The 60,948-nt window shown below is 32.3% G+C and overlaps 4 protein-coding genes across 7 annotated transcripts in view; 1 reads left to right on the top strand and 3 right to left on the bottom strand.

Moving 5' to 3' along the window:
- Window positions 1-540: 540 nt before the first annotated feature.
- On the bottom strand, window positions 541-9,481 carry LOC132749162 (hillarin-like). Its single transcript, XM_060738862.1, has 9 exons — window positions 9,385-9,481; window positions 7,932-8,026; window positions 7,455-7,568; window positions 6,926-7,167; window positions 4,832-5,990; window positions 4,377-4,545; window positions 3,734-4,014; window positions 2,336-2,521; window positions 541-1,225 (listed from the first exon to the last, which is right to left on the bottom strand). Exons 2-9 carry the CDS (start codon window positions 8,007-8,009, stop codon window positions 1,151-1,153), a joined length of 2,304 nt encoding a protein of 767 aa, XP_060594845.1. The 5' UTR covers window positions 8,010-8,026; window positions 9,385-9,481; the 3' UTR covers window positions 541-1,150.
- Window positions 9,482-11,948: 2,467 nt separating this feature from the next.
- LOC132749161 (uncharacterized) lies at window positions 11,949-25,355 on the bottom strand. 4 transcript variants are annotated; one of them, XM_060738858.1, is made up of 10 exons: window positions 25,087-25,355; window positions 21,895-22,057; window positions 21,581-21,607; window positions 20,155-20,229; window positions 19,533-19,686; window positions 18,315-18,459; window positions 17,586-17,603; window positions 15,679-15,814; window positions 14,100-14,285; window positions 11,949-13,559 (listed from the first exon to the last, which is right to left on the bottom strand). In XM_060738858.1, exons 2-10 carry the CDS (start codon window positions 21,952-21,954, stop codon window positions 13,155-13,157), a joined length of 1,206 nt encoding a protein of 401 aa, XP_060594841.1. In that variant the 5' UTR covers window positions 21,955-22,057; window positions 25,087-25,355; the 3' UTR covers window positions 11,949-13,154. The 4 variants fall into 4 exon arrangements, with proteins under 4 accessions (XP_060594841.1, XP_060594842.1, XP_060594844.1 ...); XM_060738859.1 differs by lacking the exon at window positions 25,087-25,355 and adding an exon at window positions 24,862-25,075; XM_060738861.1 differs by lacking the exon at window positions 21,581-21,607 and having other exon boundaries at window positions 25,087-25,353.
- An 8,440-nt stretch (window positions 25,356-33,795) lies between these two features.
- Window positions 33,796-39,702, bottom strand: LOC132749160 (MAM and LDL-receptor class A domain-containing protein 2-like). The gene is made up of 5 exons (XM_060738857.1): window positions 39,524-39,702; window positions 36,411-36,755; window positions 35,722-36,096; window positions 35,239-35,525; window positions 33,796-34,932 (listed from the first exon to the last, which is right to left on the bottom strand). Exons 1-5 carry the CDS (start codon window positions 39,570-39,572, stop codon window positions 34,162-34,164), a joined length of 1,827 nt encoding a protein of 608 aa, XP_060594840.1. The 5' UTR covers window positions 39,573-39,702; the 3' UTR covers window positions 33,796-34,161.
- Window positions 39,703-44,828: 5,126 nt separating this feature from the next.
- The window catches only part of LOC132749159 (calcium/calmodulin-dependent protein kinase type IV-like), a 22,403-nt gene continuing 6,283 nt past the window's right edge, over window positions 44,829-60,948 (top strand). Inside the window, exons 1-9 of the mRNA XM_060738856.1 lie at window positions 44,829-45,007; window positions 49,443-49,521; window positions 51,473-51,535; window positions 52,357-52,439; window positions 52,713-52,785; window positions 54,234-54,272; window positions 54,767-54,818; window positions 55,653-55,727; window positions 60,763-60,838. Coding sequence (XP_060594839.1) covers window positions 44,913-45,007; window positions 49,443-49,521; window positions 51,473-51,535; window positions 52,357-52,439; window positions 52,713-52,785; window positions 54,234-54,272; window positions 54,767-54,818; window positions 55,653-55,727; window positions 60,763-60,838 — 635 coding nt within the window. The 5' untranslated portion in view covers window positions 44,829-44,912. The remainder of the gene's footprint in view (window positions 45,008-49,442; window positions 49,522-51,472; window positions 51,536-52,356; window positions 52,440-52,712; window positions 52,786-54,233; window positions 54,273-54,766; window positions 54,819-55,652; window positions 55,728-60,762; window positions 60,839-60,948) is intronic.

Below are 60,948 nucleotides of genomic sequence, written 5' to 3'. Positions count from 1 at the left end.
CAAAAATCTACGACAACTACAAACATTTCAAATTGTCAATATTTGTCGGTCTGTTCTGAACTAGAAATAATTGTTTAAAATTATTTTATTGTTTTAAGTACATGTTAACACCAATATACAAATGATATGTTTACAATGTTCAACAAAAGAAAGTTCTTCTAACATTGTAAAAAGCCCTTCCATGAAATGAAAATTAAAGAAACTATAACTTAATTGTATTAAGGCAACAATGATTTCTATTTTACATGCACAATCGCTATAATACACATATTTACACATATGGAATAAAGAATATATAATACATGTATCATGAACACAGGATAAATGTTATACAATGTAAATTTAATTTTGTTAAAAATATTTATGCACATCTTTGAGTATAATATTTTTATTGCAGAAACTTATTGAAATCTGTAAAATTCTTACTAGACATGTCTTATTTAAATAAAAGAACGTACAAATTATGTATAGGAACCTGGGTTCCTTATTACGGGTGAAGTAAAACTGTTCCTTTCTTAAAAAAAACAGTGTGTACATATATAGTGTGTGTGATTTAAAGCATACCATTACTACTTTGTGTGAATTCAAAATATGTTTATTTTATATTTACAAAAAGACTGTGTAGCAATTAATAATATTTTCACATATCAAATTTGAGCATAGTATATTTTTAAAGTTCATTGGTGAGATACTCTATCATGCGCATACGTGAAAACGTATAAAAATGCAAAAACTATAATTTCATGGACTGATGTTTTTTTAGATCAAATACTGAAGCAGATATATCAAAATGTATGTATTCAGAAAAAACAAAACAAAAGCTGAGTCTGATCTCATAATTATGCGAGCATGTTCCACTGTATATTATCTTTGTTTTGGTTAGTCAACAATTAACACAAAAACTTGGAATAAGTCTGCCGTAGCCTCTATTTGAATATGCCCCAGAGCCAGCAAATAGTTCTATACTATATGTAACCTTTTAAAGATAATTGTTCAATCAATCAATCAATTAATCAATCAATCAATCAATCAATCAATCAATCACGTAACCAATCTTTTTAAACGTCAATCCATTTATCAGTAAAAAATATTTCGATATGAAATATTTGTTTGCCATGATAAGTTATAATGCAAAAACTATTTGACTAGTTTATGTGCTTTCATATTCTATACTTTCCGGAAGCCCACTTCCGCCACCAGTCCTTTCGTTTACAACACTGTCAATCTGAAATATATACGGGAAAAGTAAGTCTTATTGTATGTAAAAATAACAACAGAAGTCGGTTTAAAGACTTTATTTATAATTATAAAAAAGCGTGGGAAGTTAATCGGATCTTTAATTAAAATCAATATAATGGGTTTTCGACTAGCATCCGCGCAGTCTGATCAGGATCCATGCTGTTCGCTATTAGTTTCTTTACTTGTTTTAAGGTCTGTAAGCGAACAGCATGGATCCTGATCAGACTGCGCGGATGGTTGCAAACCCATTATGTTGGTTTTGTCGTGACACGGCTCAAAATTTTAACGTCAATCGCATTTCTTAATATCACATTCGGACAACAGTAACTATGTAATAGTTATAGTATATGAAACGAATTAGTTACGAGGATATAACACTGACTTGGGCGACATCGTGGGGTATTTCTGCTAAAAAAATTGTCGAGGCCGTTAGGCCGAGACAATTTTTTTGATGAAACATCCCGAAATGTCGCCCCAGCCATTGTTATACCCCGTTACTAACGAGTTTCATATACTATAACTGTTTTATCGCATTTTCATTTTTTTGTAACAGAAATCAGAAAAAAATACAGAAAAAAATACAAGAATAAAAATTGCATTTCTCTCTCTTGTGCCCTTTCACTTTTTCACCTTCTCACTCCCAGATAATGATGTCGTTAGCTACCTTACAGCCTTTTTCAGTGCAAATTATTCATTCAGTGGATGTACCTTTTGATTTCAGCAGTTGCATAATTATATGAGAATATTTTCATTCCATTAATTTTCTTTCTTACTTATTATCATTATTATTGTCATTATTATTATTATTATTATTGCTTCTGGGAATTTTCGTTACCGCTGTCCCAATGGAGCCTCAGTGAAAAAAAAACTACACTGATATAAAGAAGGTGCGAAAAAACTCAACCGCTATATAGCAGTCGAGTTTTTTTCCTATATGAATCAATGAAAAAACTGTACCGCTATATATCAATACAGTTTTCAAATGCTCATACAAAGTGTACTGAGTATAATGGGTTAGTAAGAACAAGGGAAAAGTTCCAAACCATGCGATAAGAATTATTACAAAGCCAAAATTATTTATAATTCATTCTTTTACCCATTTATAGAAAGTTCCGGCTCCGGCACTCGCTGCTCGTGCGCTGTCATCGTCATATTTTGAGATAATAGAACCAACTTCTATCATTTTATCGTTTGAAACCTTACTCACATCAAATGCCCGCACTCTGCGCATAATACTTCCACTTCCGGTGCGTTTGAATATAGCTTTTGTTGCCTCCCATGTCTAGAAAATAGAATTGTTCAATCAATAATCAGCTTCATCCAATATCAAAGGTGTTACAGTGTAATATATTCTTTACTTCAATATGGCTTTCTGGCATCCTGAAATTAAGATAGTAATCGTCGGATGCCAAGACAAAGACTTAACGCGAGATTAATGACGTCATCTCCTGTTTTATTCAATGTATTGACCACATGTTGCATGTCAAACCAAGATAATATCTATTAAGAAATAGAAAATATCGAGTATGTTCAGGAATCCGTGTCTTCTCTTGGTTGTCTGCGTTTTGAAAACTGTAGAAGCGTGATACAATCTCAAATTTATAGCAACACAATGTATATGACTAATTTGTATAAACAAGTTGCAAAGAAATTATTTATAAATTATGTTAACTTTGCACGGAACATTGCACTATCGATTACAGTATTTTCATGCAAAATATCTAATAGGTTTATGTCATGTGAACAAAGGAGTTATACCACAGTATTTGTTTTGGTAGTGGGGCAAATATTTGAGAGATTCATGACATTCGTTAGCTCCACATCTATATTTGGTTCATTTCTCAAAATGACAAATGATTTCAGTAGCATATCTATATATCTTGAAAGCAAGACACTGACAAACAATACAATTTCTACAAAAGCTAAAAAGATTCTTAAAGCAATGTAATGAAACAACTTTATTAATCAAACAATTTAAAAAACAAAACAACTACAATGTCAGATTCCAATTGTTTCTAGTCTAGTTGTTTAGCAATTCTACTAACATGAAGTGCTTCTAATTTATTTTATTTTATCTATTTTTTATTTTTCTTTCTTATTAATCTAATTTTGCTATTTATTCATATTTTTGTGGAGCGGGGGCATGCGAGGAGAAATATTAAGTCACACCGACACTTAGGGTCATATGACCACCTTCCAGCTTAAATGATGGAGAAAGACTTATAATAAGGTGCTCCTGGGTGCAGCCACAGACATTCCTTGTGCTGTTATACGATGTTGATATTTTATACTTACACGATACACTTAATCTTTTTAGTGTGTGTTTTTCTCCATTTCAGGTAATATACGAGTATATACATGTACTATAGATAACCATTGACTGAATTTTTACAAACACTTACTTAATTGCATTTATAAAGGAGGCTTGTTTTTAAATAATGTAATTTAAACGACATAAGTGAATATAAGAACAGGACACATACAAAATCATTACCTGTATATCTAGAGGACTTTCTCCTAATAGAATCAAAGTTGCTTTCAGAATGTCAAATATAACCCCTGTAGGATAGGAATAGCTTGTCAGTTCAGAAATAGTTGATTGTTTCATTTCTAACACATCATGCATGTACTTGTTGAATGGTCCTAACTTTTCTCGCTCAGCCTTGGCTTGTTCTATAAGGTTACCGAGCTTAATGGCGTGGTCCGATAGCTCTGCTTGGTCTATAGCTTTAGTCAAAAGGTCAAAGTTTCGACGATTGATAGCATCTTTCAAAGCTAAAATAAAAAGATAGTGTCTATATTTTACATACATATACACAGCAATTTGTATGCCACAACCTACTTTTTATCTATAATGAACATTCATTTTGTTGAAAAATAAATAAAGAATTACCAACCCTACAAACATGCGCACCTTCTATTCATATGCAACATCATTACATAATAAATCCACACTGCATAAAACTTCATACCACTTCATGTATCAACAATGATGCCGGTTCCTCTCCAAGGTTATTTAGTGACCACAACTAATATTAGCGCCTGTACAAAAAATACAAAAATAGCTACTAAATTGTTAAATATTGTTTTGTTTATAAGAAGGAACACTGTTCCTGACTTATATCATTGTCTTTTACCTTTTGCTAACTCTAAATACTCCATTTTTACCGAGGCTTTACCGAATGAACCGTCCTCCTCATAAAGTCCTGCCTCCTCGAACCCAGCCACTGCTGCTTTCAGTTCGTGCAAGTCCTTTCCTTTACTGGCCTCTTGCAAAGCTTTCCGTGCGTTTATTTCCTTTGCAGTCTGAAAACAATAATCAGTAATAATCATTTGAAGTTGAAACAATTATTATAATTGTAAAGTATTAAATGTTTTGACAGTTCTATTCATATGCAACATCATTACATAATTGACACAAATTTGATCTTATTCAAATGATAAATTAAAGTATTATAAGAAACTCAAAGGGAATTTCCAAAGTTTCAGGAAATTCTGTGGACAAACTATATCAATAAAAAAGAACACAAGAATAATAGAAGTTTCATTGAAAGTCTTGTTTTTAAAATCCTACTCGGCAAACATAAAATACCTTAAATCCTTTATCTTTTATTTCAACTCCATTTGCCCTAGGTGGATCAGTACTCAAATAATAGTTGCAAACATTCTCCCATGTCGATTTCGATCTTTCAATGGCTGGTTTGGAGAAAATCTTCAACGCGTATTCTCCCTCGTGTAATAATTGTACAACTACATCTAAAATACTTAAGGACGACTGGTTATTTATGGTTGTTGTGACCCATTTCTCCATTTCACTGTCCTTTACGCCTTCTCCGATTATTCTGGCTTTCTCTTTAATTGATTGTTTAAGTTTGAAGGTGATATGGTAGGTCGACCTTGGCTTTACAAAAAGCATTCCGTTCGGGTGAGATGGTTGAGTGAGTCCCGCTCTTTCTGTCATATACACTGGACCAAAACCAAGTTTAGGACAGTCTGGATACGGCTTTATTTTCTTGTATGTTTTGTTACATTTAACTGCAACATCGCAGATCCATGGCAGCTTTGAGTTCATACTTGGTCCACCATAGACAGTGATTCTGTAAACTCCGGCAACAGGCATTCTTGCCTCCAATGACCAGTTATTTTTGGAACTATCTCTCGCCAACATCACGTACCTGTTCAAATGAATGGGATCATCCAGCTCAACCTTTTGTTCAGCATAATTAAAGAAAAGATCATATGCTAATTGGTAGTCCCTATCTTTGTTTGATGGCGCGTGAATTACGAGCCCACATACGCCATGTTTTGACTTAATTGTCGACTTAAACTCACTTGTGATTTTAAATTTTTCCATGTGGTACCTCTTCATCAGAAAAGGAATGTTTATCCATTTATCTTTCGAAATCTTTGGTGTGATCATCTGCCATCTTTCATCATCAGGCAAACATACATTTATCAGTTCCAGTGGATCAACCATAAAATAATACTCGTTAAAATCGTGCTGAACGACTTTTTCTTGCTCGTCATCAATATCCTCAACTTTGACCTTATCAAGTTCATTCTCAGGTCCCCATTTCCCTCGTTTAAAGCTAATGATATTTTTGAAAGCCCATAACGGGTGTATCAAACGCCAGCCGTCAATGTACACAGCATTCCACCTATCCCTCAAGTGAGATACGTCCGTTTCACCAACATCATATCCAAAACCCTTAGATAAACCGTTGATGATTGCACACCTTATACCGGCTTTCCTAAAAAAATAATGAAAATAATTATTCATGAACTGTTTAAAGATATATTGACGAACATTCTTTGGTTACGTGGGAAACAAGTGTTTTACCAAAGAATTAACATGCATGGTTGATGAAGAAAACATGTCGCAAAAGCAACTTTTTCTGAGAAGGAAAGCTTTGCATGCTAGAACATGAAATGATGGAAAATTATAACAGTTGGGAGGTTTTTTTTTAACTTGCCAGTTTCATATACTTCCCCCTTTTTGCAAAATGTGCATGCAACGAAAGCATTCTATCACATTAGATAGACTTGGCTTATTTTAATCTGTATAGAATATAATTCAAAATTAGAATCTGAAGTCATATTTCAATTCTTTATTATTTGATTCCAATTATAAATCATAAGAACTATTATACCATCCGTGCATTCAACAAAATCAAACTGTAAGCACAAACAGATATGTAAAAATATACACCCACATTAAAAGCATCCTGCTGTCAGTCGTAAAATGAAACTATTTAAGCCATTGAAAGTTAATAGAGCACATTTTATGTTGATAACTAATATGAAGAAACACAATCAACTAGAAAATGTTTCGTATGAAAATACCAAATTTCTTTACTTTCCATAAAAGCCCAATTTATGAGATTTGATAGTTGTCATTTCAAATTACTTCATAGCTGTAACAATGAATCATCCTGGTATAAAATATGAAACCAGTTACGTAAAACAGTACTGCCTTGAAAAATTGATATATCTGGTGTTTCTAAACTAAAAAAAAATTGCCTTATTTTTCATAAACAAGAGATTAATGTTTGACTTGGTCTGTTTGCTGTCACAATAACGTTGTGCTTAATTGGGTACAAAAACACTATTCAATTTGTAAACTTTAAGTTGTCCAAAGCATACTTTTCCACGGAATAGTTTTCAAAGATAATGCGAATTTGCAAACCTGCATAAGAGGGCAAACAAGGTTGCATATGACCCTTCTCTGTCCTGAATGATCTTTTTGTAACCCCGCGGAGTTATTTCATCAATGTTGTTTGGTGTTGGCACAAAAAAGTAGTTCTCGCTTTCTATTTCCTGCACGCCTAGCCAGGAAAAGATGGATCGGACTTTCATCATGTCAGTACGATATATAGAGGTTAAATAATGCACGAGGTCATCCCAGGAGTTCTCTATATCTTTAGGCGCCTGGAATTAATTAAAAACAGTCAAACACGTACACATCCGAATATACAGCAACCGTAGAAACTCTGTCAGCACAAAACTTTTATTGTCCTCTTTCCGTTTCTATATTATACAACAATCAATTTTAATCTTTTAATCTGGCAAAATTGCTAGAACTGAATGGTGAATCAAAGGTAGTTTTAACGTATGTCTCTATATAATAATGATTGAACAAGGGAAACAACTTATAAATAAATTTATTTGTTGTATAATTGGTCTGTATTACCTCACATTACTTGTAGTAAACTTACATTTAAAGCATGAAAGTAGATATCCCTATTGTCTTTAGGGTTGTAAATATCTTTCTTTGGTGTAGATGCGTTCTTTGGCACCGGATAACCATTTTCAACTTCTGGAATATTAAACTGTGAAAAAAGAGACAAAAAATGCTAAAGTTACATACAATTAATTTCATCTAAATAGAAATATTTCAGCACTGCTATCCCGCCGCAGCAGTACTTTTATATTAATACTCTTATCAATTTTGGAAATAAACTCCGAAATAATCTTAAAAAGTTTTCCTCTTAACGTAACACAGAGAAGAAGAATTCATCTGAACTGAATGTTTGTCAGTATTCTGAACTTGGATGGCTCAACAATTGTCACAAATACATGTATGACTTTGTCAATACCAGAAACAGATGTCCACCAAAAAGTACTACAATGTTAATTGTTAAAGTTTTATAGTTACTCATCTGGTTGTTTGATAAAACAGACTGTCGGTATACCTTTTCTTGTAATGGCTCTCTGGGAAGAAGCCGAATATGTGAACGAGGTCGTTTATACTTATAATTACCGTTCCCCATTGTGTCTGCTTTAGTCACTGAAAAATGAAACGTTTTTTTAAAGTTGAATGTATAAACAAAAATGTTTATTAAAGTTGTTCATTTGAACAAAACATGAGCGTATATATATATGTCATATTTGTGACTTAAAATATTAACTATGTTAGTGAATTTTGATAATTATGCGAAAAGAATATAAATATCAAATGTGATGGAGACAAAATTGACTAAATTGGTTATATGATATATATAAAAGATCTTAAAAAGTTTTATCTATTATTATACACCTTAAATCACAAACATGCATAGTTTCTTCGATGATCGTTGGAAATTTAAGAGAACCGAATGTTTTTCTTAACATACAGTAGATGTGCACTTTAGCCTTTATCATATGAACCTCATGAAAAAAGATGTATGAAATTATAAATTGAATTAGATTCACTTGGTATAATAAGTCGCTTCTATTATAATAATATTAAATGGTTCTTTTCTCGTTTTGATCTTAACTAAAAACCATGTAAATAAAAATGACCGATATGCTAAATCCACCTTTTGTTATTATTTATGTTATTAGTTATGTAGATTTTATCTTGCGTTCACTTACACCGACTTCGATGCTTATTCTCAAACTATCTTGTGAAACACATTAAACATACATCTAAGCTAAAAACTCAGGTACAATGTATATCATAATTATAAATGTGATTATATCTTTATCTCTATAACTGTCATTATAATCGAACAAATAATGCCCCGAAAACTAAATAAAAGCAAGAATTTCAATGATAAGAAGAAAACAACATAATTCTTATTAAAACGTAAGTTCTTAAGAAAGTCTTAAGTTTAAAATACGTATCTTTAATAGTATAGTAGCCAAAGAAGATGGAAAAAGTCAATATGAACTTTATTAATAACTTAAAAAAACCATTACGAACAATTCTGTAATCATGTATCAGACATACAAATTATATAGGGGTGGGGGTGGGGTCAGTATACTCTTCCGTTTTATTGTCTCTTTGTTAAAATGGCGTTTTACTTCTTTAGAAAGTGCAAACATGAATTTGATAACATGTGAATAATGGTTCTAGAGTATGTTAGATGATTGTAACCTGAAGAAATAGCGATAAATGTGAAATAATAAGTCATAAAAATATATAAAATATAAAAAGGTACATGCAGTATTTTGACTTTCATATAAAATACGAAATCATTCTAACAATACAAAAATCCAAAAGGCAACAGGAGCAAAAGATGGTCCAGGTAATTCTGGTCAATGAGTAACTTATTGAAACTATTGGAGTACACCAAAAATAAAAAGCTTTTGAGAAATAAAAATAAAATATTTCTGAGGCATATTTGGCCTTAAAGATATACAGAACAAGTCAAATTTACTTACAGGCAGTGATGTTGTCTTATCCAAATATCGAACTAATGCGTGGAGGGTAAATTAAGTTAAATATATGCATTCATATTTTTTCTTTTCACAGATATGAAATATAATACTGGTGCAATGATTAAAACAAATGTGTCAATGTCAGGACAAGTTCACCTTTTCTCTTTTTAGCACATTAAGACGCACTTCAAAGGTGTTTTATCTTTTGTTGGACGAGCTAGAAAACAAAAGAAACTATAACAGCGTTGTCAACAATTAAACCTAGGATTGTTCTACATGTATTAGTTACAGCTATAATGGTCATGCTTTTTAGATTATCAATTAGGTAATTGTTTTTGTTTTTGAACTTGAATACTTTCCAATAGTTCAATTTTTAAAAACATATCTAAATTTATATTGTAGATTATATTTAGACCGACTTAAGTCTCAAAAATGTTTGCTATATAGGTAAAGATCATATGATTAGCCAAGTTGTAATAGTGTATCCTCTGAATACAAATGATAGTATTAGTTAAGAATATATATTATCTATGAAAATATTGCGAAATTTTATTAGAACGTTTACAAGGAGTATAGTCTTTAGAAAACCAAGCACCTAATGAAGTAGTCTCAATACTAATGAAGAAATTTCAAACACACTGTCAATGTCGGCCAATTAAAGTAAAGATAGTGGAAATTAAGTACATAAGGACTTGGTAACACAGAAAAGTATGAGCTGAGCGAAGCATTATTATCAACTTTTATTGACACAAATAAATTGTATTTATATAGATACAGATATGTTTTAACACATGTATGTTCTCACTATATTGTTGAAACCTTTTTTAGTTAACACAGTGACCTTCCAAACAGTCTGATTTGGTGTTAGGGTGTCAAAAAGAAGCTAAGAGAACCCGATTGTTTTTGAGATTTTTTTCCACAAAGGAGATGGTCAAGAAGCGCTGAATACGATATACTGATTACGAACTACTTCACGATATAACTCATGATAGTTTATCAGTTCAGAAAAATGATAGTGCTAGTTAAAATACATATTAGCTCACTGTTGAATGTCATCTATATATATGTATATATACATGTATATATATTTGATATTACATGTATAAGTTTTCTACATATGTATATGTGCTAATTAATTTATTGCACAAGTCGTGACTAAAGTTTACGTCATACAGGGTGTATCAGGTTACAGACCATATTCTATGATTTAAATTACTTTGAGCATCCAATCAACTAAAATTAGGCATTGTTAGCCAAGTTTAAACAAACGTCCGCGAATGTAAAAGAATAAGTGACAAATATTCGACTTTGTTAATTGGACACCATGACTGCTGATATCAAAACTCTGTGAACTCGCTCTAGCTAGTACATAGTTCTTGCAGATAATGAAGATATTCAGAACTTCTCTGAGTTCTCTCTTCCCGTCGGTGCATAAGGCTCAGGGCTTAGACAGAAGATTTGACAGCTTAGCTGATTTATCACCGAGGACGCGTTAAGGTTAAGAGTCCAGCGCTGTTGTATTACATATATGGTATGTCCATGTGACCAAAATACCACTGTTCCGATGGGGAGTTAAATTACTATCGACATCATCGACAAAGCTGCCGATGTCCTGACTAGAGGGATTGGCCTTACAAAACAGGCATGGACGACGAAGAAAGTGTGATTGTGACAGCTTGAAAGGTAGGTCCTTAGTTGGCATAACAGCTTTTTTCAGGGCTACCTCCTTTTCATATTGTCAGAGGTTACTGTACATTAAGGTTCTCATTGGCCGTCGTACAGTGACCTTCTTTTGGCTCAAAATTCATATCTTTGGCTAATACTCCGTGAAAATTGCAAGGAATTAAATTGTTGCAAAGAATTAAATCATCGCCACTTTGGACTTCAAAATAACCTTTTAAGCGCATGACTATTGGCATATCCGGTGTCCGTACTCGACAGCGAAAGCTTAATCTAGTGCCTTATCGGGCGGATGGACCCTCATTAAGCATAGACTAAGCAACAGTAGATAGTCAGAAAGCTCTCGGAAGGTCAACGATTTTATCCAGGCGTCCGTTTGTGCTTTAAATCTAACTACATTAATAACAGAGCATCGTAATTGGTTCATGAACAAGTTTATTTCTCATTTATTGTTGTTTGATCACAAGTTACATCTCTCAAAATGTTAAAAATGTTGTATAAGAGAAAAACATTAAATATATGAAGAAATAACGAGAAATTATATGCAACAACAAAATGTATTATACCATAAAAATCAATCCACATTTTCATTTTCCGATTCTGCTCAAAAAGTATTTATCAATAATATTTCTGTAAGTGCTAAATGTGCATTAAGTAAAATGTAAAACAAACAAAAACTGAGCGAATTAAAATATTCTTTCTAAATATGATCAAATTAATATACAGTTTGTTGTACATAAAATACACTAAGAAACATGTTATCGTTTTGAAATAGAAAGTATGGGTAACGGCAACAATGAACAAAATAACTACACGAGAAATTTAATAAAATTTAAAACACAAATTAGAATATAATATGAAACATTCATCGTTGATATATTTTGTTGTTATTTTTGCACCTTCAAGCACAATGTATAGCTTTCACTACTAGAATGACAAGGGTTGGTTCAGGTATGTACCGAGTATATACCGATTTAAAAGGTATGATCGTATCGTTTACTTATATCTATCGATCCTAGCTCTAAACAAACATTGTTTCAATGTCATCACTAAACCATCTTCTACACCTCTATATTTGTATCAGTACTTTGAACAAGGCAATCGATGCTTGCACATGTTACTCGTTGGGTTTAATTAACGGACATTGCTCAAAGAACTAAGCATAAGCTTATGGCTAAGATATGACATTTATAAATAAATATGTGCATAAATATGAAATACTTTATCATTTCATAAAATTAATAAAAATAAAAAACTACGTAACAACATAACACTAAAAATATATTTTAAATCCGAATTGATATTTCTTAAAATAAGAAGAGAGGTAATTAAGTGTGCAATGATATGAAATACATTTAGAGTTATCATTCCTACTCTAACCCAAATAAAATATCACAGACATGGAAAAATATCACAAATTGCTTAATTGTCATGCTTTCATGTTATATATTTGTCTTAAGTCAATTAAATAAATACATTCAATTTAAATCTAAAACAAAATGTGAGTGAATGAATGACTAACAAAACATGAATTGTTAGCGGAAATTCGTAAATTCTATGTGACACAGTCAGGAATAGTTCAAGAGTTGAAAATCGCTTGTAGAAATGTATAAACAATTTAAAATCAACTCTTTAGCTGATTTCTTATTCAAAATATACATATTTTACAAAATGTAATTGTCCGCGTCAAATATATAAATTAGTGCAAGAAGACCATTTTCTGTTACTACTTTTATGACAGTTAACATATTTTAATCAAAATATCCTCACCAATGACAGAAGGTAATAAAGTTCCACCAAACAGAACTAAATCATAGATAAATTTACAAATATTAAGATGTTTTGAGTTAGATTTAATGAAAGATATTTTAAAACTCAAATTATTGAGTCCATTATACATTAACAATTTTTAACTAACATTTGTATATATTTGTTTTGTGTTTTCCTTTGCATAAACTCACATATTAGTATTACAACTGATCAATGTGATACGAAGATACGAATTTATTGTCCCTACACTTATCACAAAGAAATAGTAGCCTGTAATCTCATGATTCAATCATTGTCAAATGACTCATTTAGAATGCAATGTTCTACCCCTTCTTTGTAGACCCTGCTTTGACACTGCCGTTTGCTTGTTTGGTTTTATTGTCTTTTCCTTGCTTTGCGGTGTTTTGTGTCTGCTTTGCGGTGTTTTGTGTCTGCTTTGCGGTATTTTGTGTCTGCTTTGCGGTATTTTGTGTCTGCTTTGCTGTATTTTGTGTCTGCTTTGTGTTATTTTTGGCGTTATTTTGCGCGTTATTCTTTTGTTTCATATTCGATTGCTGCTTGGCTTGCTTAGTATTTTCATCTCGCATTGATGCGGTTGGTGTTTTCGGCTGATTGTCCCCTTTGTTGGACGCCTGTTGTCCTTTTCCGCCGGAGTTAGTTAACTTTTTGGGAGAAGTATCTTCACCCTTTGTGGCTTTGCCGTCTGGCTTGCCGACCATTTTTGATGCCTGAATATACAATTTATTTAGCCATTACATTAGCCATTACTTAAATAAATGTTTTACTTATAAAAAGTATATACATGTATAATATTTATACATAAATACAAACACTATACTAGTAGTATTCAATGAAAAATAAAAAAAATATATAAGAAATAAACAACAAAAAATGGATGCGTATAAATCTTAACATATAAAAGCCTTTTTAACGATACAAAGGGCATTTATGTTTGGACAATTTGAAGAGAAGAGTTTAAAATTTCACAGACAGCAATTTAAGCATCCAATATTTGTACTTTTGTTTATTGTTTAAAGTGTGAATCTATTAATATTGACACTTTAATTTTAGTCTAACACAGTATTTCAGACTGAAACTTTAATTTCCTTTGCTAACATTTTCATTTCGTCTATTGAAAATACATCTTCTTCTATTGTTTTATCTAAATGTTATAACTGGGAAAGGTATTCTTTTTGTGCCAAGTTATAATAAAAATTAAACATTCTTCAGCACGCAAGACTTGTTTTGATAATAAAGGATTTCCTTACCCATACATAAAATGCCGCTGCACCAGTACTGCCTACTCTGATCTCCTCCAAGCTGTACTGACCCAAGTAATTCCTCGCCCTTAAAGCTGTTGTTTTGTCTATCTTGTTGGGGTCTACTGTTTGAACCTCTCTTATCAAACTGTCTTTACCATAGCGACCCATCAAAGCTGTTATTTCAGTCCAGTCCTGAAGACAAAAATAATAAGACTATCAACAAAAAAGAACCGTATGGTTTAGGGAATCGGTCCATAATTGACAGTCTGTTATACCATAAATAATTATTTTTATAGTATTATAGTATTATGACAACAAACCATAAAATAATTATATGCAGATGTTGTTGGTAAGTGCACGTGTGAGATGTATGATCTGATAGCAAGTGTTCTAGAACAAATTATTATTATTTATAATATGAATATGTTCAAACTCTACCAACATTTGTTTCGAGAAATACTTTATGTAAATATTCAAAAGATACATTTATATTGGTTTTTTTTTTATCAATAATTGAAATACTTATGTACCCATTGTAGACTAATCCAATTTAAACACTTTATTTCTAATCCAGTTTTAGAACTTGGTCATTATTAGTTTTAATAAGACAAAATATATTACTTTTGTTGATGATATAGTATAGATAGTTCTGTATTATTCAATTTTGAACAACTCACATATATCTTTTATATTTTGTTAAATAATCTGTAAAAAAGTAGAATTTATTCTGTTTTGCAATATAGCATTGAAACTGAAACTGAACATGTTCTGTCGAACTGGAATCTTTATGTATACAGCATAGTTATTTTATAAATGGCACAGCGATTTTTTTTTTGTTAAACAAACACAAATAAACAATAATTTTAGTTTGAAAAAAATAACATAAAAAAACAAAGACAGAATTCTTCACTCAAGATTTGTCTAGAATATTATACTATATTGAGAGAAGGCATATGCAAGATTTTACACAGCAGAAAGAAAATATGTGGAACAGATATTGGGTAAAGTATAAACATAGAAGATCAGAATATAGTACAATGTGATAGTGATAGTATAACAAATAAACAGGTGAATATAATCAAGAACAAGAGTCAAATGTTTCACGTAAGCAAATTATAAAATTGCTGTCATAGCAAAGATAAAATAGAAGTTGAATATATATGTGTATATATGTGATAAAAGGAGTATAATTGTAAAATGATATAAATTTCATAAACATACCTTCTGTATTAGCATGACACAATTAAAAATAATAACAATGATAAAATCTATCAACAAGTAAACGTGTCATACTCGAAACATTACGTAAAATGTGAATGGATTCATTTGAATAACACAAACGTCTTCATTTTTTAAATAAAAGATACATACAGTGTTTACAACTTGCTTTCTATTAATTTAAAAAAAAAACGTAACTGGATTAAAAACTCTAGTATCGGGCCATCTAAACTACTTTATTTACATACATGTAATACAATTTGGCATAGACCTTCATTCATGGTATTTGAATGTCGTGGAAGTTCTTCTTAACATTTCGTAAATATACTCTCACAATTAGTGCATTAATAGGATAAAACAAACTTACCAGGAGGTGTTTTTCTGGATATCCAATTATCATATATGTAGCACACATTGTTTCATGTACACCGTTAGGAGGGTGGTGGTAACTACGAATCTCTGAAATAGTCGACTGATCAAGGTCACTTATATCATGCCGAAATCTGAAAATACAAATGGGAAAACACTAATATTATACATGTATGTAACAATTGTATCTAAACCCAGAACTTTAAATTCTGATTGTTATGAGTATGCAAGAGATATTATACACACATTTGAAGTTTAAATTAAATGTCTTTCTAGTAGTATATAGAGGATATTGGATGAGTGAAGGTGTAATACTAAATTTATTGAACGAGTTGAATACAATCATATTATACGAGCCTCTGGAGAATATAATATTGTTTAAATATTGTTTTATCCAACGAGCTCAATAAATTTAGTATTGACCTACGCGAATATGATATTCTATTTATCACACATGGCTTACGTGATAATAGACTATTGTAAAATTTATAAATATACAAAATGTTAGTTATCCACCAAATATTTGTACAGAATACTTCAACCATCATAAATCGTTAAAAGAATCAATAGTATTGCATGTTTTAGGGTATCAATTATTAATGTAGAACACTGTTTGAAATTTCATCCAGTCTATTTTGGAATCTGATGAACAATAGTCAATACCCATCTACTACAACAAGATTAGTAAAAATATGATAAAGATCTCATATAATTTTCTTATCAGTTCGTCATTTATTCAAAGAAAACAGCCAGTTTAACGCATTGAATCTCAATTTGAGAGTAAAGCAATGTCTAACAAGGAAAACAATCAAAATAAAATATACACATCTAGCTATATATTATGCAAATTATTCACATAAAATATCAGCAAATGATTAGCAAAAGCTAATTGATTACTATAAATGAAAAGTTCAATTGGAACTTTGAGCTATAAATGAAAGCTTGATGTTTTATCTTATTCTAATAATGTATTATATTCACTAAATTATTGTTTGATGAATCCTAATAAAAAGTTCCAAAGATATAGGAAATGACGTCAACTGAACTCATACATTTTCGCACATTATCAAATTTCTCTTGATACGTTCAGTGATACGCATCATTATTTCTGCATAGATTTATAAGCCATTATAGTTGTTGATAAATCTTGCGCTGTTGTTGCCCATAACTATTTTCAAATGTCAGACGACTTCAATGTCAAGCATACATGCATGAATTTGCAAAGCAATTTGACAATTGTAAACACACTAAACAGAAGCTTGATAGCTTGGTAGCTGTTGTAACACATCTGTTACTAAATTCAAAATTTTGCCATTTCATGTTTAGATATTGAATTCTGCTCAAGCCGGTGCTAGGGGACGTGAACGGTTGTTTGCACTTGACAGTACCGTCTAGGAACAGGTTTAATCAAACCAAGCCTGCAACATTTTCAATTTTGCCGTTTTGGGGCGTTCTTTGGAGAATCTTAGTTTCTCTATTCCATTATACTACATGTCTAAGACAAATTTGAAATTTTCTTTTATGTTGTATCTCTTGGTGACGACAGTACTATGTCACCAGTTTAGATACAAACCAAACTACACAGTCTTAAAATTTGACCAGTATCTAATTAGACAGTTTCTGTGTTAAGTATTAGAGTAAGAAAATCCCTGAAGACTGAAGAACAGGTCCAAATACTTGTATTACACCAGAGAACGTCCTCGCGCAAAATGTTAATGATTTGTTTTGCAGGAGTACGATCTAAAGAGGTAACACGTTTTATATAGACTCATGTATCATAATTTGTAATCTTGTTCACAAATGTAAAAAATATTTTTCTATGTATTAAATGTGTGCATTTTTTTCTATAAATAAGATCTGAAACCTGACTGTGTTACAAAACTGTCTACTATCTCTACTATTTACCTGTTTGGCTCGTCCGTTCTGTAAACATGTTTCATTTATTTGCTTTGACAAGTATCTTTAGTGATTTTAAAAGCATTGTCATATTCAATATGGCTTCATTATATCAGTTGCAAATACTACATATGAGCCGCGTCATGACAAAACCAACATAGTGCGTTTGCGATCAGCATGGATCCAGATCAGCCTACGCATCCGCGCAGTCTGATCAGGATACATGCTGTTCGGTATCAGTTTCTCTACTTGTAATAGGGTTGGTGAGCGAACAGCATGGATCCTGATCAGACTGCGCGGATGCGCAGGCTGGTCTGGATCCATGCTGGTCGCAAACGCATTATGTTAGTTTTGTCATGACGCGGCTTCATAATATCATATTCAAAGTGTGCCCAGAACATAGATTGTTCTATTTTGGATAGATATGGTGCTGTCGGGCAAACGGTATATCTACTTAAACTTAAGACATACATATTTCAACAATATTTTTATCTTTCAGATAAATCATACATGAGATTGTCATATGTTAACAATACATACATATCATTTTACAACCATTGCATTTTTAAATCTATTTAGAATATCAAAATCAGGTCAACATGTAGAATTTGTATATTCATATCTTTAAAGAATAGTTATTATTATAGGTATGCCAGATAAATAAATCTGAATATAAGTAAACAAATTGAATTAATTTTTTTCATGAAAGTAAAAGTAAGACCGTATAGTTGGACATACGTATCAAGTTCATTTTGATGTTTTTTCAGGTAATATGCCCTGTTAAGGTAGGCATTCAGTTGCCGTTTATATGGAGATGCCTCCACCCTCTGTATTGCTTTCTCTAACACAACCGGATGTCGCCTCATACATGCATCCCGGATCTCTGCAAGAAGTAAAACAAATAAATATAATAGATAATCAGTGCGTCTGACCTTTTATATGATTCTTCAGTTTCTCTAGAATTCCTACAAAAATGGGAAACAACATGTAATTTGTTTATCACTGAACTTAGATGGTTGTTCACCTATCTATCCTTTATGGTCATTTTCTTGCTTTAATGGTGAAATAAATGAAAGCCAACGGTATTGTTTTTTCTAAAACGTATTGCGCCGTGTAAAATTCAAATGTCTTTGTATTTATACCAAAGTTTTTACGTTAGGTTGTGCTGAGTTCTCACAGTTTATCACTTTACCCGTGACAAGCAATTGGAAGCGGTTTCTACAAGGCACACTGGTCCGATGCGTTCTGGTTGGTTACCACACGTTATTCACCACTTCATCCAGGTTGGATATGCTTTTCATGTTCTGTCAATGCCTCGGGAGAGCTTTGGAGAATGTGTGTGCCCTCGCTTTGGTATTAAATAAAACACCCGACCATATTAAGATACTTAAGACGGGTAAACATGTATTCCAACGAAGAAGACGATAGAACAGGAAACGCCTCTAGATCGCGTGGTGCTTTCCTGAGAAGAGAACATTCGGACTACTCTTTGTACTCAACTATCTTTGTTCATTCTTCCTCGCTTCCTTAGTGTTATTTAAAAATTTGACCTCAGTTTACAGAAACAGCTATTCAATATTCGACACACATCTAAAATAATACTTTACAGCTTGGTGTGGCTCTTTACACACCTTACTGGAACCGACGCCAATCGTGTTACTACACATTTTATGTTTGCCTATTTCAAACGTTCGTGTTTTATACCGTTGTCTTCAACCTATTACGATTCGCACTGTGGCTACTGTGACAATTTTCTGACAGTGTGAAAAGCTGACTCGGCATCCCCGGCAATTATTTCTGTCACGTTTTGGTATCTCACCTCTGTGTTGTCTTACGTACATCCCTTTTTCTCCACGGTGATCTTAACTGTGCTTGCAAAGGCCACCGGACTCGCCATAGGCTTCCAGGCATTAAAGATGTGTAAATGAATATTTAACAGAAATTTGTTAAAATTACCTTTTCTAACTTGAAGAAAGTCTAGTCTCTGTTCAGCTTCGGTGTAGTCTCCCCCGTCTTCCATGTGATTATTATCAAATATTTCCATACATTTCTGTAATTCATCTATATCATTACCTGCCGCAGCATGACGCAGATTCTCCCTAATACGTTTCTGAAATATACAAAATTAAGTTGCAGATAATCGTAAACGACCGTAACTGTCCGGTTAGTTCGATAGGTAGAGCGTTGGTCCTTCGGATCGGGCGACCCTAGTTTGATTCCCGGACGGCGCAGAGCACTTTCGTTGTGATTGATAATGAAATCATTTCTACGGATATTTACACTGTACCTCTGCAGAATTTATCAGTGAAGGCAACTAGTACTGGTAAACTTCTTAACAGCCAGCCCAGGAACGATGCGGTGCCTTTATCCGTAGTGAAAATTACGAACAACACCACCATCGTTAACGATCAGATACATGCACATGTGTGCACATTCAAATCTGTTGCTGAATAAATATGGAACTGTCCTTTTTAACTTATTGTCTTGATGAAAACTTAGATAAAGGCCGCATTTACTTTTTACCGCTTCCATTAAAAATAATTACAAAGTTTTATTTTGTTAAGGTTCTAGTGTTTACCTTATAACCCTTCTCATTTACGGGCTGTTTGTTTTTGTTCCCCTTTCCTTTTCCTTGATTGTTTCCTTTGCCACCCTTTAAAATAATTCAAAAGAATATTTCATTAGAAAAGTAAACATATTATGAAAATAATTCACCAAGGAAATATGTGTAATACAATCCATTTGCTTAATACATACATACTCCAGATCAGAGACAAAATTGACTAATAAATATAAATGGATAAAGAAATGTATGGAAATATGTTTTTGCATTCCTTTTAAAATAATATACGTAAAACATCACAATTTTCTTTTACTACATTGTCTACATTTATGAGTGTATATAATATAATATAATATCTATTAGTATTTTAGTCATGATTTATATGATAATCCGGTACTATTTTACAGATTAAGGTTTAAGTTTAGAACTGCATGCTAAATATATCGGCTATACCTATTGGAACTTCTCTGTGGTTACCATATTTAGTGCTACTTGTGTATATTAGACAGAAATGTTTGCACTAATCGTTCACAAAAAGTGATAATCAAAAAGGGAAGACAAAGTTCCATTCACGTCCTGGTTAGGTTGACGGTCGTAAAAGTTAAATTCTTTAGAATTTTAATATCTAAGTGCATGCCATACATCAATCGGTACTTGTGAAGCAAATGAAAGCAGGGTATTAAGAAGTATTATGCAAAGTGACTAGAGATAAGAAAAAATGGTGACTTTTAAAATAAGTTTGTTTACTAACTTTTTTGTGGACCCTTGTTTTATGTATCTGCATTTTTGCTGTATTTTAAGATAAACGAATACAGACCGACCAGCATGCAAAGGTGTCTAACCACTTAAACATGAGTCAACTGTACATAAAATACCCGTGCATTATTATAACTTTTAGTTTGTAATGAAGGGAAAACAAAAATATGAACTCGAAGCAAGTATAGTAGTAAAAGTGGTATTAATACATAAAGTAGGGCTAACATATTATTATATATTAAGAAACTCAAAAGTATGTCGGCAGTAAATCTAACGTTGGAGAATGACATAATGGCTTTGTAGAGCATTTTCCTTTAACATAAAATAATAATAATCCTACAATTCCTAAACTGTTGTAATGTTTAGGCCATTAAAGTAAACAGATTTAAATAGTATACGTTAAATGTTATACGAACAACACTCAAAAGGTGCCAAATGTACTGTATATGCGAAGAATGGTCGAAAAGCGTGAAGTTCACTGCGTAGAAATATTCGCAAAAAGGCAATTTAATAGGTGTCAACAATGGGATTTATAACATTTGCTATGTTTCTTTTACCAGTGCTGAATAAGTGAATGCATATATTCAAACTAATAAGCAAATGATGATACAGGTTATAGATACGAAAACAAGAAATAAGCGTTGTGACAATTATTTATTAGTGGTATTGGCTATATATATTATACCTGATTGTTCCTTCCTTTTTTGTTGTCCTTAAACACATGTCAAAAAAAATAAATGTAACTTATTTTCAACATTCAATCATTATCAAATTCAAATTGAGCCTACAACTTATCCCAGTTATAAACATTTAGGATGAAATAAGGGGAATGGAAACCCTTATTTTCAAATATATTTCAGTATTTACTATTTAAAGATCTAAAATGTGGAAAATTACGGAATTATAAACATCATATTAACAAACACACTGTAACCTACATTATCAAATAGTTTTTGTATCTTCTTTACAGGAATCAATTACTTAGGACAAGATAATTACCTTGGTGTTTCTCCCTCCTCTGGGAGTCGTTCCTGCGGTCTTAGATCCTCCGCAACCCATTTGTCTGTCTTCACAGTTTCTTTCTGACGTAGATTTTCCTTGTCAAGCACGATGACTAAATTGACTATATCATGGTTATTGGTAATGATTTCTTATGTAATAACTGAAATATATATAAAACATATATTATAACATTTGAGTATAGTTCACGTGAAGACGGTTTGTCCCATTCCTTCAGAACTGTACCATAGAAATAATTTAACTTTTAAATGACCCGTACATTGTATTAGTTTAAAGTCACTTTTCAGCCAATAAACGATGAATTGCACGTTTTAGCCATTTTAGAATTCATAAAACGGTGCACTGTTTTATATTCAATTTGCTAAAGAATTTAAAAAAAATATTGTTTTATGACATGACGTTTCCGAGAACGTAGTATATAATCATTTTCATTAACTAGTTCACTTGAAGGAATTCATATAAACGTTCAATGAAATCGATATAAATTTATTGTAAACTAAATTTTATTAAAGATAGATAAATGAAAGTCAGTTAAATCAGTAAACTTCCTATGGGGGTTGTTTATCCGACCTTACTTGAAGTGGTGCTTTAAAATGTATTCATGTAATACAATTGTTAACTGATTTACTCGTACAGATGCTCCTTGTATACTTGGTTCCTAATTTTCTATATCATATGAAAGTATGCCAATCCTATATGGATATAAAGATATTCAGGAGATTCTTTTCTGATAAATGTTTGTATACATTACATATAAACAGCAATAAATGTTATGACAATATCATTTGCGGTTTTTTTCTTATTCTGTCTATTAGTACGTTTCCCCTGTCTCTTGTTTGTTTGTACTATAAATTTTTTTACAGTATCTCGTAATTATCTTGGTATTCAGTTAATTGAATAGTGTTTTACTTCACGTTTTTTTCTTCATTGAAGCGTATATGATAGATTATGTCCATTATTTTCTCTTGTTGTAATTAAGAACCCGCTAGGCCAACATCCAGTAATATTCTCATATCATCCTTTTATAGCAAATTATAAACGACTAAAATATAACCTTAACACACAAGACGGAGTTTTCATTCACTACTTTCTTTTCTGAAATGACTTAAAAAAATATTTAATTAGCTCAAATAATAAATAAAAGTTAGACTTACGCACTGACAATTATTTTGATATTCGTTTCATTTTATAAGAAATAGTTATAAGCGGCCGTACCTATACACGAATAACATAAATAACATTAATATTTTTCTCAAACATTTAACGTGATTTCTTTAGTAGTGAAGATGTTTATACATTTAAATATATTTCTTTTATTTACTCTATTGATATTGGATCAATCATATTGGATGTATTCTCTATATCAATCTAAATCTCATTTGTGATTCACTTTATATTCATGAAAGGCGATCAATGTATCTTAAATAACGTCATTTCTCCAATTTTGAATAGTTCTTTTCAACGTGCAAAAGGTTGGTTTAACAACAACAGTATAGAATTGTAATTTCTTCAACACATAATAAAACATGCTGTTGAAAATGTGCTCTCATTGAATACAGGACGGCATTCAGGGGGACATTAATTTGATTTACATTGTATTCATGAGTGTTTTGATTTTGCTTAAATGTGTAAACAAATCAATTTCCACTACAATTGACTTCAAACAATAGCTATGGTTTGAGATAAAAGGGACCATGTTAAATGTTGAACACAGCTATGTAAATAATAATATTGCTACTACCGTAACGTGTCAACAAAACATATAGATTAGGTATTGATTGACTTAATTTTTAACTATTTTCATCAATATGTACTGATTTAAACCAAACTCCTACTTAAACTAATATGTATACCCTTATTTTCATAGAATGAAAACCAATTAAAATCAATTTTTCGTAAGATATGTATAATCAGTGAATATTAAAAATGTTCCAAATTAAACCACCAAAATCAGTAGTATTGGAAGATTATTTACAATAAATACATTTTTGTTTTAATAATTTCCAAAATCTGGTCCAAAAAAAAAAGAACATTAAATTTTAGGTATTTCTAGGTTCAAACACGTCAACACATTATCGAATGTTTTCTTGATCTGCATTTTATGAAATACATGTATCCATGTGCACAGAACTGCCTAACACAGTCAATTCTGTTGTAAAAAGAACTACATGTATTTGTATTATGAATTTTTAAATGACATCTATGTCAGTGTATGAAAATTATCCTATTGAAAGAGCGCATGTAGTCTTCATTTTGTTCCCAATGATGCACTTAATGTACAAGTTTGTGCAGTTGATAACTTTTACTATAGTTGACTTCTATTAATTTAGAACGATAAGACCTGATACACATATATCCTATCCAGTGATTCGAGTTTTAAGAAGTTTTATACAAAATGTAGTAAAACAGACTTCGAGCCTCAAGTTATTGTTATACTCCCATCGATATCCTAGTCACTAGACACACATACGAATCATACAAATTTACTGATTCAAATAACACAAAACAAGTGCTCTATAGTGTCATAACCGTATAAATATATTTCTCAGTAAGTTAACAAATAAATTGTTCAACACTGATATATGAAAAAGAAATGAAATAAAAACATAGATCATGGTGGTTTGATTTTCCGTCTGTTTGTTTAAATACGCAGCATAAAATATCAATGTCTCGTAGTAAGAACCCCGCCCGCCCTGCCCGAAAATCAAATAGAAATCTCATTAAACTTTAAGTTTATATCCACTGAAGTTAATCAATGTATTTTTCAGTGCAAAACTAAGTAGTGCTTCTAAGTCGGTATTATTTATTTTAATGAAAAACGAAAGTATATACATGCATGAGTGGCGCGTGCTGTTATCGCAAGTTCATGTATTTCGGTAATGTATAAAAGATTGTCCGTCAATATATTAGAAGTATGAAGTGAATATAAAGAAACATAATACTTACGTATATATGTTAATCAGTAAGTATAAAATATATCCCTTCTTGCACACTCACATATATATGCTATGTTAAGTAACGCTCTAATAATCATATAACTTTCGTAATAATATAGTTTTGATGTTAATGCCCTATTCTAAACATATAAAAAAAATAGTGAACATATTACATTTTTTCTTGATAAATAACAAAAAGAGTACACAGTGAAAATCAGTATCAACAAAATTTTACCTTGTTAAATATAATCAATGTTTTCTTGTATAGACTATATGATATAGTATTTATTGGCCCTATTTACCCTCCAGTGATAAGATTCCTATATTTCTAAAGCGTTATTTTCTCCCCGTATCACTGGCAAACATAGCATAACTTTTCCCTTCGCAACGCGATACACCTATGTAAAGTCATTCAACAGAACATATTTTTCTGATTTATAAACGATATGCGATATTCAAGTTTCAAAAATAAAACAGAAAAATGTTTATCATGCTCAATGCATTTGTAAAATAACACACACACAAAACGTCACTGGTACTCTTTGACTTTAAAAAAGTCTCTTACAAAAGGGTTGTTGAAGCGACACTGGAGTTAAAGAAAGTTGCCAAAAGAACATTCAATGAACAACTCACGGAGCGTGTAATCTTTATATATTGATATAACCGCGTGGTTGGTGCTAAATTAAACACATCCAAATATCTCCATCAACTAAATCACATTATATTGATTTTAATAGGTTTTGCTATTCATTTACAGAGAAGGAAAAATCAATTAGTTGCACTTCATATCAAACATTGAATTGAAATGAATTTAATGGAGACAAACAGTTGGGTTTAGCATTTTACACTCTAATTTTAATGTTAATTGCTCAAATATCCGACCAAGTATTTACATTATGATAAAATATAAATTACATTTTAAAAAATGTTTGTTAAGTTCACCATATTGCGCTACGACTTATAAAAATAATATATTCCTCAATCTGCACAAAATTAAATAAATTTCTCTCCCAAAAATTTTTAATCTTGTAAAGTGATTAAGGTTTGAAGGAAAACAAACAAATGTATCATCCCTATGTGTAACTTAACTAACATTCGAGTCTGTCCCTGAATTAGCGTCGTCCTGACTAGATCTATATATATATATTCTTTTTTACTTTGCTATAAATGAATTAACTAGGAATGACTTTAGCCGAATAAAACAGTAAAATGTTGGCGAATGCTGATGCAAGGCTCAAGTGATGTATGAAATTTTAAGGGTGTTCAGGCATTCTAAGACAATGATTGCCAAGTCAGTACAGTTAACAGATTTATGTGTGTGCGAACGTTGAACATTAAAACGGGACTAATAGTAAGCCGTCAGATCTTCCGAAATTATATTGATTATATTATTTGTAACAACATGGCATTGTACTAACAATACTTGGATTTACAGTAAAATAGAGAAAAAAGGAATCTCTAAAGAACTCCCGAAACGACAAAATCAAAAATATTGCAGGCTCGGTTTGATTGAGTCTGTAACTCAGACACTGTGTTTTAACACTGGAAATTGTATCCGCCCGAAAGTTCTCAATATTATATAAAGCTCAGACAAATAAACGATAATACTTCTTCATATTCTATCATACCAACCTTAGTTAACTCCCTTAAGAGCCATTCAAATTCGACAATGGTTTGTCGTTTAAATCGAGTTTAATACCTGATTTAAAACATGAGACCCGAATTTGAATTCATTTAATTTAATTGTTTTATAGTATGGTGCAGTGTACTGATTGTTTCATAAATGTGTCTTCCGTGACAGTTCGTAATAGAGCTCGATATTGCGAAGTGACGCTCACCAATATGAAGCTCGAGAATTCCAAATAAAAGATCGCACTTTTATTTGGCATTGTTGCGTTAAAAATCGCGACATTTATAATCCAATTTCACTTTGGATTGTTGAGAGTTGTTTCTTATTGTCAAGCGGCTTTGCATGACATTGGCACAATGTCACTCCGCATCATGGTGATGTCAATTCACGTTTTCAAGTGGCATGGCCTGTGTATCGCCTGACTCGACACACGACAACGCAAATGCGATACTAAAAGCCTCTTCTCGTGTCGAGTATTCATGGAACATAACTACTCGTATAACGTCTAAAAATCTTGAATCCTTCTTGAACAAATGTAATACCGTTAGATTAACTGTCGCCATACACATTTGATATTGAATCACAAAGTTTGATAGATAAATGGGAGAGAGGATAGTAATATACTTCTTGTCATCAGATTTGTCTCCTGAATGTACCATAGCTTTGGAATACAATATCCATGACGTTTAATGTCTAATAAGAAAAATATATCGTGAGAGTATGGCATGACACCAAAGCATTTGCAATAGATCAGTGTCCTCACCTTTCACTGCAGCATATTGAATTGCACTCTCAGAGATAGTTGTTTGTCCTATAGGACAAGCTTCGTCTTCTTCAGCATGGATCACATTAAGTCTTTTACATGTTAAATATTGACCAAGACGCTTAACAAATTGCCATTTTCTCTTTGATGCTTAAAATTATCCTTTTTTCAAGTGAAACCTAACACAAGTATAAAAATTACTCTTCCCCTGTCTAATGTGCGTCAAATCTTTGATATTTGGACTAAACGAATAACCATAGAAAATACCTATAGCACCTCATTTCCTATGTTGAATATACATCTTCTCAAAATACACTACAAATATCAGCAAATGTACTGTTCCTTAACCAAAGAATCAATTGCAAGAGTGATCCTCAATCAAATACGTATTTCATTGCACTTGGAATTTGGTGAAAGATACACTTTCCTAGATGCCACATTTCGAGTCCAGATTTGAGCGCCGGTCAGTTTTATTATAAGGGGAAGACGACGAACTACATAACTGGTATCGGAATATTTCACGCAGTTCAGGAAAATATCTGTATGTCTCTCCATCTTATAACCATTTCTCCCATTTTATCTTGAACACATTTAGAATCACTTGTATTAGAAGGAGGTCAATGAATTCTGATTTTTACATCTGTAAACATAAGTGTGTTTGTGACGAATCACCAAATATTTCTGTCTCTCTTCCTTTAATGTGCGTAATATTTTGTTCTAAAATATACATCTTTGACACTTGAAGTTTTATGTTTTCGTTAATCTCGCTGTCTCTAATGTTGGGCAAAGAGATTTCACCTTGTGCAAGACTTTGATCGGCAGCGGTAGTTGATTTTACTGGTAAATATGTAGGTTTAATACCAAATGTGTTAGAATCCGCCCCCCCCCCCCAATTCAACATCTTCGTTGCCATCAGTGCCCCCGCTCCCTATTCCGGCGTATATTTCTACCAGTACTGGCACACATACTGATGCTATCATTATATATTTGCGTAAAATAGAGCTTTTCAAGCTAAATCATGTTGACCAGCGTTTCAATACCTTGGACATAGTCGAGCAATAGATGAGATCGATCGACCTTAAAAATTATGGACTTTTGTGCATGATAGTGACAGAAAAATGGATGGCAAGGTATAGATAGCCTTCAATTTGCCTTTGGTCATGCACAGAGCGAATCGGATCAAATGCATCAAACCGAAGTTCAAGTCAATGATGATTTATTGTATGTCAAATCACAAAGCATTCGTAACAATCTAATTTTTGGTAATATTCCTCAACCAAAACAAGAAACGTGTGAAAATAGTGAGCAGACTTTACCTCGATTCTTTGTTGACCATTTGAACATCGCTCTGTGTCCGTCACATGGGGGATTACAATCAACGTAGCGGTAATCCACGCGAAATATTTGCTAAATTTGCCTTTTACAAAGATAGAGAAATGGTGCGTCGCATCAGAACCAAGCAAAATGACACTCAGTTTTATCTTCACGAGCAATTTCTACAGGAAATTGAAGCACGGAGAAAATCACTCTTACCGAAACTTAAAAATGCCAAAAAACAAGGTCGCCAAGCTTGGTTAGCCTACGACACCCCTTTTGTTGACGGGTACCATTAAGCGATAAAGAGTCCTGCAGAAGCCAGATGCAGAACGGGAACCGGAAGTAGGAACTCGATGAGGCTGGACTGTCCATATAATCATGAAATTTAAATGGACTTTATGAAATGATTTTATAAAGAAACTGTGTAATAATGATATTATTTTTTTGTTTGAGACTTGGGGTTATAAAAATTCTAATTTTGATATAGATGGGTATATAACTTTTTTTCTATCGTAAATTTCAGAACCGGCGAGCAAAACGATCTAGTGGTTGGGTATAAGTATACATTAAAAATTAAGGGTTACCGTTGTACAGAATCAGTTTGACACTATCATTTTGTTGAAACTAGAAAATTTAAGATCGTTTAGCACGACATAATTGTTGTGTATTCATGTTATGTTGTAATTTTAGTTTCTTCTATTTGGCCTTTTCAACTTGGGTGGTTCCACTATTCTTACTTGAATGCTGTATAATCACCCTTAGGATATGTTGCCAGCTTTTTAAATTGTCTTTTGACGTCTTGTCTGTGATATGCAGGCTTCATAGCCTCAGATCCCTTTTCAAAATTCAATTTTATTTAGTTGTTTCATTGTTTTCTCGCTTAGGGCACACACATTCTTTTATTTGGGGACCATACGCTGCTTTTCATGGAATGGCACTACTGTGTCACATTGATGGTTCTATGATAACCGCCGTATGATCACATCTGCGGATGTTTCTAAATTAAAAATTTCACCATTTTCGTGTTTAAATGTTGACATCTGCTTAAGCCGGTGCAAGGGGGCGTGGACGGTAACTTGCACTTTCCAGTACCGTCCATGAACAGGAGAACGCAAATCATGTTCAGAGACAGTTTTAATGTTGATTGATATAATTGATCTCTCTGATGAAGGCAGCCATTTAATGGTGTTTATCATGAGTGAAAGTTAGTTAATTATGTCCGATTGAAATAAGTGCGCGAATACAATTTACCTACACCTTTCACTGCCCAAAGCTGAAAGGCCAGGCAAACATTTTTTATAGTTTTATATTTTCGACGTAAACATACATTAAATCTATTTATTATTAAATGTGTTAATCAATTTATCTGTTCTTTACACTTAAACGTCGTATATTCAGATACAGTTACTCGTAATTTCTTCAAAAGTGTCTTATAACAGACGTGAAGAGGACAAACAACAATTTATCCTTGGCTTCGCCTCGGACAATTTGTTGTTTATCCTAGCAAACTGTCTTTTTACGTCTGAAAGAAAACACTTCTGAAGAAAAACTCGTACTTTTTCCATTACATGATTTTTACGGATTATCAAATTCTGGTCAAATATTGTTAACAGTTATAATGTTATAGTCAGTTACTTATATACATCAATGTTAAATGATATTAATAGAGGAAAAAATAACTGGTTGTCTAATGTGAAATCATTGTTAGATAATGCAGGTTTGTCATATGTATGTTGTAGAAGAGGGATATTGTCTTATTTGTAATTCACGTGATACAGACTGTCAGTAGGCGAATTTCATTTTGTTTGTATTTGTAATGCTTATGATGATATACGTAAACAATACCTAAAGAAGTAATATTATTATAGACCTAGTGTCCATAAATTCGTTGAACTTATGCAGAATATGCAACATGCAACTTAAATTATATAAATATATATTTGAAGCGTTTGAAATACGTCAGGGTATTGTTAATATGATATCTGAATAAGCTTATTACAGTATCTACCTTTTTAAATCAAATAAATATACAAATTGTCCATGTTATAATTCAATAATTTCATGAAACATTTGACTTATTTTGGCAGTGATTTAGCAGTAAGTCATAAAATATACAATTTCTCCATTAGTTCAACCTCTTTGTTTTCTAGCTTCCATTTTCTCTCTTGTTTTGACTATATGTATAATATTTTCTGTTAATATAATTGTCTATAAATTGTGTCATGTTGACAAGTTATATTGTATCATTGTATATATGTGTTGTGTAGCAAGAAACGTCCAAATAAAATAGTTTGAATCTTGAATCTTAAAATTTTATATTTGCTACTATTTAAATAGATCGTTCCTATTAAAGAATTATACAACATGTACTTGAACAGTATTTTCAAAAACTTCAAATTAAACTAGGATTTTGAAAATAGAATAAATATATATTTCTCATTTTAGTGGGTTTTTCCTACCTTTTTTCATCTTTATCAGTTTCTATATCATCAAGAAGGTAGTTTCTTGTAAATTAAATTACCTAATATAACAATAATTAAAACGTTAAAGATCCTGTAACACATTTTTTTCATGGTTTTATTTCATAAATATGATGCTCAAATTAAGATTTGTCAATCTTGTAAGTTCAAATAAGCATTATTTATAAAGATATTACCCAATTTAACATTTTGCGTAAATAAAGGGAGGTAATTAGAAATTTATTTTCTATAAATTCCAAGTCAAATTTTCCAATAAGAAATGAATGCATGTAACTTATTGATTAAATAAAATGTGAACAAATATTTGCAGTACACATTTTACATATTCTTTGATGTTTGAAAATTGTTTTATTTGCATAATTATATACATATATAATATTTTGCAAGTGTGTGATACATACAGTAACAATTTCAATCACAAAACATACAGGATCTTTAAGACGCGGTATATATACGTTTGTCATTCTAAAATAACACAAATATACATAATCTTTGTTTATTACCAAAATGTTACATTTTCTTAATGGGGTATTTCAACACCGCCACCAGTTAATGTGGTAACAGTATTTATACGTTAAATCACCCTTACATACATATATACATGTATGTATATACATTTTTGTATTTGTTTATTTGGGTCTCTTCTATGTACACACAGTATATTACAAACAAACAATATCATAAAACATGTACACAGCCATTCTATATAAGAATTACAAGAGACAACCTTACATGTTTGCTATTTCCAACTATGGACAGTTGTTTACGGAAACCAGTATTCTTGATTGAACAATGCCAAAAGTGCATCAGTTTTTTTGTATTACATTATTGTAATGGTACCATCAAGTACTAGACTTCACATTATACTTTAATATCAAAACTTCTCAGTACTCGTATATGTGTGTGGAATACCGAATACATTACGATGAAGATGACGTGTAAAAATCATACTTGATTATTGAACAATTAATGGGTTAACCCCTTATCTTGTTTTACGTTGAGTGTTGTTCAGGTTGTTTGTTATTATTATTCTATTCTTGAACAACAGATCGAGTCATTCTGTTCTAGCGTAGTTCTTATCTTAGAATAAAAGTTCATGTCAAATTGTTAAATTGATTTTCCTGAAGATAAAGATCTTTGGGGAGTAATAATAACAGTCGATTTCTGGAACACCGGGCTTATTAAGAAATTGTGACATTTCCTCATATTCTGTTTTTTTTAATTTAACTCTTGAGGTACAATAACAACTAAAATGTCATAGAGATAGGGCATGGACATGGTTGATGTATCGCTCTAATGAAAAACAAAAGAAATGTAACTTTTTATCACATGTCCATCACAGCTAAACCACACCTCGTTGCAATACGCATTTCGTTTTACCTTGAATTTATCTGTACGATTATATATATATTGTAATTTAAATCATTTTTATTATGGCATATATTTTTTATCTGAATAAGAAAGTTTTATTACTAATCTAAAGACTTTTGTATATTTGATAATCAACTTGGCGGAGCGCAATCGTCAAACCGACTAGATCCATTTTGTTGTTATTTACATGCAGCCTAAAGCATAAGATTAGAGCAAACGTTCTTTCTGTTTCTTTGATTTCTTTATATTGTTTAAAAAAAGTCATTTTGTTAACACTAATGTAACTTGATAAGATTGCTTAATTTGATGCATGTCTTGGCGCCTTTTGTTTGTTTGTTTGCAATGCATATGTAAGAAGGTAACAGGTATTTGTGCTAAAGTTAACCTTAAAAAAAATTCTAGAATTCATTGATAATAAAAGAATAAAATAGATCGATTGTTTTGAGAAACATTTTTAATTATTACTTGAGCTGTCCATAAAAATAAGTGAGGTGACGGTTCAAATTTGAGTACAATTGGACTGTGTATAAATTTTAGTTGCAAGTAATTGGGGAACTTTTGTTTAAAATTCCGAAAATGCCTGTGTGCATGCTTAATCATGTCAAATACTGCTTGAGATAATTAGTTGTAAGATCGCAATTTCAATTAAGAGAATCATCTGATCCAATTTTGAGCACATTTGGATTGTATATAAATTTCAGTTACAAGTAATTGTGGAACTTTTGTTTAAGATATTCTTTGAAGAATCCAAAAACGCCTGTGTGAATGATAAACCATTGTCAAAGATTGCTTGAGATAATTACTTACAAGATCGCATTTTCAATTAAGAGACTCATCTGATCCAATTTTTAGCACATTTGGATTGTATATACATTTCATGGAACTTTTGTTTTATTAAGATATTCTTTGTAGTACCTGTGTGCATGCTTAATCATTGTCAAATATTGCTTCAGATAATGACTTATAAGATCGCATTATGAATGTTTGAATATTTACACGTATATTCATGTGGTACTCGATTACATGATGTGACGTCAGATGATAGCAATGTACCTCGTTTCGGTTTGCTGGCATAGTCAAGCGGCCCTCACGAGCATAGCAGGTGCCAGGGTTTTAGTTAAAATTAATTATGTTTGAGATGTCTATCTTGACCTTTGAATTGTTTTGTATAAAACAATAAATACCACATTCCATTGAGTGCCATAGAACAAAATGTTCATCCTTTACAAGATAATAGCAACATCGACTAACGCATCGGCTGTATATCACTCGTTTCGGGGGAACATTTCGCTCAATCACCCCAAGTCGGATATGATGTTTATATAATGTTATATAATCAAAAATATGTTCCAAAAATATGATGCCACTCTTACTACAACATAATAGACAACAAAGCGTTTTAATAGAATGTCAATACAAAATTTACATAAAAACGAAACAAAATATATATGGAAATAGTTTGTAACAAAATGAAAAGAGTTTATGATACAAATGGTCATGAGCTTAATTTGAAGCCTGAGAACAACACCAGCCATATGATCAGTCAATTGACATCACATACATTTTTCATTTGCAACGTCGTCAGTTAAACTGGAAACTATGCACTTTCTAAATTATTCTGTTTGTGAAACATCGGGTCATGTTAACTTGTTCACACTCAAGCTAATAAATACGGAGCAAATACAAATCAATTCATTCAGTAAACCCTTTTGTTTGTAAAAAGACGAAAACAGAATAAATGTTTTAATGCTACAATTTGACAGACATTTCTGTGATATCTGTAGTAAGTGGTGGGTGATTGTTGAAATTTACGTTGCCGTTCATTTGTTCACTATGTTGTAAATTAGAATAAACTGTATTCACACAGAAAGCAGCTGTGGTTTCATTGATAGTTGTTGCATGTCCGTTAGATTTTGGTTTTTCATTGCCTACATCCACGTGTAAGTGCACTTCTGAATTTAAAGCCCCATTTGATACTTTGCCATTTGAGTTCTGGTGGTGTTTTCCGTTCAACTTTTCTTGTGTTTGTGTTAGTCTGTTTCGTCTGTGTTTCTGATCATTTATGGCGTAGGCAATAACAATAATTAGAATCAAGACTAGAAGAACGCCAACAACACCACCGACAACAGTAGACGTTTTCCCATTGTCCTCCGACTCCTTTGACTGCTTCTCAGTATCACTTTCCTCGTCGTTTATCTCAGTTGCTTTCTTTGTATGGCTTACGGTTGACTTTGTGTGTCCTTTCTCGGTAGATCTCACATATGGACTACTGGTTGATATTTTATTTTGTGTGTTGGGCGGTGTTTGCTTTACTGAGGTTAGTGACGCAGCTTGTTTCGTTGACTTTGGTAATTCTGTCGTTGTTGTAAACATTTTGGTCGTACCAGGAGACATCTGTGTTGCTACTGTTTTGTCGGAGGCTGGTCTTGTCATACCAGTTGATATATTAGCACCGAGTATCTTGATATCATCTAATCCAACTTTGGCCAAATGATAATTATTGTAAGCCTGAAATACTACCTACAAATAGATAGCTTAGAATAATAAATGATCTGCTAGCATACACAATTAATGTCATATATTCCACAACAACATTTTTAAATCTTTAAATAAGACAATGAAGTTAATTAATATGCCACCTTTTATACGGTTTTGTCGCCTAAGAAATAAAGATGCTCAATTGACAAAAGAATGACTGCAAAAGGTAACCGAATTATTAAAATAGTATAAATTCTATCTTTGTATGGGAGAAACTGTTTAAATCTTCTTAAGTCGGTGGCTATAGGTGCATTTGCAAATAATAGGATAAGTCAAAACGACAATTACCGTAAATGGCGGATCCTCAAACACTGATAATATTTGCTTATGCCAGCCGGTCATATTAGATGCTCTCTTATTCTGAAAAAAATTATCCACTTCCCACAGTGTTGTCAATCTGCCGGTATAGTCTCGGATTAAGACTTTAACATTAGAATACTTAGATGGGACAGTATACCAGAATGTCACACAAGCGAACGTCGCGTAAATGGCAGGTGTTTCTACGCTTGCAATACGCTTTGGATTTGACCAACCCCATGAATTTTTAAATAAGAGATATTTCCCTCTGGTACCGTCTGAAAAATCAAATGGAAACATTTATACACTTTAATGGTATCAAGCAATTCCACAATGTATACTTATAATATAATTGTATTATAATTTGAGTTATGTTCAGTTTTTTTTATATTCATAAGATTGATATTAATGTCGCTTAACAATTGATATAATCATCACAGACTTTTACAAGCACAAATACATTAATGTTTATACTTGTTTGGAATGTATGGTCTCCAATAATAAAGTCATCTTGATATTTATTTCCTTCCATTTTATCCGTTCTCTCCCATGTCACTTCTCGATTTGCTTGACTGGCGATGATTTTATTACCACACGTACCATTCTCAAAATCACACGTGCCGGGCATTATCCTGGTTCTCCCGGCAAACCTGGAACAAAGTGATGCCGACGACGACGGATAAGATGAACCATATGTTGTAAGAGATGAAAATTTATGAGTTTTGTTCTTTTGCTCCTCCGTAGTTGTTGTAGGTAGAGAAGTTGTTGTTGTCGTCGACGTAGTTGTCGATTGCGTTGTTGTCGCAGTGCGTGTTGTTGTTGAAGTTTGGCAATGAGTTTTGTTCTTCTCTGAAATTTGAGTATAGAATAAGAGTTTTATCTCGATAACATTATTTCTATAGTAGCAAATAACACGAATACGATCTTCTCTAAAAGGAACATTTAAATTCAATTAAATAGCACTACATAATAACCATGTTTTCATTTATGAAACAAATAACGTTTTTCATTTTGGGAATATAGCTTTTTTAGAGGAATTTTATACAACCACTTCAATTAAATGATTGATAATACACAAAAAAGGAAATAAAAGTAAAGAATTTAGAAGTACCGATCACATGTAAACTTGTAATTTATTCTGGAATAAATTTAGTTAACGTTACCTTCGATATATTCTGACAAAAGATGTAAATCATCAATGGCAAGGTCACTACCAACTGGAATTCTTACGGTTGATTTGAATTGTAACTTCAACGTCCCAGGTTTAAGTGTGACTGAATGATTGAGCCAGTCTTTACCCTGCCTTCCTTCTATCTTCCATACTTCAGTTGGTTTGTTGTCCGCTATGATAGTCAACGTTAATAACCCAGAACCATAACCGTTCATAGTGTACCAAAACGTAAATGTTGTCTCCTTACTAATATTGAATTGTTTACTCTCCAATACTGCAATGTCATTGATGCTTTCGGCATCTCCTCCGGATATGAACATATATTTGCCTTGGTAATCTGAAATATTGGATAATCAATTTAATATCTATAATTGATGGTGTAACGTATGAGTTAAATATTTGATTTCTATATCTATAACCTCAGACAACTCTGTCAGGCAACAGATTATTTGGCTAAGTTGTTTACAGCGTTCAGGTGTTGTTTAGTTTGCTCGTTAGCCGATGGTAGAATCCTACGTAGTATAGTATTTTTGTAGTTGAATTGCATTTTTTATGACAAATTCAAAATTCTTCTCAGATTAGGCTCTTACAGGACTGTGTATAGAAACCTATAGTATTTCTGAAAATCTGTCGCCATAAAATTGGTGTGCTGCGTACTTGTTCACATCTCGATACATCCTCGACAATTGCGTCAGTGAATCGAATCTTTGGCTTGGTCTCGGGTGTTTTGCTTATGTGCTTGTAAGCAGATGACAGCGAGTTCGAATCTCCTTATCATAGTGAAACTATCAAAATTATCATTACATTATCATTGTCTTGACCCACAAGCATTTTATAAATGACACGAGCATATTTCCTCCATGTAATTGTCAAAATACTTACAGTTATCATTGACTTGTAGAGTATATCTTATTCTAAAGATAATACTTTAATACTTGTAAGATTAGATCATTTTACAAATGAGTTGTAGTAAAATAAATTAAAGAACTGTAGTAATAAAACGCGTTCGTTTAATAATATCAAAATTAAAACAAACAAAATTTTGCCTCCTGCTTTTAAAGTTGCATACTTCAAGTTAAGCCAAAATACATGTATTTTTTTAATCAAATTGAGAAATCTTTTCTAAAATTTAAAGAACAGTAACAAGATTCAAATAATAATTCACATGGTTTATGCAATTAATACCTACATTGCAGTTTTTATCAACATATTTCTACCGCGTGACTAACGCATTAAATGGCTATTTTACATATTTTGAAAATGTGACCTCCTTCTAGTAATTTACATGTGCAATGTCTTTGTTCACTTTGAAATACATTTTCAAAATGTTTATGAAAATTTGCATGCTGCTAAAAAGAGAAAGTCTAAACATATCGCAACTATATTTCATCTCTATAGAATTAAATAATGCACTTACACATTTAAACTTCAACGGGCTCCGCTTCACCTGGGAAGGGCTTAAAGATATACTATGCACATCTTTGGGTAAAATATTTTTATCTTAGAAATGTATTGAAATCCATAAAATTCTTACTGAATATTTTTAATTTGAATAAAATAATGAATAAACTATGTATGGAAAGCTGCATTCCCTATTACGGGTCAAATTAAGTTGGTCTTTTCTTAAAAAAACTGCCAGTTTTTTTAATGACACTATATATTCATATTGTGACCACCTATAGTGTGTATATAGAGTTCAAAACATAACATACCTACTTTAAATATAGTCGAAACATGTTTATTTTATACATACAAAGAGACTGTGTAGCAATTATTAACATTTTTAAAAATCAAATTTGAGCATAGTATATCTAATGTTGTAAGAACTTGTTGCCCAACCGATTTGCATTTTGATATATACTAATTATTTGTATGATATGTTTGTAAACATGTATTTAATGCAATAAAATATGTTTAAACTAGCGGGATCCGCCGAGGTTTCTTGGAGCAACAAGTTAAAACTTTAAAAATGCGGGGAAGAAACAAGGGAATGGAGGGCGGGTTTGTACCTTTTAGGCCATGTCTGTTCCAATAACCCGTGTGCAGTTCATTCACTAATTTTTTTTCAGAATTTATGTGTAAAATGACCCAAGAATGAAAATTCAAAACATAAAATCAGATCGGTTATAATTTCACAATATTTCTTTAATTATTTGCATATATATTTCCCAATAGATCTATTTGAGATATTCAAATCGTATGTTTTTAGGATTTTGGACCGAATTTGCAATTCTATTATATAATAAATGTATGAACATCGACTGTTTTTATTATTAAAAAAGCAAGCTGATGAAAAAATGGTGAAAAATGGTGAAAGAATTAAGGGGCAAATGTTTGCACGACTTGAACCTTGTGATGGGCAGATAGACGGGAAAAGGCACGGGTGTCGCTGCTTATCTGAGTATGTACGAGTACATTTGAAGTTATTTTTGATAAGATTTACCGTATTTATAAATGGTATTGAAAATGAATTAAATTGAATGATAATCGCATTAACCAATGATTCCAACTGTAACGAGCGTGGCTCTCTGTGATTTTTTTACACTGATGTACCACGATGTGTACCACAGTGTGCTAGCGTGAATAACAAAAACTCAAGATTATTTAATCTGATATCTTATCTTGAGTTAAGATTACGAGCATCATTTCTCCTTTGTACAGAGTAGGACTCACCTCTTCTCGTACGATATTACTATCTGTCCAGGTCAATGTCGTGGGAATTTGTCATTCCAAATACGGCGTGTCCTCATAAAGTAACAACACGACTTTACATTAAATTAATTTAAATAAAGGATCGCCCTTTTTTCATTCATTTAAATAAAAGTACTGAATACTAGTATGTGCTTGATGTGGTTATATAAATGTCGGCGTCTTTTTTTTCTATTTCCGGTATACATACAGTGTATTTGATTAAATATGCATGCGTCTGAAGGAATACAGAAAAAAGCGTATAGCCATTTTTAAAAATCATACAAAAAAACCCAAACAAGAAAAACAACAACAAAAACAAACATGAAAATAGAGATTATCTTGTTCGTTTACCGAATATTTTTTAAAGCACGTGTAAATACTGTTGACAATTAATACTTTTATTTGTTTACTTACTTGCACATGTATGGTCGTTAAGAGGACCGGAAGATCGATCATCAGTCATACCACTGCCCCTCTTCCACCTGAACTTGCCTGACCCAACAATATGCCAGCCGCATAGGTCGGAATCGAACGTACAGCTGACCGAGGTTGCACCCACGAAATCTTTCAATATAATTTTTAATATAATTAAGCATGTTTCATATTAATATTCACTTGAAATGTATTTGTTTAGTATGGATGAATTACTAGATTTATATAATAAGATGAAATATCGTAGATTGAAAGTTAATTTACAAATGAATATTTATTATAATTATTATAATTATAAACTATACGCATTTTTATCAAATTACACCATTGACTTCTTTTATAGTCGACTTATAATCAGATTAGATGGGTGTATCAAATATCTATTAATTATTTCTTTATTTTGATAATTATTATACGAGCATAATACTTATTTAACGTCAAAAATGTTAAAATCGCTATAAACATTAAATTTGCATTAACCTTTGCCATTTGCAAAGAGCAGAAAAATGATCACATCAACTGACTGTTATCCGTAAATGATGATTGCTATTAAGTCCGGAAAGTATTAAATCTCTGTAATTTTGTGATCCAGTATTTATAGAGAACTTGATTGACTCCCCGCTGACGTCGTTATTAGCGATAACGCCACCAATGGCGGAGATAACCGAGCACTTAATTTATACATTAAATGGCTCTAACATGTTTAATACGAGTTCTTCTTATGATGTATGGGAGCGACAGAAACAGGAAAGTTGCCCATTTTATGGTTTGGTTTTGAAAGTGATAAAGAAAGCATTTAACAAATGAACTTGCTTAATTCGATTTCTTCAACAGAATACACTTTGCTTATATGGTCTTCGACAATGGCATTATCGAAAAATAAACAATTCTGTAGTAAAAGACTAGGTTGTAATAAAAAAATATATATTACGCGTTGATTTTAAGTGCCCATTTATCAGTAATATACATGATAAGTATGTGATTTAAATACTGAAATATAATTTAGTGTCTCTGTATTCACGGAAATGTGCTGAAAAATCCCTCTCAAAATTTATTTCTGAGGAAATTTGTTTAAGAAACCCAACACGGGAGCCTAAACCGATGTGAAGCTATCTTAATAAAACAATAAATGAGCCGCGTCACGACAAAAGCAACATAATGGGTTTGCGACCAGCATGGATCCAGACCAGCCTGCGCATCCGCACAGTCTGATCAGGATCCATGCTGTTCGCTTACCAACTCTATAACAAGTAGAGAAACTGATAGCGAACAGCATGGATCCTGATCAGACTGCGCGGATGCGCAGGCTGGTCTGGATCCATGCTGGTCGCAAACGCACTATGTTAATTTGTTTTGTCGTGACACGGCTCAAATTAGAAGTGCGCTTGATCTCGTCACAAAGTGACGTGGATACGGAACACAGGATAAATTTAAAATTTAAGTCACATGACATTGGGCATCCATGGTTACTCAGTCATAGGACTACGAGAACATTTTTAGCTTGGTTTGAATAGTAGAGTTTCGAACTCCTAATCCTCGAGCCACTTTAGTAAACGTAAAAATCTGGATAAAGTGTGATCCCTCGGAAGCATAAATCACAACAAATAACATGAAAATTGCAGACACGGTTTGATTTAGTCTGTACATGAGGCATGATAAAAAAAAGTGCAACATCCCGCACGCACCCAAGCATCGACTTAAGAGTTACTCAATTTTCAACAATTAAAAGTGCTGGAATCAATTATCCCGAAGGACCAAAAAAAAGAACGACACAGAAATGAAGTACAGGGCAACTTCTTACAGCTGCAGAACAGCACTTGACATCTGCTGTTGTGAAGTATAAAAATCTGGATATAGTGTGACCCCTCGGAAGCACAAATCAAAACAAATTACATGAAAATTGCAGACTCGGTTTGATTAAGTCTGTGTATGAGGCCAAATGAAAAAGTGCAACATCCCTCACGCCACCAGCTAGCACCGGCTTGAGCAGTACACTTAAAAGTGCTGGAATCAATGATCCCGAAGGACCACAAAAAAACAACAACACTGAAGTATAGTACAGACAGCCTTTTATAGTTGCCACACCTGCTGTTGTGAAGTATAAAAATCTGAATAGTGTGATCCCTCGGAAGCATTAATTACAACAAAACTTACGTAAGTCTGTAAGTCTTCTATTTCAGCCAGACGATCGATAACCTGTAACACACATTTTCGAAATGTTCTTGACATTGATAAGTTTCTTCAAGTCAAAAACTTGAGTCTAAAATATTTGCGTTGTAATCATAAAATAAATAAAAAAATTAAATAAATAGAAATGCAACACTTGTGCTTTTTTCCCAACCATATCTGTGTTTGTTTTCTTTTTTTTCTTGTCTGTCCAGTTTTCGTTACAGTCTAGCTTATAGATAAATAGCAGTAAAAAAATAAAGTTTGGTCACCCGGCCTTGTTAAAACCATTTGTCTGCCAACTCATTTTAAGATATGGCAAAATGCGGTTAGTTGAAAAATAAATCTCTGTTTAATTACAAAAAGCTTATCTAAACATTTCAATTCAAATTTAAACCTCAAAAGAAAGGCTTGGCGTTCTGTCAGAACCAATGCAATATTTCATCATCAAGTATTGAAATAGAATGAGGTCATTTTTAAAGTTATGATAACGGTCATTCAAAGAGTGCAGTCACTTTAAACTTTTCGCTGTCTTATCCAAAATGTCAAGTATTTTAAAGGTGTTGTAGATGCCATATTTAATTTAGGATAAGAACTTGAGAAAACTTAAATCAGGTCAGTTTAAGAAAGGTCGTAAAGACTTCAAAAGTTTTATAAATAAATAAACAGCGTTAAAAGTGGCTTTCTTTTTGCACTTTGGGAAAACGTCAAATGTTGCCCACCTATTATATCAAGGAATGTTAGACTGCTTAGCAATCTTTAATGATCGCATATATTGGCTGCATCCATTTGATTTCATTATGAGTATGTAAGCCTTCCTGGCGGCATCCATTATATTCAGAATATGTATGTACTCAATGCTGACCGCATTCATTATGTTTAAAATCTGCATATGTAAGTCATGCTGACCGCATTCATTATGTTCAGAATCGTGCTGGACGCATCCATTATGTTCAAAATCTGAGTGTGTAATCCATGCTGGCGGCATCCATTATGTTCAAAATTTGTATGTGATCCATGCTTGCCGCATCCAGTATGTCCAGAATCTGCGTATGTAATATATATGCTGGCCGTTCAAAATTTGTATGTAACCTATGCTTGCCGCTTCCAGTATGTTCAAAATCTGCATATGTAATCCATGCTTGCCGCATCCAGTATGTTCAGAATCTGTGAGTTTGTAATCCATGCTGGCCGCATCCATTTTGTTCAGAATCCGCGTATGTAATCATTGCTGGTCGCATCCATTATGTTCAGAATCTGTGAGTATATAATCCATGCTGGCCGCATTCATTATGTTCAGAATTCGCGTATGTAATCCATGCTGTTCGCATCCATCGCGTATGTAATCCATGCTGGCCGCATCCATTATGTTCAAAATCTGCGTATGTAATCCATGCTGGTCGCATCCATTATGTTCAGAATCTGTGAGTATATAATCCATGCTGGTCGCATTCATTATGTTCAGAATTCGCGTATGTAATCCATGCTGGCCGCATCCATTATGTTCAAAATCTGCGTATGTAATCCATGCTGGTCGCATCCATTATGTTCAGAATCAGTGAGTATGTAATCCATGCTGGTCGCATCCAGTATGTTCAGAATCCGCGTATGTAATCATTGCTGGTCGCATCCATTATGTTCAGAATCCGCGTATGGAATCCATGCTGGTCGCATCCATTATGTTCAGAATCTGTGAGTATACAATCCATGCTGGCCGCATTCATTATATTCAGAATTCGCGTATGTAATCCATGCTGGCCGCATCCATTATGTTCAAAATCTGCGTATGTAATCCATGCTGGTCGCATCCATTATGTTCAGAATCAGTGAGTATGTAATCCATGCTGGCCGCATCCATTATGTTCAGAATCCGCGTATGTAATCCATGCTGGTCGCATCCATTATGTTCAGAATATGTGAGTATATAATCCATGCTGGCCGCATTCATTATGTTCAGAATCTGCGTATGTAATCCATGCTGGCCGCATCCATTATGTTCAAAATCTGCGTATGTAATCCATGCTGGCCGCATTCATTATGTTCAAAATCTGCGTATGTAATCCATGCTGGCCGCATCCATTATGTTCAGAATCCGCGTATGTTATCCATGCTGGCCGCATCCATTATGTTCAGAATCCGCGTATGTAATCCATGCTGGCCGCATCCATTATGTTCAGAATCAGTGAGTATGTAATCCATGCTGGCCGCATCCATTATGTTCAGAATCTGCGTATGTAATCCATGCTGGCCGCATCCATTATGTTCAGAATCTGCGTATGTAATCCATGCTGGCCGCATCCATTATGTTCAGAATCCGCGAGTATGTAATCCATGCTGGCCGCATCCATTATGTTCAGAATCTGCGAGTATGTAATCCATGCTGGCCGCATCCACTAGTTCGGAATCTGTGAATATGTAAGCCACGCTGGTTGCATCCATTTTGTTCAAGATCTGTGTATGTACATGTATTCCATGCTGGCCGCAATTTTTGTCTAATTAAATTTGAAAATAGGTATGACCTGAAAATAGACCGATACCTAATTTCGTTCCTTGATCCAATTTTTAAAAATAATCTGTGTAGTCTTCACTCTAGGGATTCATATGGTGAGTTGCCATCTTCGAATACTATCTTCAAAGATATATATATCAGTTTTTCAAGTTTATCAGTATTCAGTTTGCTACAGAAATGCGAAACTATAAAATGGACTATACTATATATATATAGTTAAAATTTCAGCGAACAAAGAATTGGTAATTAAGATTCGAGTGTTTGATGTTAAATTTACTAAATTTAGCCAGTATGTTGATTTGTTTTGCAGTCTTTTTGCAAACATTGGATACAGGTAGGTCAAAGTTAAATAAAGAATCAATTTCAACACCAAGAAAGTTTACACTTAATAAAGTTATTTCACAGACAATTTCTGTACTCGCTACATTGGGGAGTAGATCCTCCTAAATATAATTTAACTGACTTATTTTTAAACTTAACAATCGTTTAAAAGAATTGCATCATTACATCAGAACTAATACGTTTTGGATAATGATTTTTTTAGCAAATAATGGGGCGTTCCGCTCTTTGCAGATGAGAGCGATATATTTCTATTCGTGCATAACTTTTTAGTAAACCGGAAGTAAACAAACAATTCTCAAACGGTTGACAACTAAAATTTAGAAATTCAATAATAAAGTATTCTTAACAGAAAATATGCCGAAGGAAGAAGTGCAAGACTATTGGATCCACGAAAGCATCAAGGACATATCTTTCCATGACTTGTTTGAGCTAGGGAAAGAGCTTGGATGGTAATAAGTCTTAATAAAAGCGCCTGTTTTCATAGTTACCAACAAAAAATTCCGCTTCCCGAAAAATTATGTGCGCTTTTATAATAGATTAATTTTATGGGTTTTATACCATTATGTCAGCTTAAGTTTTTCTTTCGCTCAATATTTAAAATTTGTTTGTAAACCTGATAATTTCCTACGCATTGGCTGGGATTTGAACCAGGGACCTCACAATTACATACATGCCATATTACAGACACTTCACCCCCAGTCACTTCACCCAAGACCCATTTTTGCAGACAATTCATCCCTCAGACACTTCACCCCTCATTTTAAGAAATTTGATTGAGACACTTCACCCCCCCCCCTTTTTTTTTATTTTGTGTTTAACAACTATTTATGTAGAAAATGTTAAATGTATTCAATAGTGATTGAGTAGGCCCTATGTTTATTCTTTAACATATTTTATTATTATTTTATCATGTAATTGACCAAAGACAAAGGATATAAATTGTTGTTTTTGCCCTAAAATATCACTCAATAAATCAATCAAAGGTATTTTTATAGCGCGACACTTTATACAGTTATATTCTGTTGCGCTTCACAAGATCCTATAATGTCAAAGTCATTTCCACAGTTTAAAACTATATACACATTTGACGAAACTTTTTATCTATAAAATTGTTCAAAGAGGTGTGCTTTCAGTCTTTTTCTGAATGCAATTTCCGATGCAATGCACTTTAATTCTTTTGGTAGGGCGTTTCACCATTTAGGTCCCATAACAGAAATAGATCTGTCAGCAAGTCTGGTCCTGCGTCTTGGCACAACAAACTGTGTACACGTGTCATCATCAGCTGATCTTAGACTGTATTTTCTTCTCACACAATTAAACAAAGTTATGAGATACGTTGGAGCTGTTCCATGTATTACTCGGAAAACAATAAGAATTACTTTAAACATAATCCATGCCTTGACTGGTAACCAATGGAAAGATTTTCTGAGATCAGCACTAGGTTGGTCATACACATTCATTACTACCCGAGCAGCCTGGTTTTGGAGTCTCTGAAGTCGATCTATTTGATAAACTGGTATTTCTGCAAAAAGTCCATTACAAAAATCGATGTGGGAATTGACTAAACCATGAATTAGTATTTCAGTTGATTTCTGAGACAGATGCTTACGAATGGATTTAAGGTTCTTAAGTTGAGAGTAGGCTATTTGACACTTTTTTCGTATATGCCTGTCAAAACTAAGTTTGGCATCAAAGCAAACACCCAAGTCCCTTACATGGTCAACACATTTAATAACCATAAAATAAGGCAATGAACACTTAATGGATGGAAGTGCTTTGTTTAACATTGGGCAATACGATGATCATGACTTTAAGGGACTCCACTGAGGTTTTTTGACATGATGAGACTGAAAATATTTTTTCCAGATAAGTGTACCATTTGATGTAGGTTTAGACCACTAATCTTTGTGCAAAATTTCTGATCATTCCCGCACTTTGTTTTTCCTGAATAATTTTTCAAATTGTAAAAAAATGACACAAAATGAAAAGCGTTTAAACACTTTCACTCAAATCTGGCTAAGAAAAGCATAAAAATACGATTTTCAAATTATTTCAAAGTATATTTCTTAGCTATCTTTTCATATATTTCTGTTTAAAGTGCCCCAGCTCATTTATGGCAGAAATTCAAATGTTATGTTTTTAGGCTTTTAAACCTCAGTGGAGTCCCTGAGGAATTCTTGGAGAAAGTCAGGGTGAATTTATGGACATTTATAAGAATGTGGTTTTTTGAACCAGTAAAATGTTTTGTTTTATTGCATGTTATATGTAAATGATTTCTGTATTATTTACTAAACAAATATTTACTCTTAGATAATTATGTCTGTTAATTGTCCTTTAATTAAAGAAGTATTAATCAAATAATACTAAGAATTTATTAAAATAAGCATATGATTTAAAAAGCATTATGTTGTTGGCTTATTTACTTAAAAGAAAAAAATTGGATGAGGGGTGAAGTGTCTTCAGTGTTTTTTTTCACCAAAATATTTTGCGAAATTCTCCCCATTCCCCCCTCAAAATAGTATGTTTTTTTCCCCCCTCAAAGCTGAAATTTCCCCCTATAATATGGCAGCCCAAATCTGCCTGCAATGAATATCATTTTTATGCAACTAACTGCCGAAAAATGCTTTATTTTATGCCTGTAAGACTTACTGTTAAGCAAGGTTTTTCATATAGGTAAGGGGAGCTACTCCTGGTATCCCAACAAGTTTATCATGTGACACATCAATATTTTAGATCCGTATAAAAATCCCCCTCCTATTGCATTTTTCCCCCTCCAATGGGCACCGACCCCCTTCCCCCAAAAGTGAAAAAAAACACTGGTCTTACTGATTTTGGGGGGTGAAGTGGGTGACCGGTGAAGTGTCTTGAGGGGTGAAGTGTCTTCAAAATTTGAGAGGTGAAGTGTCTGGAGGGTGAAGTGTCTTGCTACCCATATTTCCAGCCAAGCAGGGGACTTGGACCAAAAGTAGGGGGATTTTTAAGCAAGCACAAACCAGTCATAATCTTAAAACGATGCAAACATATAATTAAATTTCCCCTATTTTATTTTGAAAATGAACATTTCTACAACATCATTTGATATTTTCAAGTTTGAATCAAAAATAAATAACAACTAAAACATGTATCCGAAATGTGGTACTTCCGAAATCACATACTTTTTCATACATGACATTGTTGATTCTTTCAGCAATACACAGTCGAGACTGTCATATGTGACTTTTCAAGGGACCTTCAAAAAAAAAAAGGTTACATACAATGTATGACAGGGAGTCTCTTAATACAGTCTCAAAGAAAATTAAAGTACCATCTATATACCAAAAAAAATTGATATGTCACTCATTCAGTGTCGGACGCTGTCATTGGTTAAGCACCTGCAATACTGACACTGATTGACAGGTTTAACAAAGGAGAATTGTCATACAAGTAACATTGGTTGTATATTCCTTGACAGCTGAAGTGTGTCGGAGTAACCAACAATGCAATTATTCGCTAGACCCCTGCTGTTTAATGTGGCGATTATTACTTCAGACATGTATAGTTGTAAAAGTTGTTTATGTCTATCGTTAAATTATGTTTATTGGTAAAAATGATGCTTTATTTTTTTGTTGGTTGAATTTTTAAAAATCGGGGGATTTCGATCCCACAGCGGGAGATTGGGAGACACGGTTTAAAATCGGGGGGTTTTGTCCCCCAGCAGGGGATATGGCATGTATGCAATTACTTGTCAGACAGGGACACGCAACGGTGAACCACATGATGATATCGCCAAATATTTGACCCAACAGCAATGGCTTATACCTGTAAAATCTACACTTCTCACTTTGTTTCAAAAGGAACCATATATCTATCTTCCATTAATGTCAAACCCCTTGCGGGGATGTAGACATGACTTCAGAGACAGCTATGAGATACAAGGTAATCAAAGAAACATTCCCTAGCTGTTTTTGAATAAACCCATTTGTTTATTTACAAGCCCAGTGTATAGCACTGATTCATGCGAGGATTACCTGGATTTCTTATCAGTACACCTCTTGGTAGGTGGGAAACACTGAAAGTGTTTCTTAAATATCCGAAGGGTGATACCCAGGATAGAACCCAGGACCTCAGGATCACTATCCCCCCTAAATAGTGAACAGTTCTGATCCGTGACATTCTCCCCTGTTGTATATTGAAATTTGTCCTCGGAATTTCTAATGGGTACAGAGAACAATGTGAAATTGGACTGGAAGCTTATACCATCACGGACTCACGTTGGGTGCCAAATGTCACAGGGTGAGAAAAATGTGCAGCCTAACCAGGACTCAAACCTCAGACCCTTGGAATACCATCCGGCGGCTCTACCGACTGAGCTATCCACCTAATTACACATAGCAAACAAAAATAAGTTATTATAAAATTAAAAGGTCTGTAGCTTTGATGCAGGTGATAATTGTTATAACTTTAGAGCAATAGTTAAAAGTTAACCACTCTAATGACTTTATACTTAAATTACTTTTTATTACACAGGGTTTGTGTAGCTGTTGGAAGTCTGATGTCATCTTATTTTCAAGCCCCTTTTTATGTGCTTCTTTGAAAACAGTCTAATTTAGTTGCTGGTTTCTCTTATAAACTTCAATGACTTCAATAACAATTTACGTTATTATAAATTTGTTATACAAGTTGCTGACTGGATATATGAGGTAAAGCCGTTCAGATATAATAAAACTCTCAGCTAGCAGACATTGGGTCATATTTATCTCATATCTCTATATTCTCCTTTATATCCTGTGTGCAACTTGTATAACTAATAATATCGCATTGTATGTATATAGTTCTTGCCCTCACGGGTCCTTTCCTTTGAAATTTTGCAATATAAGAAAACTACAAAAAATGTTTACTTTTTAGTGGTGCAACATCTAAAGTATTCAAATGCACTGACAGAGGAACTGGTCAGCCCTACGCTGTGAAAATCATTAATAAAAAGGTATTTTCATTCATTCAATTGTTAATTCATATTATTTTTGTAATTTAATTAAATATGGAACATACTTTTTTTTCAATTTTATAATTGAATAAACACAAAACGAAGAAACTAAGTACATGACAAATGTTTACATTTTTAGCTCACCAGAGCCGAAGGCTCAGGGTGAGCTATTAGTATCAAAGGGGGATGCTCCAGCGTCCGTCGTCATGTGTCAACAATCGTCTTCTTCTCTGAAACTAACTGGGCAGATTTACTTCAAATTTGGTCTGTAGCATCCTTGTGACAGTCACACTTGAATTTGCTCATGTCATTTCAATTGGCCCCTTTTAGGGGTCAGCAAAGCTAAAAATAGAAAAACCTTTAAACATCTTCTTGTACAGAACTAATGGATGGATGATCACCAAACTTTGTCTGTAGCATTCTTGGGTAGTCTTTTATCAAGTTTGCTCATATTAATTTGATTGGCCCCATTTAGGGGTCTCTAGGGCTAAAAATAGAAAAACCTTTAAACATCTTCTTCTACAGAACTAATGGATGGATGATCACCAAACTTTGTCTGAAGCATTCTTGGGTAGTGATTTATCAAGTTTGCTCATATTAATTTGATTGGCCCCATTTAGGGGTCTCTAGGGCTAAAAATAGAAAAACCTTTAAACATCTTCTTCTACAGAACTAATGGATGGATGATCACCAAACTTTGTCTGTAGCATTCTTGGGTAGTGTTTTATCAAGTTTGCTCATATGAATTTGATTGGCCCCTTTTAGGGGCCGCTAAAGCTAAAAATAGAAAAAACTTTAAACGTCTGTTTCTACAGAACTAATTGATGGATGATCACCAAACTTTGTCTGTGGCATTCTAAGGTAGCCTTATATCAAGTTTGCTAATATTATTTTGATTGGCCCCTTTTAGGGGTCTCTAGGGCTAAAAATAGAAAAGCCTTTAAACACCTTCTTCTACAGAACTAATTGATGGATGATCACCAAATTTTGTCAACAGCATTCTCAGGTAGTGTTTTATCATGTTTGCTCATATTAATTTGATTTGCCCCTTGTAGGGACCACTAAAGCTAAAAATAGAAATACCGTTTAATGTCTATTTCTAGAGAACTAATTGATGGATGATCACCAAACTTTGTCTGCAGCATTGTTGGGTAGTCTTTTATTAAGTTTGCTAATATTATTTTGATTGGCCCCTTTTAAAGGCCGCAAAAGGTAAAGATAGAAATACCTTAAAATGTCTTTTTTACCTACCTTATCGATGGATGATCACCAAACTTTGTCTGTAGAATTCTTGGGTAATCTTTTATCAAGTTTGCTCATATTAATTTGATTGGCCCCTTTTAGGGGCCGCTAAATCTAAAAATAGAAAAATCTTTAAACATCTCCTACTTCAGAACCAATTGATGGATGATCACCAAACTTTGTCTGTAGCATTCTTGGGTAGTCTTTCATCAAGTTTGCTTATATTTATTTGATTAGCCCCTATTAGGGGCCACTAAAACTAAAAATAGAAAAAAACCTTCAAACATCATTTCCTACTGAAATAATTGATAGATGATCACTAAACTTTGTAGCATTCTGTAGGTACAATGTAGTCTTTTATCAAGTTTGCTCATATTAATTTGATTAGCCCTGTTTAAGCTAAAGCTTAAATGCCCCAGGTCATGGCATTTCTTCAAATTATTGTTTAAACATATTCTATGCTCAAGTTTAATATGAGAATTTATTGACATTCCAACACTGAAAAGCAGTTGTTTCTGGTGAGCGACTAAGGGCCATCATAGCCCTCTTGTTCTAATTTGTAGTATTATCCACTACTGGCTAAATAAAATAAATTTGATATCTTTATAAAAAAAAAAAATAAATAAAATAGTGTATTCTTTTCCATTGTCTTTTTTAAAAAAAACAACAAACTTTCTAATTCTTTTTACATTATTCTCTTTCTTTTAAGGTTGACAGAAAAGTTGTTGGAACAGAAATTGGCATTTTACTCACAATCAAGCATGACAATGTGGTAGGTACTCAGATTTAAAATGTCCATGCATAGCTTCGCATAATGTTTATAAATGTACTTGCATCATTTAATTGTTTGATCTTTGCCATGCTTATTTTTCTTTTACCTGTTTGAACTGAAAATTGTTAGCTTTTGCCACCACAGTATAGAGTCAGTCCAGGCTGCATAAACATACCCTATACTGTTGGTAGCTCATTAAATGTACTTTTGATAATAAATGATGCTTATTTTGAAATCCTTAAATTTTAAATGAACTGTTCCTATTCAAAGCAGGGCAAATCCATTAAACAGTTAAACAGGTTAAAGGTTGAATTACAGAAGTCTAAAACTCTGGCTATCACATTTAAATCATTATCATGTTGAATGTACAAACAGAAAGAAAGAGTTATAACTTGTTCACTTGATTTTTATATCAACTATCTAGCTATTGCTTTATGAATTTTTCCATCTTTTTATAATTTAGAACTAATTTGTCGTTATAGATACACAATATTTGCAGAAACATTATCAGAAAGGTCCAAAGAAGTCATTCTGTTGCATGCAGCTTATAGGAGATAATGTATTTCCTATTGCTTGATATGATATATTACAAGGGGTTCACCTGATATGGTTATTTTACAAAAAATAATTATACAGCATTGTTGAAGTATCCCCAACAAAAATACCTGGTTGCTTTCAGTAGTAGTGTTATATAGCCTCAACTCAGCTCAACTTTAGCCTCAAATGTTCAGAGGTCATGGGTAGAAAGCCGCGTCATGTTGTAGTTATCAGATTAATTTTGCTTGCGAAATCTTGTAATTAAACGGTGAATTTTTATTTAGATACGGATGAATAGAATATTTGAGACGCCCACACAAATTTTACTGGTGCTTGAGCTTGTTACTGGAGGAGAATTGTTTGAACGGTAAGTTACATGTACATTATAAGAAGCATGAAAAAGTATTGTCTACTGAAATAGAAGTGTTGATATTTGAACTGACTCTAAATCTTGCTACCTACCTTAAACTTTAAAAAACTTTGAAAAAAAAAGAGATTAAATCACTTAGATACTGAATACTTGCATTTTTATAACAGACAAATCATCACTTATTAGTCTGCATTTTTTTACATATTTCTTTGCTGTTATTGATACTCTGCTGAATTTTCATTTAATATGCCATAAATTTATCTTTTATAGAATCACAAATAGGGGCCATTATTCTGAAAAAGATGCTGCATTGGCTGTGAAAGAAATGCTTATTGCAGTTCAGGTATAAATCACATTATATATTAATTAACATGATGTGGAGGCAGGGTAAGATAGTAGATACAGAAAACACTTTGTTGTGTTGGTCAGTTGGTCTACTCTATAATGTTTATAGATACCCAAAAGGATTCTCTTCAAGCTTGGCTCCAATGTTCCCCTCAACAAGGCAATGTACAGAACCCATGCCACTTCTGTATTGGCTCAAGATCAGGTTCACCCTTGGAGGTCAAAGGTCAAATATCAGACAATTTTGTGTCCTCTATAAACCTATACTCCTTGAAGGATTTTTTTCAAACTTAGATCAAATGTTCACCTTAGCATGTCAATTTGCAGACTTTATGCCACTGCTGTGCCAGCTTAAGGTCAAGCTCGCCCTTCAAGGTCAAATGTCAAATATCAGACAATTTCATGTCTGCTCTATAAACCCTGTGCCTCCTGAAGGATTTTCTTCAAACTTTGCTCAAATTTTCACCTCGAAAAGGCAATGTGCATAAACCATGCTGCGTCTGTGCAGACTCCAAGTCAAGGCCACCCTTTAAGGTCAAATATCAGACATCTTAAATCCTGTATCCCTAGAGGCATTTTTTATAAACTTGGCTCATATGTTTACCTCAACAAGGCAATGTTCAAAACCCATGCTGCAACTGTGCAGACTCATGCTCAGTCACCATTGAAGGTTAAATTGAACATTTTTTGTCTGCACTATAAATTCTATACTTTTAAATGACTTTTTTCAAGCTTAACTCATTTTTTTTTCAAAATTAATTGCACAGAACTACATAATGTACTGTGTCATAAAGATCAGGAGATATTTTTTGCCTCTCCTGTGGCAGCTCTTGTTATGTAACAGCTCTGGACAGAGTGTAAGGCAGTCAGACACATATTTGTAATGCTCAACTGGTGTGTTGAATATGTAAATCATAAAATGCATTATATGATTTGTAAGAAAATAGAGATCTATAATCAGTTGTTCCCACAAGAGCTGGGACAAGTACTTCAGTACCTGGTTATTGGGTCAGGTAACACCTCTATTAGAGTACATGGAAATCATATACATGTAATAAAGCTTAGATCTTTTAAATAACATAAGTTCTGTCTCTTTGAGACAAATCTAAGTAACCTGCAAGGAACACTTTTCTCAGGACAAAAATCTGAAACAGGTTAATTAGTATGTTGTATCTAAAGCATTTTTATGCTATCATGTAAAGCTGTGCTATGAACTTTTGTAATTGGTGAAAATTAAATAAAAAAAGTCAAACTTTTATATTATTTTTAAAAAAAAAAACGAAAAATCTTTTTCAGATAATTTTGTTTTAAGGTAACACTTAACAGTTTTCTTTCTGTTATTATTATCATCCTCATTATTAGTATTATTATTGTTATTATTATTATTATTATTATTATTATTATTATTATAATTTTGGTCTTAATCCTGTTTTTTCTTATTTTCAGTTCCTTCATGAGAATGGTATAATTCACCGAGATCTGAAGGTTGGTACAAGTTGATTTAGTTCTTAAACCAAAAAGGCTGCTTCAATCAAGATATAAAAACTAAAACACTTTTAGAAATGAGGCTGAGGCTCCTACATGGTTACTGCCACTATATTTCTCTAAAATGAACTACATTTGTAATTTTGGTGATGACAAAATTAATCTCCAATCATTTTTTTTTGCAAAATAAACACTCTCTTTTAAAGTAAGCTGTTTTGCCAGATAATTGTCCCAATGGCTTTAGTATTTGGGCACCCTTAACAAGAATTATTCGTAATAGAAAACATGAAATGGACACATTGATTGGGTGCTCCTATAATATTTCAAGAGGCACTATGACATAAAGTAAAAGGTTTAGACATTATTTTTTTTCCATAATTAATATGTTTTTTGTTTTGGAGAAAGAAGTATCAAAATTCCATGCTGAAAAAAATTCTTATTTTTTAATAACTGCACTTATATAAGTGCTTATAGTTATATGCATATTTTTTCAGCCTGAAAACCTGTTGTATGAAAATTTGTCCCCTGATGCCAAGTTAAAAATTGGTAAGTAAAATAGTTCAGTTTTATGAAATTTTAATATAATTAATCAATTGTGATACAAATGCTTAAAATACTTGTGATTTATTTTATTTCGAAGGTAATGTAAAGCTTTATGTATTTATAGACTGGGTACAAATGACATTTGCATGCCCTAGCTACTGCTAAGGGCACTTTAATGATTTATGTTGCATGAAAATTTAACCTTTCTAGAGACATGCAGTCACGTGATGCCCTAACATTTCATTATTAATGTAATGCATTCAGTGAATTCCATCTTCATTTTATTGGTATATCACATACTGCATGTTTGTGACATCAATTTGCATTTGACAGCCATGATGTTTATGGCGTGTCAGTACATATGTACTGAACATTTATAAAGCTATTTCTTATTTGAATAAAAGATAACAGTTGTACAGTGCAATAAATTTGTTATAAAGACTCAACAAGCTATATGCATTGTACATTTTAAAAAAGGTTGTTTGCTTTACTTATATTATTATTAAGTCATTATAAACCATCAGATATCATAAATATAATAAATTCAGCCAATTTTATCACCATCATTTTCTAATATTTGTTGGAAAGAAAGTGCAAGTTCCATGTTTAATACATTTCTTTCATAGCTTCTGTTCTGGGAAATATTTATTTTATTTATTTAGACAGGTAGAGTCAAGAAATTTTGTCAGATTTTATGAAGGCTTTATTGGATATATTACTCAAATTTGTACTGATGTGTTTCATTATGCTGTATGATATGATGTTCATATATTCATACACAATGGAAAACTGCATTGATTGATTTTTAATTAATTAAGTCATGATTTTACATTGCAGCTGACTTTGGTTTATCAAAAATTATTGGACAACAACTGACGACAAACACAGTGTGTGGTACCCCTGGTTACTGTGGTAACTATATATATATATTTTTATATAGCATGTCCAATATAATTATAGAACACATTTAAAGCTAGAGCTGGCAGGGTGAAGGATTTTATAAGTCTATGGCTTCTGCACATGTTAATGCACAAAAAGGTGTTTTGTGCTATTCTGGCATAAAAGTATAAGTCTAAATTGAAAACTCAGCGCTTCATAATTAGTATTTTTATCAAGAAGTTATTGCTTGTACCATGCTTTCCACTGTATGCAAATTATTAATGTGATGTCATTTGACAGTTGTGTTTTCACAATAAAACTACAGGGCCTGTCATTGCAATAAGCTGTTTGTACATTGCACCCTGAGTCAAGCATAATGATATGCGCTGAAATATCTTGGTTGATAGCGCAAGAATTTTCTGTTGTTGATATTACACTATGATACGAGGAGTACCTATGGGACTAAGGATATGGAAGGTGCCGGGCTGGAATCAAGAGTTGAAAATAAATTTAACTTTTTATTTTATTAATATCCAATTCCGAACTTCGAATGATGATTACAAATACAAGAAGAATAAAACAAAATAACTATAGAATGAAATGACTACAAGGTACACAATCATTTACATGATTATTAATCATGTACAGTAAAATCATTTAAACATTCAAAATAGTATGAGACAATACCTTAAAATTACTTTAATTAAAAGAACAGGGAATTAACACATTAAAGGGGAATAACTATAGAATGAAATGAAACTACAAAGTACACAATCATTGACATGATCATTAAACATGTACAGCAGATCATTTAAGCATTCAAAATAGTGTACAAAAATTTACAAAGAATACTTTATTTATAAAAATAGGGAATTAATAATTCAAGGGAAATAACTCGCTTATTGACTTAGTGAGAAGTACCTGTCGACACCGAAATATTAAAAAGAACTTTACAATAAAATTTTACTATGATTTCAAAAAGCTTTAATTTTTACTTTTTTACTTAAACTATTTGTATTATAATTGTAACAAAGCTTACTTTTTACAAGACTTTGTTAATGACAAATTAACTTTGTAAATCAAAAATTGTACAGTAAATGAAATTATATACAACATATTGTAATTCTATATTATATCTTCAAGACATGAAATATTAGAAATAATTAAGTAAAATAATACTTATAATTAAAGGTTCATGTTTGACTCTTACATCAGTATAATAATATTTTGTTATGATACTTGCTATTAAAAATGTTAACAAGTTTTAAACTATATTTACAAAAGTACAAATTCTATATGAATATGAAAAACACAATATTTATAATGTTACAATCAATATCATTTAATGCAACAATAAAGAAATATATGTAAGTAATTAAACATACCTGGAATCAAGAGTTGAAAATAAATTTAACTTTTTATTTTATTAATATCCAATTTCGAATGATGAAGTTGGATGGATTTCAGTTGCTTAAATAGGAAAATACTGATTCCAGGTGACAAACAAGCTGGAAGCCAAAGGATTATAGATAAATCGACTTTTTGATAAGTTTCACACATTTTATACATATAGAGGAAATATCATCATTATTTAACACAGAAAGTGATGATAGGTTAACAAGTTTTTTCAAAAAGATATTATAAATTTATTACTCTAGGCAGACTTGAGATTATGACAGTTTTTACTAGAGTATGGGATGTTTATTTAATTAATATCCTTAAGATTAATAATTTCCTAAATGGCTTCCAAAGTTTAGGGTTTTTGAAAAGAAATATTAATTGTCATTTAACAGTTTTCATTTAACAAAAAAATATACATAAAACCATTTCTAAACATACAAAAAAAAATGACAATACAAATATAATCAACTATATACATACAAGCTATTTTTACAATAATAAATTCTTTAGAAATCTTAACTCTAAAGAATTTGATGTAAAATATGGGGCATAACAACTTCCCCTGGCTTTTTAGCTTTGGTCCCCAAAGTTTAGGGGTATTGATATATAATATCGGATGGACTAAATTGTTTGGAAAAGTAGAACAAAAGTATTTTAAAAACTAAATAAACTTGTATGCAACATATGGAAACAAACAACAAACATATATACAAAAATGTACATAGATTATAAAGTCTTTTATGTAAGGCTGTTCCTCTTAATTTAGCCAATTATGAAGTGGAATCATTTGTCCTTGAAACTTGGTATATAGATTTACTAAAAATGTTTTCTTTAGAACGTGTTTTAGCCTGCGAACCTTATAAATTGGAACAAGGATTTCGTTTTCTACCTGCAATATGGTTTCATTCATTTTGTTTTTGATTATGAAATTTGGCCAAGATACCATTAATGTTGAAGAGCAAATCAAGTCTTTTAATTGTAAAACAGTGATATCATTCTGAAAAATTAAAATTTTGATTAACTGTTCTATCTGTTGTAGCAGACTTGTATATATAAGAAAGATGGTACATTTGTAACCAAAGCATTGTAAGCTTGAGATTTTTTTTTCAGACAATTATGGGTCAGTTTTCTGAGGCATATGATAGTACATCTTAAGTGATTGTAACACTCATCAAATAATTGTAATACTCATCAAATAGTATGCAACAAAGTTAAGCTTGCCAGTTTGTTGGCAAATATTTTTGTCCATCAAGCAGAGGTTCTGCTAAAGATGGGATACTATATTGTCATGAGCACAGTGAAGGAAGCTGATACATCAGTACAACAGCAAAAAGGAACAATAGCATGAGTGTAAACTTTACATAGCAAGGGTGTTCTTAAAGTGAAGAAATTGATTAAATGCCAGTAGCGAGCCAAATTAAGAAAGGGGAAAGAGAGATTTAGCACTATTAAGACAACATAAGGTTGTGGACTCACTACTGATATTCAATATTAGACAGATAAGTAAAGATAAAAGAGGGTGGAATTCCATGAACACCAGCTAAGAAGCTGTAAACCCAGCTACATTAATAAACTTAACATCAAATTTCATTGTTTAATATGACTTAGGAGTTACAAAATATTTGGGTTGCCTTTTCCCATTCATGTATGGGTTTCAGATAGTTATCATCACTATGGGGACAATTATCTTCTATCCCTAGTTTTTTTTTTTTTTTTTTTATCACTATTTAAACTGTTTTTCAGTTTAAGCTTTGAACCAGTGCAGCCTACCACTAGGTTTAGCCTGGACATTTTGTCATTCCTTATGGTAAAAAACCTGTGATTTGAATGGCCTATTTTGGCTTTTTACTATTTTCAGTTATTATAGTTTTAATTTTAACTACATGTATCTTCAATAAGTTTTTTGTAGATTTTTTTTTACATTTTGTAGCTTACTTTTATCAGTACCTGATATCAAATTTAACATTTGCTTTGCCATTATTTTTTTTTTATTTGTTTTGCAATCTCAGAATTTAATTATTTTCATCAGTGTCTTGGGTTAATTAAAAATGTATTTTTTGGAATTTTGAAACCTACATTCTGTTCTACAAGAAAAACTTTTTTCCTTCTGATTTTAACTTTGGTGTGCCTCTCTACATGAGCTTTATTTACAAAAAAAAGGCACAATTTCTTTATTCTGATATTATCCATTTTCTTTTTGTTTAAGTAAAATGATTCCACCCTTACATAATTATTTTTCTAATACAATGTTAATAGAGGAACATGCCTTACCACTACATCTTCTGCAGGGTATATTGTTTCTGGCTTGTGACCTTTCATCTGGCTGTTTTCCTTGTGTTTTTCTATACTTCTGTGGCTGTTGCAGGTCATCTTGTGGTGATGATTTCCTGATTATTTACTAAAATTTTTTTGATAACACACTTATCACTGGATAGTGTTAACTTATTAAGTTCTTATTATTCCAAGTTTGTACTGTGTTAAACACCTTTGACTATCTTATTTGATGGTTCTTTTTGGAAAATTGAAGCACCAACTTTCTTTTTAGTGTTTTTTTTATTTTAGATAAATATGTTTCCTTCACGCCCCTTTTAGATCTTGTCCTATCTTTTTCAAGATAATACAATGTTTTCTGTGTTTCTGGCGTTGTTTAAATCAAGTGACTTCTTATTATCTTCATTAAGGTAACTTTAGCTTCGTTTCCAGTTAGCTTGTTGCTGTGTAGCTTGTAGCTTTAACAGTGTCGACCTGAGATTCCACCACTTTATTCTCCACCAGTTGATATGCGCTGAAATATTCTTGATACGCGCAAGAATTCTCTGTTGTTGATATTACACTATAATACGAGGAGTACCTATGGGACTAAGGATATGGAAGGTGCCGGGCTGGAATCAAGAGTTGAAAATAAATTTAACTTTTTATTTTATTAATATCCAATTTCGAATGATGAAGTTGGATGGATTTCAGTTGCTTAAATAGGAAAATACTGATTCCAGGTGACAAACAAGCTGGAAGCCAAAGGATTATAGATAAATCGACTTTTTGATAAGTTTCACACATTTTATACATATAGAGGAAATATCATCATTATTTAACACAGAAAGTGATGATAGGTTAACAAGTTTTTCAAAAAGATATTATAAATTTATTACTCTAGGCAGACTTGAGATTATGACAGTTTTTACTAGAGTATGGGATGTTTATTTAATTAATATCCTTAAGATTAATAATTTCCTAAATGGCTTCCAAAGTTTAGGGTTTTTGAAAAGAAATATTAATTGTCATTTAACAGTTTTCATTTAACAAAAAATATACATAAAACCATTTATAAACATACAAAAAAAAAATGAAAATACAAATATAATCAACTATATACATACAAGCTATTTTTACAATAATAAATTCTTTAGCAATCTTAACTCTAAAGAATTTGATGTAAAATATGGGGCATAACAATAATAAAAAACATGCAGTAATAGGAATCTATCTATTAATGCATGTATTCTTAACCTATTATGTATGTGTTTGCAGTTTTATGCAAGAATATGTAATGTTTTTATTTTGTATTGATTTATTTCACATAATGCCCTCACCTTTCTAGGATAACGGAATAAACTCTAGTTTAGACCTGCAGAATAGAATGATTTTGCATTTTCTTTTTACATTTTAGCACCTGAGGTAGTTAAAGGGTCTCAGTATTCAAGCCCTGTTGACTTGTGGAGCATAGGAGTGATTGCATATATTCTGTAAGTTAATGTTTGTGTAACATCGTAAATACATATAGAAAATTTGCTACTTATTAAACAATAATTGTATGACATTTTCATAATATTATACTAAAAAGTAAGATATATAA

This window comes from Ruditapes philippinarum, unplaced genomic scaffold (genome assembly GCF_026571515.1).
Source record: "Ruditapes philippinarum isolate M1 unplaced genomic scaffold, ASM2657151v2 ctg21_1_1_1_1, whole genome shotgun sequence".
Classification (NCBI taxonomy): Eukaryota; Metazoa; Mollusca; class Bivalvia; order Venerida; family Veneridae; genus Ruditapes; species Ruditapes philippinarum.
Note: the sequence above shows the minus strand (reverse complement) of the source record. Positions and strands in the feature narration are given on the sequence as shown.

Bases quoted from the DNA above. Each gene is read 5' to 3' on its own strand.
- LOC132749162 (XM_060738862.1), bottom strand. From the start codon at position 8,009: ATGGGGAACGGTAATTATAAGTATAAACGACCTCGTTCACATATTCGG. The intron at 7,569-7,931 runs GTATACCGACAG...CTTTTTTCACAG, and splicing joins GAGAGCCATTACAAGAAAAG to TTTAATATTCCAGAAGTTGA. The intron at 7,168-7,454 runs GTAAGTTTACTA...AATTAATTCCAG, and splicing joins TCTACTTTCATGCTTTAAAT to GCGCCTAAAGATATAGAGAA.
- LOC132749161 (XM_060738858.1), bottom strand. From the start codon at position 21,954: ATGGGTTGCGGAGGATCTAAGACCGCAGGAACGACTCCCAGAGGAGGG. The intron at 20,230-21,580 runs GTATAATATATA...ATTATTTTAAAG, and splicing joins AAAAAGGAAGGAACAATCAG to GGTGGCAAAGGAAACAATCA. The intron at 13,560-14,099 runs GTAAGGAAATCC...TTGTATATTCAG, and splicing joins CAGCGGCATTTTATGTATGG to GCATCAAAAATGGTCGGCAA.
- LOC132749160 (XM_060738857.1), bottom strand. From the start codon at position 39,572: ATGACTGATGATCGATCTTCCGGTCCTCTTAACGACCATACATGTGCA. The intron at 35,526-35,721 runs GTATAAACATTA...TTGATTTTTCAG, and splicing joins AGACCATACATTCCAAACAA to ACGGTACCAGAGGGAAATAT. The intron at 34,933-35,238 runs GTAATTGTCGTT...ATCTATTTGTAG, and splicing joins TTGAGGATCCGCCATTTACG to GTAGTATTTCAGGCTTACAA.